Source organism: Trachurus japonicus, chromosome 6, assembly GCF_045865225.1.
Source record: "Trachurus japonicus isolate A0001 chromosome 6, Traja_1.0".
NCBI classification, from domain to species: domain Eukaryota; kingdom Metazoa; phylum Chordata; class Actinopteri; order Carangiformes; family Carangidae; genus Trachurus; species Trachurus japonicus.
Window position 1 is genome coordinate 37,746,991 of NC_140912.1, and position 70,000 is coordinate 37,816,990.

A 70,000-nucleotide genomic window follows, 5' to 3' on the forward strand; every position below is an offset into this window, starting at 1 on the left:
TCTCTCCTCCTCTTCTCTCCTCCTCCTCCTCCTCCTCCTCCTCCTCCTCCTCTCTTCTCCTCCTCTTCTCTCCTCCTCCTCTCTCCTCCTCCTCCTCCTCCTCCCCCCCCCCCACCTCCTCCTCCTCCTCCTCCTCTCTCCTCCTCTCTCCTCCTCCTCCTCCTCCTCTCTTCTCCTCCTCTTCTCTCCTCCTCCTCCTCCTCCTCCTCCTCCTCCTCCTCCTCCTCCTCCTCTCTTCTCCTCCTCTTCTCTCCTCCTCCTCCTCTCTCCTCCTCCTCCTCCCCTCCCCCCCCCCTCTTCTCTCCTCCTCCTCCTCCTCCTCCTCCTCCTCTCTCCTCCTCCTCCTCCTCCTCCTCTTCTCTCCTCCTCCTCCTCCTCCTCTCCCCCCCCCCCCCCCCTCCTCCTCCTCCTCCTCCTCCTCTCAGGTCATCTACGACCATGAAGGCGTCTTCATCCACACCAGCAGCGATGAGGACGGCATCGACCAGGACCTGCTGGTGTCGGGGTCGCTGCGGCTCGTCGACAAGGTAACCGCCGATGATGATGATGATGATGATGATGTCACCAGGTGTTGTTGCTAGGTAACCAGGGTCAGTGTTGACACCTGTCCTGTGTGGTCTCTGGTCTCTGTCAGGACGGGGAGATCGTGGTGGAGTACCGGCCTCTGGAGGACGCCGTGGACCCGTCCAACATGCTGTGTGCTGGGAAGGTCGGACACACACACACACACAAACTAATGCTACTGATAAAGGTGTTGGATTCCATCAATGAGACCAACATTTATCTCCTAGAAATACTTTAACCAGCCGGTGGTAAACCTCTAAAAACCTGTGGGTAAGTTAATTAGCGATGGTTTTCTCCCCCGGGATGACGACGGAGGTTGGCCGGCCGAGCAGCTCTGCAGAGCGGATGCTGCCTGGTGGAGCTTCACTTCTCCGAAAAACATCGGAGCAGACTAATAAACAGCCGTCGTTTGGATAAACTGGCCGTAGATTTGGGATCTAAACAGTTACTTTCTCACTTGAAAAAATATTAAAACTTAATAAAATAAAGTTACATAATAACAGCGCTAGAGCGGGAAATAAAACACCGCTACGTCACTATATCGCCACATATCTGATGTTTGTAAAGTTTATAAAACCAATGACTGAACAAACATTACTATTTCTGTGTGCATGTTTTTGTAATTAGTCATGGTTATCATAGATTAGCCGGCTAACGGTTAGCTACCTGTTTAACTTTAATAACTCAGTGACTCAATAAACGCTCCATGAAAAAATATTTTCTCCAGCGGATATCTGAGTTCCAACATGACTGAGCTAACTGGAGTAGTTTCATGTCGTGTCCCACAACGGGAGGGTTTTAACAGCTGACGTCCTGCTGTTAGCTTAGCTACCGCCGTTAGCTTAGCTACCGTTAGCTTAGCTACCGTTAGCTTAGCTGCCGTTAGCTGTCCCTGTCAGCTGAGCCACTGATGCTTTCTAGACACTGTGATTCCCCCAAACTGAATAAATACAACACATAGCAACACAAAACACACACACAGAAATAGTAATGTTTCTTCAATCATTTCAGATTTGTCTAAAAGGTGAAAAATATGACATATAGCTAAACTCTCGTTCGTTACTATTGATCTCATTCACATTACAGCTGGTTTTCTACCAGGAAGTAGAATGTAAACAACAAGGAGATTCGGTCTATACAGTACATACTAATGCAGTATGTCCGATCATGGAAACCTGATAACATAATGCCTGGAATTCATAACTTAAAGGTTCAGTGTGTAATAATTAGCATGGTTTATCTGAATCTACTGTGTGTGTGTGTGTGTGTGTGCTCAGGACTCCAGCTCGGTGGTGCAGTGGGTTCAGTGTCCCGGGGAGAAGACTCAGCAGCAGCAGCAGCTGGAGACGCAGCAGAGCTACGAGACAGAGTGGGACATGATCAACGCCGTGTCCTTCAGGAAGAGACCCTGCAGCAACGGAGACGGTCAGACCCTACACCACTGTGTGTCTGTGTGTGTGTGTGTCTGTGTGTGTTCATGTGACATGTCGACCGTCATAGTGACGTGTTGCAGGAGGAAGTGAGAGTTTGTGTCACATGTTTGACAGGAAGTCCCTGATCAGCAGCAGACAGTATTGATTATTGACTCAGACTCTGAGTCTGGATCAGTTCATTGTAATCGATGACCTGAAGGTCTGAAGGTCCAGGTCTGATCTGAACCTATTGATCTGGTACGGACCGGCTCCAGACTCTGACCTCAGATCAGCTGACGGCTTTGTGTCAGAGTGACGCCTCCTCCTCGTCCATGATCTTTAGCCCCGTTTCCACTATGTGGTACGGTACGGGTCGGTACACTTATTTCAGCGTTTCCACTACCATGGAACCGTACTGGTTACCATGGTTACCCTTCTGGTTGGGGTACCTAGCACACAGGGCCGGTTCCCTTGGGGAGGAGCCGAAGCACTGCGAGCTGGTGATTGGTTGAGCATATGGCGTCATCGTGCAGCGCTACGGATATCTGAAGCACAACAACACAACCGCGCCATTTTAAAAAAAAGTCTGCTAGCAGGGTATCCGCGGGGTCTTGAAAAGTATTAAAAGGTGATAAATCAATTTTGGGAAAATTAAGACCCTTAAAAGTATTAAAAAGTATTTTCACGACTTTATAAAGTCTTAAATTTTGAAGGTATTTTTTCTGAATTAGCTGTCCAAGAGTTTGAGTCCTAAAAAACATTGTAAAAGTGTGAATTTATTCATTTTATTAAAAACCAAAGATGGACCGGTAGCCTACATAAAAAAGAAAAGAAGATTGTTGTTTTTGTTTTTTGAGAGTGGATCAATGGTTTTTTTGATAAACTTTGTCTTTGATTTATTATCCTGTTGTTGATGTTAAGTTAAAAGTGTCACTGATGTAAATGGTCACAGCTTGAAGTGGCGGTGAGGTGTTAAAAAATATTGAGAAGGTCTTGAAAAAGTCTAGGTATTAAAAGGTATTAAAATTAACTTCAAGATTCCTGTATAAACTCTGGCTAGCAACAGAGTATATGGAGCGCTGAGGAGCTGCAGGCTCTGCTCTCTATTGTTGGTGAGGAGCTGTGCAGTGGGAGCTCCATGGCGCTGTGCGGAATGTAGGGCTGGGACGATATGTTTTTCTCCCGATTCGATTCTTCTACAATTTTGCTACGTAAGTCGACGTAGTGACGCTTCAACACGCACTCAACCTACCCCTGAAGGTCCCTGAAGGTCCTCTATACAATGGAAATGCAAAGATGACCCTATCCATACCGTACTGATCCATACTGACAGTGGAAACCAGGCTTTTGGTCAAGTTTGTTCTGAATGAACTGAGTGGAGTAGAACCAGTAGAACCAGTAGACCCAGTAGAACCAGGTCCTGACCTCTCTGTTCCTCTCCAGGTTCTCTGCAGCCCGGTCCGGAGCGTAGCAGCGGCGGTAGCAGCAGCAGCAGCAGCCGCTGGGCGTTCAGCTTCAGCCTAACTGACCTGAGGTCAGTCTCGGTGAGGGAGGAGGGATGGAGCTTCCTGCTGTTCAGACTGAAGGAGTCCCCCCCCTCCTCCCCCCTCTCCCCCCTCTGCCCCCTCCCGCCGCTGCACTTCCACCAGGGCGGCAGCAGAGAGTTCCTGGACAGCCTGAGGAGGTTCGCTCTGCTCAGCGAGTGAGTCACACACACACACACACACACACACACACACAACCCTCCCATTTTCCGTTATTTCAACCATCTGTCCCATCATCTTCCTATAGTTACCGTACTTTCTGGACTCTAAGCCACTACTTTTTCCCTCCGCCCCGGTCTCCCAGCTCTCGTCTGTGCACCGCGACACAAACGTAACGCGCTCCATAACCCGTAATCTGTTGTTCATGATGGTTAAGACTACACAAACACACACGCTGTAACAACGTATATGTTATGTAACGTTTTCCACCGCTCCATTTGTTGATGTTTCACCGGCTTCGTTGTAAACAGATGCACATGGAGGAGAGGAGCGTAACCAGAACAGACTGTCACAGTTCTACTGTCTTTCTGTGTAAATATCTCATGTTACAACATGAAAACCTGACGCTTATATTCAAGTGCGGCCGATATATGTATTTTCTTTTAAAATTTAGCTGGTGCGGATTATACACAGGTGTGCTCTATAGTCCGAAAAGTATCTACCGCATTTCCCCTCCGGCCCAGCAGGGGGCAGTACAGTAGCTGTAGCATCCCAAGTACGCATGAAGATTCACGAGATCTGAGTTACGAAATTCAAAAGTCACAAGAACGAGCATGAACCTTACATTTATAGAAAAGTGTACAAGACACTTAAATGACCCTCAGTCAACCAGTTATAAACTACCAGATGGTTTTCACAGCTCCTACTTCCTGAAACAAGGCGGCCATCTTTATTTCATCATGTCCACCACTATTGGATGAAGTGGTTAATCAGGTGTGATGACTTCAATACAATGGAACACCTGATCAATCCCTTCACAGAAGATGATCATACATATTGATCAGATTTTAGGGTTGAAGTCTCTACGTTATCAGTGACTGTAACTGGACCTGAGGATCAATAAAGTTATAGACGACAACCACTTCACATTTCCTTCTTCAACAACCTAAAACCACAGAGACTCAGGTTACTGTCAGAGCCATTGTGCTGTGTCATGGTGTTGACCTGTGTGTGTGTGTGTGTGTGTGTGTGTGTGTGTGTGTGTGTGTGCAGGTGTCCAGACGATGACACGTGTCTGTTGGTCAGCACGCCCAACAAAGCTCTGTCCCAGTCCTTCGAGAACCTTCTGGACGACAACAACTACGGCCTGGTGAATGTGAGACAGAGTCAAGTGCTAACAGCAATATAGCCTAGATAAAAACAGCATAAAGCATCAACATAGAGTAATAACAAGACAGGGCAATAAGAACAGTTACTGAGATAAGGTAAAACAAATAAAAGCTATTATACTTAAAGATGAAGATAACAGGTCAGGGTGTCAGGGTGAGTTGAAGGCCAGAGGGTTTCAGCTGCTCTGTGTTAGAGAATCGTTTCACTTCCCTATAGATAGTTTGTGTAGTTAATGGTCAACCCCTCTGTGTCATAGTGTCTTTCTGTTAGATTCCTGCTGGGGCAGTTATCTGCCCTACTCTCTCTCTGAGGAACAGGCCAAGGCCATGGTCGCTCTCTGGCGTCTTCAATCTCACTCTCTGGCTGGTTGTGTTTATGCACTATAGCCAATTGGATGTTAAAGGGATACGCCAAAAAATGTTTTCGTGTCTTGCCTCACTCCCGAGTCCATGACCAGCAGATAGACACCATCCTTTCCACTGTGCGTGCAGTAACAAGGGAGATAGAGCCGTATCGCCCGTAATTAGCTTAGCTCAAACACTGGAAGTGTATGGGTAGTGTTAGCCTGCCTCCACCTAAAGTCGCTAATTAGCTTAGCTCAAACACTGGAAGTGTATGGGTAGTGTTAGCCTGCCTCCACCTAAAGTCGTTAATTAGCTTAGCTCAAACACTGGAAGTGTATGGGTAGTGTTAGCCTGCCTCCACCTAAAGTCGCTAATTAGCTTAGCTCAAACACTGGAAGTGTATGGGTAGTGTTAGCCTGCCTCCACCTAAAGTCACTAATTAGCTTAGCTCAAACACTGGAAGTGTATGGGTAGTGTTAGCTCCACCTAAAGTCACTAATTAGCTTAGCTCAAACACTGTAAGTGTATGGATAGTGTTAGCCTGCCTCCACCTAAAGTCGCTAATTAGCTTAGCTCAAACACTGGAAGTGTATAGGTAGTGTTAGCCTGTCTCCACCTAAAGTCGCTAATTAGCTTAGCTCAAACACTGGAAGTGTATGGACAGTGTTAGCCTGCCTCCACCTAAAGTCGCTAATTAGCTTAGCTCAAACACTGGAAGTGTATGGGTAGTGTTAGCCTGCCTCCTACCTAAAGTCGCTAATTAGCTTAGCTCAAACACTGGAGGTGTATAGGTAGTGTTAGCCTGCCTCCAACTAAAGTCGTTAATTAGCTTAGCTCAAACACTGGAAGTGTATGGGTAGTGTTAGCCTGCCTCCACCTAAAGTCGCTAATTAGCTTAGCTCAAACACTGGAAGTGTATGGGTAGTGTTAGCCTGCCTCCACCTAAAGTCGTTAATTAGCTTAGCTCAAACACTGGAAGTGTATGGGTAGTGTTAGCCTGCCTCCACCTAAAGTCGCTAATTAGCTTAGCTCAAACACTGGAAGTGTATGGACAGTGTTAGCCTGCCTCCACCTAAAGTCGCTAATTAGCTTAGCTCAAACACTGGAAGTGTATGGGTAGTGTTAGCCTGCCTCCTACCTAAAGTCGCTAATTAGCTTAGCTCAAACACTGGAGGTGTATAGGTAGTGTTAGCCTGCCTCCTACCTAAAGTCGCTAATTAGCTTAGCTCAAACACTGGAAGTGTATAGGTAGTGTTAGCCTGCCTCCAACTAAAGTCGTTAATTAGCTTAGCTCAAACACTGGAAGTGTATGGGTAGTGTTAGCCTGCCTCCACCTAAAGTCGCTAATTAGCTTAGCTCAAACACTGGAAGTGTATGGGTAGTGTTAGCCTGCCTCCACCTAAAGTCGTTAATTATCTTAGCTCAAACACTGGAAGTGTATGGGTAGTGTTAGCCTGCCTCCACCTAAAGTCGCTAATTAGCTTAGCTCAAACACTGGAAGTGTATAGGTAGTGTTAGCCTGCCTCCACCTAAAGTCACTAATTAGCTTAGCTCAAACACTGGAAGTGTATGGGTAGTGTTAGCTCCACCTAAAGTCACTAATTAGCTTAGCTTAAACACTGGAAGTGTATGGATAGTGTTAGCCTGCCTCCACCTAAAGTCGCTAATTTGCTTAGCTCAAACACTGGAAGTGTATAGGTAGTGTTAGCCTGCCTCCACCTAAAGTCGCTAATTAGCTTAGCTCAAACACTGGAAGTGTATAGGTAGTGTTAGCCTGTCTCCACCTAAAGTCGCTAATTAGCTTAGCTCAAACACTGGAAGTGTATGGATAGTGTTAGCCTGCCTTCACCTAAAGTCGCTAATTAGCTTAGCTCAAACACTGGAAGTGTATGGGTAGTGTTAGCCTGCCTCCTACCTAAAGTCGCTAATTAGCTTAGCTCAAACACTGGAGGTGTATGGGTAGTGTTAGCCTGCCTCCTACCCGAGCTGAAATCAGTTTCATTTTGGTTTCATTTTAGCTCTAAACTCTGTAAATATTTCACTTTATCCACATTTCAACATGTTTAGGGGAGAAAGTAGCCGTTTAGATCAGCAGTGTGTCGTTAATTTGTCTAAATGACGGCGTCTCCTGTGTCTCCAGCAGAAGTTCAAGAAGGACCCGTACGTGACGACGCTCGGCGGCTTCTCTAAAGTCACCAACTACATCTACGACGCGTTCCGCGGGACGGAGGAGCAGCACCAGCGCCCCCCGGAGGAGGTGGCCGACCTGCTGGGGGAGCTCATCCCCGGCCTGGAGATCAACCAGCAGGAGGAGCCGGGCTTCGAGGTCATCACCCGGGTGAGGAGGGGGAGGAAACATATTAACAAACTGACGGTGCAGTGCATTATGGGATTTAGACGTGTCAAACAAAGATGGCGAACTCAACATGAAAAGACAAACCAGACAGATAGTTCAACATTTTGTCAAATTGGCCCATTGCCATAATCCCTATAGTCATAGCAGTAGGTTCGTTACCTTTAATTGTTGGTGCAAGCTCATCAATCAAACTCATCAAATACACAATCCAACAACTCCACAACGCTCTGGTGGACAAGTTGTGAGCTGCACATTCACCACGCTATGAGATAATAACACAACGTTACCACACAGAGTTGTTTTAGAGGGAAATTCATGCAAAACCACTGATGCACGTTGCCTTCAGGGACAGTTTTTCATCAACAGTCTCTGTATTTCCCTCTAAAACAACTCTGTGTGGTAACGTTGTGTTATTATCTCATAGCGTGGTGAATGTGCAGCTCACAACTTGTCCACCAGAGCGTTGTGGAGTTGTTGGATTGTGTATTTGATGAGTTTGATGAGGGAAACCAACAAAGAAATCCCATAATGAGCCTCCGTAGCGTAGCTCTGAGCAGCTCACGGCTCTGCTCCGCCGTTCTAAAAACAGCTTGCACCGACAATTAAAGGTAACGAACCTACTGCTGCTATGACTATAGGGATTATGGCAATGGACCAATTTGACTAAATGTTGAACTATCCCTTTAAACTATTCATCAGACATGTGACTCACTTTGTCCTATGTCTCTCTCTGTCTCTCTCTGTCCTCGTGTCCTCGTGTCCTCGTGTCTTCGTGTCCTCGTGTCTTCGTGTCTTCGTGTCTTCGTGTCTTCGTGTCCTCAGATGGACCTGGGGTCTCGTCCCGAGGTGATGAGGACGGAGCCTCTGACTGCGGAGGACTGGACCAGACACCAGGACCCGGAGGGGAGGATGACCCAGATCCCTCAGCTCAAACGACTCATCTTCAAAGGGGCACGTGGACTCATGCACCTCTGCATCACTGTCATTAGTTGCGTTTCCATCCACCTTTTTTTATTCGCATTTTCAAAATTCAAAATTGCGAATAAATACTTGGATGGAAACGCCAGAAATTCGAAAAAAGGCAGTAAATGTGCATAAAAGTTTTTACGCTTGGAGGGGGGGGATTTGTCAGCGTATCGATAAAAGGAAAATGCGACTTTTTGTGATGGAAACAGATGATGTGAATTGAGGCAGAGTTTGTGGGTGAAGCTGCTGGACTTCACCCAGCGACGCCCCGGTGTCCCAGCTCTCCTCTCTGCACCGCAACACAAACGCTCCGTAACCAGTAATCTGTTGTTTATAACGGTTAAGACGACACAAACACACACCGTAACATCGTATATGTTATGTAACGTTCTCCACCGCTACATTAAGTGATGTTTCACCGGCTTTGTTGTCAACAGATGCACATGGGTGAGAGGAGCGTAACCACAACAGACTGTCACAGTTCCCTACTGTCTTTCTGTGTAAATATCTCATGTTACAACATGAAAACCTGCAGCTTATATTCAAGTGCAGCCTAGATATGTATTTTCTTTTAACGTTTAGCTGGTGGGGATTATACTCAATGTGCGTCTAGTCCGGAAAGTACGTAAATTGTCCATGATGTTGAGTGTCAGCTGAGTGTCAACTGTTGTCATGGATACATTCATGCTCTCTTCTGACGTAATCTCACGGCGCACCACTCCTCCTCTCCCAATAATCGCAAAACAATAATGAATGGAAACGGTCATAAATTCATTTGCTTTTTACGCTTAAAATCCGCTCTTAAATTCGATACATTTGGATGGAAACCCAGTTACTGTCACTTCACTTCCTGTTGTCACGGAGACGACCATGTGCTGACCATGTGACCTCTGTCCCCTCAGGGTCTGTGTCACGCGGTGAGGAAGGAGGCCTGGAAGTTCCTGCTGGGATACTTCCCCTGGGACAGTTCACTGGAGGAGAGGAAGACTCTGCAGAGGAGCAAGACGTACGTTACCACGGTTACTGACTGGTCTTCTGTTATTGACCTATGGCTAAGCCGCGCCCCCAAACGCAATGAGCCAATCACAGTGCTCATAGCTAGCCCATACACTCAGACATTCTCTGCTTCCACCTCCATTGAAATGCATTGCAGTTAGTCAGTTTTCATTGGTTTTTATATGTTTTTTCTTGACATTTTAAGTTTAAAATGGTCAAACGGTGTTCATGGGGTACATGCAACTCTGACACTAGGTATCCTGAGAGGCCACGGGGGGATTTTTTTAACCCTTTCCCAAGCCACATCTCAACCGAGAGAAGTGTCTGCTCTGGATAAAGTTATGCAGTAGACCACAACACCAACTAAACCTGGATAAACTGAACAAGGATGTCTACATCTGTTCTACGTTAAGTCAACAACGTATTTGAGGCAACATATTGTCAGAGATGTTTAGATGTTAGCCAGTATCACAACTAAGCATAAAGTCCGCTAGCTTAATGCTAACGTATAATGTAAAACTCCATAGACAGGCTAACAGAAATTAGCCCGTCGCTATCGCCGTTTCGCGGCAACCGACAGCCATAGCAGTAAAGCTAAGTGAAGTTTTGGTGACTTCAACATGATATTTAATCTTTCTGCCTCCTGTGAAATGTATCCTACTGTGACAGCTGTTGCCATAGCAACTGTGACCGAATGTTGACTGTTTGTCCGAGTGAGTGGAGGGGGCGGGGCTTCGCCAGAGGTCAATTGATCAAGTAGAGATGATGATGATGATGATGGTGATGATGATGATGATGATGATGATGACGGTGTGTCTCCATGGTGACAGCGATGAATACTTCAGGATGAAGCTGCAGTGGAAGTCTGTGAGTGAGGAGCAGGAGAGGAGGAACTCCAGACTCAGAGACTACAGGAGTCTGATAGGTGAGACTCTCACAGCAGCAGCCAATCAGCAGCAGCCAATCAGCAGCAGCCAATCAGCAGCAGCCTGGACCCTGATTGGTTCCTGCTGTGACCTTTGACCTTTGACCTCCTGGTTCCGTCTGTCCACAGAGAAGGACGTGAACAGAACGGACAGAACCAACAGGTTCTACGAGGGCATCGACAACCCGGGTCTGGTTCTGCTCCACGACATCCTGATGACCTACTGCATGTTCGACTTCGACCTGGGTGAGAGGCCACAACCGAGTCCACAACCTCCACATCCACATCTGAGTCCAGCTCCAAGTCCAGCTCAATTAGACAATTAGATTAGAAATACTTTATTAAATCCCTGAGGGGAAATTTAAAATGTCACAGAGCAGCAGCAAGACAACACAGACAACAACACAGATCACAAACACTGCGTAAAAATACATGAAGACATAAAAACACATAGTGTATTAAAACCCAGAATAAAAAAGAAATAAATATATGAATAAGAGATGCGTGTAGAAGGTTAAGAAGTTAAAGAAGTGCTGGGTCCAGGATGTTTATGGTGACTGCATTAATGAATCAGATTGAGGAGTTGTACAGCTGTATTGCAGTGGGTATGAATGAATGTTTATATGGCTCTCTTCTGTATCTGTGACTGAAAGTGCTGTTAAGACTGTCCAGTGTTTCATGGAGGGGAGGGGTGGTGTTGTCAGTGATCCTGAGTACGTTTGTTCAGACTCTGTTGTCAGTGATTTCCTCCAGGGTGCTCAGCTTCACCCCCACAACAGACTGACTGGGCCTTCTTCTTTATCAGCCTGTTAAGCTTGTTTGCATCCCTTTTCTTTATGCCCACACCACAGCAAAAAAGAGGGAACTGGCTACAACAGTCTGATAAAGATCCAAGTCTAGACCTGAGTCTATAGACCTGAGTCCAGACCCGAGGATCAAAGTGCTGAGTCATGTGTGTAAAGCTGCTGTGTGGTCTCCTAGGTTACGTCCAGGGGATGAGCGACCTGCTGTCACCGATCCTCTTCGTCATGGAGAACGAGGTCGACGCCTTCTGGTGTTTTGTCTCCTTCATGGACCAGATGGTGAGTGAAGTCCAGGTGGACCAGGAAGTCTCGACCTCTTTTCCACCAAACTGGTTCCAGTTCTAGTTCGGTGCTTAACCGGTTCAACTCTGGTTCCTCCAAAGAACCACTTTGCTTTTCCACTGGTCAGGAGCCAAGTCAGAGCCACATCCCCATCAGGAGCTGCTCCGTCTCTGCTGCTGCTACTGTTAGAAACCCGGTCCGACCTGCGGGTGTTGAACACCGGACCCGACGTAGAAGCAGACTAGGCTTTTAATTAACGATAACACTAAACCCAGCTGAAAAAAAGAAGGAAAAAGCAGCCGTCTTCGCCGTCTTCGCCGTAATCGCTGCGACCGGGCAACTACGTTTTTTTTTTTTTTTAGAACTTAATTTTTATTTATTTTGACAACATGACATTCATTTCCCTTTATGTACTTTTTTTTTTTTTTTTAAAGCAGCGCAACAAAACAACAAATAAAACATAAAATCAATTACACACATCCAAAGTGAGAGAAAAAGAAAAAAAAAAAAGTAAAGGAAGATAAATTATGGAATATAATACAAAGAATGGCAATATTGTTAATAATAATTTAAAGGAATTCATAAATAAAATGGGCAACTACGTTTTGACGGCGATATGTTTTGATCTGAGCGTTAGCTGTTGTTAGCCACGTAGCTCAGCTAGTTAGCTGCTGTTAGCCACCGCCTGTAGCTCAGCTAGTTAGCTGCTGTTAGCCACCGCCTGTAGCTCAGCTAGTTAGCTGCTGTTAGCCACCGCCTGTAGCTCAGCTAGTTAGCTTCAACTGTGTTTACATCGATAAACAAACTTAATACGTAGTGAAAACGTGTCTGTATATCTTAGCGCTGGTCTTGTTACTAAGGTAACCCCGCTGCCAGCCCCTGGAGGAACCGGTTCTCAGCTCTGGCCCAGCAAGAAGTTGGTGCTGGTCAGGAACCAGTTTTAAAGGGATAGTTCAACCAAAATTGAAATTTCCCTCATGATCTCCTCCCCCTCATGTGGACTAAGGGCTGGGAGAAGTTTCAGAGTCCTCCGTGGCTTCTCTGAGTTACAGGGGGTCTCGGCGTAGCAGTGCATGTCCATATGACGGTTGCAAATGGATACCAACTGTCTTCGTAACAAAAAGACACACCAAAAAACATCCAAATACCTCCATGCTGCTCGTATGTAATGTCCCTCTTGTATTGAAGCCCCGAAAAAAATTAAATAAGTCTATATTTCAAGCTTGTTTGTAGCGGAAGCTTCTCAAAGCTCCTCTTCCCAGTTCGTCCAAAGTTGACGAACCGGGAAGAGGAGCTTTGGTAGAAAAGAGGTCTCTGAGAGCTCACCTGTAGCTCACCTGTACCTGTGTTTCCTGTGTTTCCTCCTCAGCACCAGAACTTCGAGGAGCAGATGCAGGGCATGAAGACTCAGCTGATCCAGCTCAGCACTCTGCTGCGGCTGCTGGACTTGACCTTCTGGAACTACCTCGGTAAGGGAGTGGGCGGGGCCTGGTGGCCGCTACGTTGTGACATCACAAAGTTCTCAGTATTAATGTACGGTGTGTGTTTCTGTGTGTGTGTGTGTGTGTTTCTGTGTGTGTGTGTGTGTTGCAGAGGCCCAGGACTCGGGGTACCTGTACTTCTGCTTCCGCTGGCTGCTGATCAGGTTCAAGAGGGAGCTCAGTTTCCCGGACGTTCTGCGGCTCTGGGAGGTCGGTGACTCTCAACACTCACTCTGACTCTTCATTCATCTACCTGTGTGTGTGTGAGAGTGTGTGTGTGTGTGAGAGTGTGTGTGAGAGTGTGTGTGTGAGCAGTGGTCATCGCAGTTTCTGTCTTGCCACAAAGAAATGGCTCCTTAGCCATCAAAGTTGCCAACACTAGATGGAGCTGTCAGGCTCTCTGCCTGACTCATTGGGCTGTTTCTCTTTGTCGTTAGCACTTCTTGTCTCTGTTATTCATCTGATATCCACAGATACACCTGTCACATCACCATAGCTGGTAACTTTTTATTTTTTGTAACTGAGAATTACCATCGTTGGTATTACGTCTGCCACTGTTGCAGCTCTTATGTTTTATCTTCATTATTACCATATTTATTTATTATTATCATTACTATGAATAATCATGCTGCTATGAGCACTTTGCACTTTGCCTACCTCATACATGTTTCTGTATTGTCTAATGTGTTGTCTATTGTCTAATTGTGTCTTTTTATCCCTCACCTTCGTATAGTAGCGTGTGGTCTGTGTAATTCTGTGTATTTTATCACTTTTATGTTATGTGTAGGGACTACAGATGGAAATTAGCTGTGAGCTAATCCTGCAAATGATTAATGTAATTGCACACTGTCCCTTATTAAACTAAACTAAACTAAACTTCCTGCCCCCCCCCCCCAGGTGATGTGGACCGGTCTGCCCTGCCAGAACTTCCACCTGCTGGTCTGCTGCGCCATCCTGGACTCGGAGAAGCAGAAGATCATGGAGGAGAACTACGGCTTCAACGAGATCCTCAAGGTAAAGACTTAGAGACTCACCTGAGGCCTGAGGAGGTGTGACACAGGTCAGTGTGGTCCAGCAGGGGGCAGCGCTCACCTGCTGCTGCTGGCGGCTCTAACAGGCCAGTCATCTTATGGAAAAAGGTTGAACAAACTGCAACAGAAGCAAACTCAACTGGTTTTGTATCCTCAACATGTCCTGAGTGAGGGAAAAAAGCCCAGAAGAATCCCATTAGGGGAAAGTTTAGAAAAAGACCCAAATATAACCCATTATACGCCTATTCATTATTTTTCTTATGTGAATAGGGTAACATTTTTAACCTTTAGATATCTCCATGAAAATTACTGAGTTGATTACTTACATTAAGACTAACAAAAAATGTATTGCAAGTTTTTTTGACGTGTTTTTAGCCTCTTTGAGAGTTTTTTTAAACAACTTTTTTGTGGGAAAGCAATTTTAATCAAAAAACAGTCATAGCAGAACATTTTTACACATGTTAAAATGCCTCTTTAGGGGAACTGTAAAGGTCAGCGGTTAGTGTGTTGGTTTCTCTTCTACTGTTGGAGAAACTACAGAACATGACTCGGCAGCTGAAACTGAACTTTTTATTTGTCTGTTTTTATTTCTCAGCACATCAACGAGCTCTCGATGAAACTGGACGTTGAGGAGATTCTGATGAAAGCCGAGGGGATCTGTCTGCAGATCAGGAACTGTAAGGTGAGACTCACCTGGACTCTGTGTGGGCGGGGCCTCAGCTCTCAGGTGAAACTCACCTGGGTTGTGTCCTAAACCCCTCCCTACTCACTATCTAGTGACTGAGTCTATCCCACAATTCACTGCGAAATGTAGTGAACATCCGATGGTCACTAACCAGAGCAAGATATCCCATCATGCATTGTGGTCACGGATGGCCGTTACCACAGCGACCCAGAGTGACCGGTGTAGCTACCAAATAAATGCAGTAGTGACCGGTGTAGCTACCAAATAAATGCAGTAGTGACCGGTGTAGCTACCAAATAAATGAAGTAGTGACCGGTGTAGCTACCAAATAAATGAAGTAGTGACCGGTGTAGCTACCAAATAAATGCAGTAGTGACCGGTGTAGCTACCAAATAAATGAAGTAGTGACCGGTGTAGCTACCAAATAAATGTGTTGCAGCTTCCACAGACTCCCACAACAAACGTCGGAGCAAATTTCCTAACAAGCGTTATAAACTGACCACAGACTCTGGATATCGATGCTAATTTCTGTTAGCCCGTCTATGAGATTTTACATTATACGTTAGCATTAAGCTAGCGGACTTTATAGTATGCTTAGTTGTGACACTGGCTATGTGTGTTTTGAACGTTGTTTCAAACTATGTGGGTTTGATTGAACATCTTTGATGCTTAAAAGATATATATTACCACTTAATATATTGCTTTACTCCTCTTTTTATGTTGGTACATCCGTAGGTCTGTGCTACGTCATTAACTGTGCGGCGGAGTAGTGTCCGAAAGTGTTTTTTTATTTGACCAGTGAGTCACTATATAGTCACTATATTGAATTCACTATATAGTACATACATATACAATACATATTTATTTATATAGCACATTTAAAAATACAACCCAGGTTGTCCAAAGTGCTGTACAATAAACACACAAGCAAAACTAGTGGCAATACAACTAGATGGAACAGGTAATGTAGCTACAATAAAAGCATGCAATAAAACAATAGAACAAGAGTGGAGACATATAAAACTAAAATGCCAAGGAAAAGAGATGAGTTTTTAAAAGAGATTTAAAGTGCTCGAGTGTTTGTGCAGTCCTAATATGCAGAGGTAGGCTGTTCCACAATGTCGGGGCCACCACAGAGAATGCTTTGTCTCCTCTCGTTTTTAGTTTTGCTCTCGGTGTGGTTAAGAGCAGCTGATTAGCAGACCTCAGTGCTCGGGGGCCATGGTGAAGAACAAGAAGGTCAGACAGGTAGGGCGGTGCCAGGCCATTCAGGCAATAAAAACAAGTTAAAAAACTAGTAAAATTTTAAAATTAATTCTAGAAGAGACAGGAGTGAGTAGGGAGGAGGGAATGAGGGAGGGGTTTAGGACACAACCCAGGACTCTGTGGGCGTGGCCTGATGTTGATGTTGATGTTTCTCTCCCTCAGGAGGTTCCCGAGTCCGTCAGCAGCGTCCTGGGCTTCCGCTCCGAGGTCTCCGGCCTCGACCCCACAGACCCTGGACCTCGACCCGGTCCCGGTCCGAGTCCCGGTCCCGGTCCCAGACCCCCCCAGCGCCACGACGCCTCCTCCTGCTCCAACGGCCACGGACACTTGAGAGAAACCAGCTCTCACCACAACGGCTGCAAAGTTGCCTTCATATCATAGTGGACAAGGAGACGACACAGAGACTGACTCCAGGTCAGCGGGACGACGGCGGCGCCCGCGGAGCGTCGCCGCCTCGCCGCCGCCTCCCCGCCCCCAAGAAAAAAAAAACAGAGGAGGAGGAGGAGGAGGAGGAGAGAATGTAAAAAGGATTTAAGATTATTCAGAATCTTATTTTTGTAATTTCTTGTACCTTATTGTCTCTTTGACTCAGAAAGTCATTCCCTCTCTCCTGGCGTCTCTAAAGTCCATTCAGACTGGACCAAGGGGGCGGAGCCTCAGTCACCTCTGAGGGGGCGGAGCCTCAGTCTCTGCAGGGGGCGGAGCCTCGTTTAACTTAACGGACCAGTTAAATCATAGGAGCAGAGCCTCATCAGTCGAGTAGGGTGAAGCTGCAGTACCGACAGGGCCGTTGTGTAGGGGAGAAAGGTGATGATAACTCTAGGGGCCCAGCGCCCAGTGGGGCCCATAAAAAACCCCAGTAGTCTAATCTTTGTATGACTGATTTATTCTGCGTAAGACCCTGACTAATACTCATAGTACACTGTAAAAACTCTACATCTTTCCAAGAATATTTGTCTTATTTCTTGTCCAAATGTCTCATTTCTAGTCAAAACTAATCTCTTTCCACTTAAAATAAGACTCATTACCTAAAAATTAACTTGTTTTTAGATCATTTTCACTTAAATTCACAATAAATAGAAAAATCTGCCAGTGAAAGTAAGTTTTTTTGTGCTTGTAAAAAGGAAGAAAAACTTCCAAGTGAAAATCTGCTTGAAAGAAGTAAAAAGTGTCTAAAAACAAGTTACTTTTTAATGTGATGAGTCTTATTTTAAGTAGAATGAGATTTGTTTTGACTAGAAATAAGACAAATATTCTTGGAAAGATTTTGAATTTTTGCTGTGAAAGCAGTGACCGTTTCCATAGTAACACAGCAACTTCCGAACGTTGGGGGTGGTGTCGGGGCGCTGTGACGTAAATCGAACGGTCCTAGACCTGCGGTTACTACGGTTACTGCAGCTTTACACTATCGCATCAGTCTGGTTCACGGCTTCAGTCCGGTCTGAATGAGCTTTAGAGCGGCGGCGGCGGCGGCGGCTTCGGGCTGTGACGGCGCCATCATGTCGAGGTTGAACATGACTCCGCCCACTCCGTCACAGGCCGAGTCGCCGTGGCAACGCCCACAACTCACCTCCTCTCAGTATTAACCCTTGACGTGCGCTGCGCTGGAGAGATTGTAACGTGGACAGTTGGACGTTGGACGTTGGCGTGATGATGGAGAGATGTTGTTGTGTGTTTTTTATATGAAGCAGGTCGGGAGTCGACTGGCGGCAGCACTGCGGCATTCTGGGAAATAATCAGGTTCTTATCAGGAGAGAAATGAGCAGATTTCTAAGTTGTGATGGAAACAGCAGATGATTAAATTAAAGCTTTCACTTTGTTTTCTTAACAACAAACTCTCTGGGTTTTATTCTGAAAAGACAAACGTCATCATATCATATCTGGTTGTCGTGGCAACGCCTGCGGTTGCCTTGGTAACGGTAGGTGTGGCTGAAACGCAGCCAAACAAATATTTAATAATCACAGCCTCCATCTGATGTGACACACACACACACACCAAGAATGAATGTGTGTGTGTGTCACACTGTTTTTCCAAAGAAAAGACTTAATCTGGCTTTTATTGTGAAACAGCAGCAGGAAGTGTTGTAACTGTAACAGTGAACTGGCACTCAGTTACTCAGTCCACTGTTGATAAAGGAGCTGATATCAGCAGGATGGATGGAGATAGATAGATAGACAGACAGACGGACAGACGGACGGACGGACGGACGGACGGACGGACGGACGGACGGACGGACGGACAGACAGACAGACAGACAGACATAGACTTTATTGATCCGTAGCTGGGAAATTACAGTGCAGCAGCAGCATTACACACAGTGACAACACAGGGAATAAAAAGAACAACCTACAACCTATACATTATTAAGTAGCAATATAAAATGTAATAAATAATAATAAAAAAAACAGTTAAAGCAGAAGTAAGCGATCCGGTGGTTTTGGCTAATGCTGCGTTCCAGGCAGGCTTTTGAAACCGTAAATTACAGCTTCAAGTCAGGACTTACGACTTTGTAGCGTTCCAGGCAACCCACTCGTGTTTTTCCGACCTGTTTTACCGGTGAAAGTCACTATAACGGCCACTCGTAACTTCTGACCCGTGAACTCGTACCAGATCCAACTGGTACCACTTCACAGGTCGGAAAAATACGAGTTACGGGTTGCCTTGAACGCACCATAACAGTCCTCGTCCCTACGTCACCACATTCAGGCGCATCCCTTGGCTGCACACACAGAGAGGACTGCCCCTTTATGCCGTTCTCTCTCCTCATTGGATAAAGGTTGTAGGATACAAGGAAAGTTTTCTCCTGGGCTCAGAGCAGAGCAGAGTGACTGACAGACCCGTGTTTCAGTCCAAACACTCTATAGAAGTGATTGCTGTCGGAAGATACAACTATTTAAGACTTAGATTAACACAAACATTCACCTGACTTCTGCTTTAACTAAACTTGAGTCAGACTACAGAGTTAGCTGCTGCTGCTGCTGCTGTTGCTAACAACAGGAACAGAGGCTAAGATAATAAAATGTTGTGATGCTCTGAGAAAATACTTCTGGACATGAATATGGAAAATGTATTAGAATTAAACCTACAGGTCAGATTCATTTATTAACTCTAGTTTTCCTCTGTTTGTCGGAGCTTCAGACGCTGCTCATGTTCTGTGTTCCATATTAAGTCTCTTCCGAGTTTTATTTTGAAAGTTCAGTGAATTCAGGTTTCAGTTTCAGTTTCAGTTTAGTTTATTTGAAAGGGACAATGCACATTAACAAAACATTGTATAAAAAGCACACATGTAAATGCACTCGAATTAGCTTAAAAAGCTAGTTTTCATGGATTGGCCCTTTGCCAGTTTGTACAAGGCGACCTTTAAAAAGAACAACAATGGAATAAAATATTGTACCACATAGGGTAGAACACAAACACATACTAACAACGAGAGTCACAGCTTTAGGATCCAACCTGAAGCACAGACAACATGAAGCCTGAACTAATACAGGAGATAATGACACGATTAACATCACACACAAAAGCTCTCTCAGGCACTCACACACACACACACACACACACGCACCTCTGTAACAGGTGTCGTGTGAAAACAGGAACAGGAAGTAAAACACAAGAACAACAACAGAGAACTACAACATTTCCTCTGGGGAAATTTTGAATGGGCCACGGGAGCTACTGCGGGTTTTGCCATCTCTGTCAACATGGGAATCAAACCCACGATCTTAAGGTCAAGACAGAGCTGATCAGACAGACACATGATCATCTTTCTATAAGCACTGATATGGAGGAGCTGTAACCACATTAGGTTAAGTGTGTGTGTGTGTGTGTGTGTGTGTGTGTGTGTGTGTGTGTGTGTGTGTGTGTGTGTGTGTGTGTGTGTGTGTGTGTGTGTGTGTGTGTGTGTGTGTGTGTGTGTGTGACTGACTTGACACATGTAAGGACTTCCTGAAAAATTTGGTACGATTTGGTGTTTCTACAGTAAATATTTTGGCGACGCTGGCAGTTTTAAAACATCAGGCCGTTCTGCTCCTCTCAGAAAATATTTGTATTGACCCTTTGTCAAGGCCCCGCCCCCCACGGTTACTGTTGCTAGGTTGGACAAACAATGGTCACGGAAGGGTTAACTCCCATTGGAAACCTTTGAAAATTAGGAAGATTTAAATTGCTAGTAAGGGAAATTTGAATTAACTTATAGATCAGAAAAATAGTGTCCATGATAGAGGACAGACGTGGCTTAATAGCGATTGAACGGGCATTACCCGACTTTTCCGAAAAATGGGGAAAAATCATTGTTTTGGTCACTCACTAGCTAGTAGCTAACGGCGCTAGCTAACGTTAGCTACAAGCTAATCTCCGCCGATCTCCTGTTTCTCCTCGTAAAACTTCACAAAGTTAAAAAGACATTAGTGGCGGTAATGTTACGTTTGCTAGATAACTTTGAAGGTATTAGATCTTCTCTGTTTATGAACACGACCAGAGAGTGGACTGGAGGATGAATGAGCTTCAATAGCACTTCAGTACAGCCAGGGAATACGGGCTCACTTCTCATGAGGACTGCACACAACAACAACAAACAAAACTTTGCAGTTAACCCCTGACCTATGCCTACAGCTCCCCCTAGTGGACCACCCCCAAACCCTATTATTAAGCTCAACTAAATACGTAACAGAAGCTTAAAGTAATATTATATGTTAGGCTAAGTATGTTTATTGATGTCTTGTGTTTAGGGAATGGGATAAAAATGACTCCAATACGTTCCAGATATTGTGAGTCGCTATTGCAGGAACCCCAGACACATTTTAACCATATTGAAAAATTATAAAGAAGTTTTTGCCCAAAAATTGCTGTCTACCTATCTCGTTTCATAGGGTTTCATTCCAGGGTTGTCCAACCTTAGAATGTTGCGCAACACGTGACATGGGGAGAAGCGCTCTGATTGGTGGAACAGCAGACCAATCAGAAGGCCAACAAGGAGTCAATGAGGAGCAGAGACAGACGTGGCCGCACTCAGAGGCTGATTCTGTCAATTCTGTAAGTCTCTCTGATATTTTGAGCACATGATATGAGAGATAACAAGTTTGTCTTACAAATTCTGAAAAAATGATGTGTGTAGAGTGTAAATTGTGGCCGGGCCGAGTTTGGAAAGAGAAAAAATCTGGAGTTTTTCTGGGCTCTCTCCCACTCTAACCGATGATGTCACCCACTCTGACACGAACATTCCATGCAATACACACCCATTATAATCTCATAATTTCTCCAAAAATGATCATGGTCATTGATCAGGGATTGATCAAAAACTATATGACCTATCAAAACGTGGAGTAATACGACAATACACAAGACTTGTGTCTACTGTTTAAAGTTTAAATGGAGTCTCTAGATGAAAGTATGCCTGAGCAGTAGACGTTTGTTAAACTCCAATGATTGGTCTTTTTCGCTCTTTTTTTTTCGCCCGTCCCATTGACTTCAATGCAAAATTTTGCGCAGTTTTTCGTAAACTGTTGAGAAAAGTAGTAGCACACAGATCCCGATCAAGACGCACATTTTGATATATAATTTGTAGCGAACCGAAAATAATCCGGAAGAGAGGGCACTGCCCGGTGCGATGGCCCGTGGCCCTAATAAGTCAGGAACAATAACAGGTGTGTGTGTGTGTGTGTGTGTGTGTGTGTGTGTGTGTGTGTGTGTGTGAGGTCAGTAGGGGTCACGACGTTCACCTCTTCCATCATCCGACCAGGCAATGCTCTGTTATTGTTACCACGACGATGATGTCACAGGGTGGGGACCAACATGGCGGTGGTGACGTCAGCTCCCGAGTGTTTTCATCAACATGTGGGAAAAAATAAAAATAAAAAACCTCATTTAATTAGATTCTCCTTCAGGACTTTGAGCAGAAATGTCAGAGCGATGGCGACGGCTGTTTGTCTCCAAATGTCACCGGAGCTGATGGACGTCACCTCAACCCCCCCACCCACCCCTACACCCCCCCAGCTGCTTTGATGGGAAGCGTTTGGCGCTCTGGGATGTAGTATCACCTGAGATCAGCTCATAAAGCAGCTCCAGCTCCAGCAGCAGCAGAGTCAGAACAGAACAAAGCGCCGGAGCGGCCGCCGTCCTATCAGCAGCTTTCATTTCCTGCTGCACAGGAAATGAAAGCTGCTGATAGGACGAGGGACGAGGCTGCAGGCGCCTATCAGCTCCATCTGCTCCATCACACAGACTTATTGAAGAGCAGTCGCTTTGTGTGGAGACAAGACCCCCGGCTGTCATTCACCGATTCACCGTGCTGCACCTGCTCTCTGCTGCTCAGTGGACCGAACACACACACACACACACACACACACACACACACAATGAGGAACAAAGAAATTAAAACACAAAACTAACAAGAGGATGACACATCAATATGGTATAAAGGTAGATGTATGGCAAGCCATTTTAACATTTATAAGCCAGACTGGATATACATACAGATATAGCCTATAAGATATCTGTAATTCAGTTTTTCCTCGTCGAAAAGAACATTTCAGATCCACAACTACGTTCTTCCTATAGGACAAATGACGTCACTGTACTGTAACCGTTCATGTGTATGGGACATGCATTTCTCTGTGGACTGATCGAGGCTTTGATACTTTCACGGTATTAATATAGAACCTAGAGCTGCTTTATAATCACACTACACATGGACATCTACTATGGCAAGCAGATTTAACATTTAAAAGCTAAGTTTGACTCTCTGGAATTAACATTGTAGACATCAACAACGTCTTTCTGACTGGTCGTAACTACATTTTGAATAGTTGGATTTTTCATTTAAGATATCTGTAATTCAGTTTTGCCTCTTGTCAAAAAGAATATTCCTGATATCCGCAACTACGTTCTTCCTAGGACAAATGACGTCACTTTAACCATTCATGTGTATGGGGTTTGTCATTACAGATATCTGTAACTGAATTACCACTAGTACTAATTCCAGTTTGAGATATCTACAATTTGATTCTGACTCAATGACCATGATCATTTTTGGAGAAATTATGAGATTATAATGGGTGTGTATTGCACGGAATGTTCGTGTCAGAGCACGTGACATCATCGGTTAGAGTGGGAGAGAGGCCAGAAAAACTCCAGATTTGTTCTCTTTCCACACTCGGCCCGGCCACAATTTACACTCTACACACATGATTTTTTCAGAATTTGTAAGACAAACTTGTTATCTCTCATATCATGTGCTCAAAATATCAGAGAGACTTACAGAATTTAAACTCGGAGCCTCTGAGTGCGGCCAGTTCCTTCCCTTCCTCTCATTGACTCCCATTCAAAAGTAGGCGCTGATTTTCTAAACGTCCCAAAGTTTCCAACCTGCGACACAATCAACAATTTTTACTCTAGAAACACCAAAGTGACATGGACGCGTTCAGCAAGGTCTTATGGTTCGGAAAATGTAAACCTTTTGCTCGTACTAAGTACAGATTTGTCGTACATTAGATCTGTTTGAGGGTGTCACAGAGCAGTTAAAGCCTATGGTTAAAGCTGCCACCATACCTTAAAGCCACCAGCCAACAGTTACATGGTAACCTCAACATGGCAACCTCACCATGGTAACCTCACCATGGCAACGCACACACAGACTCTAGAACCAGCTTCATGTGATTACAGTTACAGACACACACACACACACACACACATCAAAACACACAGGTAACATACAAATGCGCGCGGAAGCGCGCACTCCTCTCCCACACTCTAACACACACAGGTAACTTCATGTGATTACACACACACATGCACACGCACACACACACTCTCACACACTCTCACACACACACACACACACACACACACACACACACACACACACACACACACACACACACACACACAGTTAACCTAATGTGATTACAGCTCCTCCATATCAGTGCTTATAGAAAGATGATCATGTGTCTGTCTGATCAGCTCTGTCTTGACCTTAAGATCGTGGGTTTGATTCCCATGTTGACAGAGATGGCAAAACCGGCAGTAGCCCCGTGGCCCATTCAAAATTTCCCCAGAGGAAATTTTCTAGTTTTTATTGTTGTGTTGTTGAGTTTGCTCTGTCGTTTGTCTTCTGTCTGTTTGTTTATTGGTCAATGTATTGTTGGTTTATACATTGTATATTCCTATTCCCATTAAAAAAAAACAATAAAAACAAACTCTCAAAAAAAACAAAAAAAACCCCATCATGTTCTGTTTTTGCAGAGAACTTCAGGACTAAAATGTTTAATCAAATCCAGCTTCTGGTTCTGGTTCTGGTTCTGGATCTGGTTCTGGTTCTGGTTCTGGTTCTGCAGGTTGCTGCTCAGACTGGACCTCCATCGATCCTCCTCATTATGTTTCTTTCCACTCTCTGTCTCTGTGTCTCTACGTGCTTATAGCTGAGCTCTTTTAAGAACTTAAAACTTTTGCCCAATTCCAATTCTATTTTTCATCCCTACCCCTACCCCTAGCCCTAGCCCTCAACCCTTGCCCTTGAAACGGAGCTACTAGGGGTAGAGGTCGAAGGTCAACCCCTACGAATTGGGACACCACTTCAACAATCACATACGTCATCAGTCGTCTCTGCTGGCTTTCACATAAGCAGACGTGACATTTATTTATTGATGTAAATGTGGTGATTTCTGTATGTAGGCTCCAGAGCCCCCAGGCAGTGCTGCTTCTGTGTCCAAAACACATGAAGCTTCACTTTAAAGCAGAACTTTGCAAGTCGGCCGGAAATAGCTCGCTCCTTCGTTGGTTTCTCTTTTTTTCCCCCTCCGGAGCTCCCCCACAGTTCTGGGAGGCACATGTCACTGTCGTAAAACCTCGCCGCCGCCACCTCCTCCACCCCCCCTACACGTGCTTGTGTTTACTGCTGTTTGCTAAGCCCTGCTAACACCGAGCTAACGCTAACACCGAGCTAACGGAGCTAATGCTAACACGGAGCTAACGCTAGCACAGAGCTAACGCTAATACAGCCACACACAGGCACAAAGACACAGACATACACACACAGGAATAAAGGTTCCAAAACGCGAAGGTGTGTGTGTCATGATGTATTACATTATCTTATAAAAGACCTATGGTGTGTGTATCTGTGTTAGCATTAGCTCCCCGTTAGCCACAAGCTGAACTTCATCAGTAAACATTTCATGTTTCCATGGTTTCCTCCGACTTTCCGAACTCAAACCAATCACGATTCGTGACATGCATGACGTCATGCGTTCTTATCTCGTACTGCCGTAAGGCAGTTTCTCGCGATACTTCTATCCATTGACGAGATTTGTAACACCGAGACGGACGACTGATCTTGCAAGTGCGGTTTTCAGCCAGTGGGGGGGGTGAGCGCATTGGCCTAGACCCCATTCACTTCATAACAGGTCACTCAACCATCACAGTGACTCTGAGCCACAATAATTACAGCCCAATTCCTGCATAGTTCTGCTTTAATTCAAACAAATTAATGCGACAATTGTTACATTTCATCAATGAGACCAGCATTTATCTCCTAAAAAGAATGTAACTACGCGGCGGTAAACCTTTAAAAACCCCCCGGGATGACGACGGAGGTTGGCCGGCCGAGCAGCTCTCTGGACGGGTGGTGTCTCTGTGACGAGCTGTTGATCTGTTGAGCTTCACTTCTCCCAAAAACATGGGAGCAAACGTCTAAACAGCCTCATTTGGATAAACCGACCTCACATTGGGATCTAAACAGCTACTTTCTCGCATGGAAAAATATTAAAACTTAAAGGTGTACAGAAAAGAAAACTGAATTTGAGCCCACTCTGGATCATAAAATTAATGTGATAACTCATCTATCAGACGATGGAGGCCAAACTTTGTGCAAAATTCTATTTTTGAGTAAATCCGGGATGAAAGTGTGTATTTTTTTTTTCGCATTGGATAATGCAGGCGCACGGATTATACGTCAGCCTGTACACGATTCATCAGCCACTGATATTGGATCAGTCATCCGTCATTCAAACGTCTGAGACACGCACACACACACCGAGCTCGGTCTCGCCACAAGCTTTGAATATCCCGCCCGCTCGATAACGATCAATCAAATTCGTTTTCCTTACTCGGGTAAACTCGTGTTGCAGCTCGTGACAACTCGGCGCGACAAACAAGACAAACGGCCATTTCTGTACACCTTTAACAAAATGACGTAATAACAGCGCTACAGTGAGAAATAAAACAGCTGCCGGTTGCCGCAAGATGCATTCTGGGAAACTTGCCATAGCCCTCGGTCCGTAGTGTGCCCCTGAAAAATCTCCGTTTCGAGGGCGAGATAGCCAGACCACTTCCCCCTAACCCTCGTCTGAACCAGAATTGGGACACCACCACCACTTCACGTGAGCGCGCAAAACGAAGGCCAAGGGCTAGGGCTTTTCTTTTACTTTTATTTGCTCTTGCTTTTAACTCTGTTTTTAGTGTTTTGTTTGTTTTTTATTCTGTTTTATGCTTCTTCTTTTTTTTTTACGTTTTGTCTTTTGGGAGCAGCAGAGCTTTCAGTCGCTCTGCTCCCCGACTCTGGAACTCTTTACCATCTCACATCCGTAACACCGACTCTCTCCCTCTTTTCAAAACAAAAATCAAAACCCACCTGTTTCAAATAGCTTATCCACCCCACCACCCCTCACCCTAACACTTCCCTTTTATTCTGCACAGTTTTATTTATTTCTTCTTTTCATTATTCATTCTTACTGATGTTTTTAATGTGGTTTATTCTGTGCTCTTGTGTTTTGGTGTTTTGGTATTGTTTATTGATGATTTGAACTGCTGTAAAGTACTACACTGCCCCCCCCTCCCCGTTCTGGCCCCTGCCCACACAACCTGAACACTGAACTACATGCACACATTCACTACATACATACACATTCATCTTATTCCAGTACTAAAAAAAAGACAATTATTGCACTACTGTCTTTTTGCACTTTACTGCTGCTGCTACTGTTATTGTGCCTTCTATTTATTTTTTTATTACTTGTTTGGCTTAGTTTTTTATTCATATTTATTTTAGATTGGTATTTTAGATTCACATATTGTTTTATTGTTTTTTTGTTTTTTTCAAATGTTTATTGTCTGTCTGTCTACTGTCTGCACCGAGGGTCTTTATGTCCCGTACATATTGTGGAATTGACAACAAAGCTGACTTTGACTTTGACTTTGACTATATAAATAAAGATGCCTTGCCTTGTGTTCATCAGTGGGCGGAGCATCATCATCTCCTCCTCCTCCTCCTCCCTCTGCTGTGCCGGTATAAAGCCGGCGGTGGCCCGGCGTGGAGCTGACAGTCTGTCAGTGAGCTCCAGAGTCAGGACCAGGACCAGGACCAGGACCAGGACCAGGACCAGGACCAGGACCAGGACCAGGACCAGGACCAGGACCAGGACCAGGACCAGCAGCAGACCGTCAGGCTGGAGCCCTGGTACTCCTACACCCACTGGTTCCCCATGGCCTCGTCCCACGTGATGAAGGACCTGAAGGAGCTGGACCAGGTCCCTAAGATGCAGCCGGCCATGATGATGTTCAGCAGCAAGTACTGGGCCCGCCGGGGCATGAGGGGCATGTCCCTGGACTCGGCCATGTTCGACCACCAGCGCCAGCGCCACACGGGCGGACAGATGGTAAGAGAGAGAGAGGGGGGGCGGGGGGGGGGGTTCTGGTCCACATGGGGGGCCAGATGGTAAGAGAGGGTCCTTTTTTTTCTTTATATACGTATATATATATTTTTGGCGTTTTCACCTTTATTTGACAGCACACAGTAGAGATAGACAGGAAAGGGGGAGGCAGAGAGAGGGGGAATGACATGCAGCCAGGAAAGGGCTGCCCGACGCGGGATTCGAACCGGGGACGCCTGCGCCACACACCATCCCCTGGTCCTTTATTCTAACATTTATCCAGTATTTATTATTTATCTCATTGCATCACCACCTGATCTGACCTTTAATCCACCTGCCACTTGACTTCTCTCTCTTTCTTTCTTTCTTTCTTTCTTTCTTTCTTTCTTTCTTTCTTTCTTTCTTTCTTTCTTCAACCCCTCTCTATCTCTATCTATCTACCTCTTTCTATCTATCCATCCACCTTTCTCTGTGTCTTTTTTCTCTCTTTTTCTTTCTTTCTTCTACCCCCTTTCTCTGTCTTTTTACTTCTTTCTTTCTTTCTTTCTTTCTTTCTTTTTTTCTACCCCTCCTCTCTGTCTTTTTACTTCTTTCTTTCTTTCTTTCTATCTCTATCTACCTCTTTCTAAGCATTTTTTTTTATTTTTGGCGTTTTTGCCTTTATTTGATAGCACACAGTAGCCTATAGATAGACAGGAAAGGGGGAGGCAGAGAGAGGGGGAATGACATGCAGGAAAGGTCTGCCCGACGCGGGATTTGAACCGGGGACGCCTGCGTTGAGGACTGTAGCCTCTACATGGGACAGCCGCTCTAACCACTGCACCACGCACCGCCCCCTGGTCCTTTATCGTAACATTTATCCAGTATTTATTATTTATCTCATTGCACTACCACCTGATCTGACCTTTAATCCACCTGCCACTTGACTTCTTTCTTTCTTTCTTTCTTTCTTTCTTTCTTTCTTTCTTTCTTTCTTTCTTTCTTTCTTTCTTTCTTTCTACCTCTTTCTATCTATCCATCCACCTCTCTCTGTCTCTTTTCTCTCTCTTTTTCTTTCTTTCTTCTACCCCCTTTTTCTGTCTTTTTACTTCTTTCTTTCTTTCTTTCTACCCCTCTCTTTGTCTTTTTTTCTTTCTTTCTTTCTTTCAACCCCTCTTTATCTCTATCTATCTACCTCTTTCTATCTATCCATCCACCTCTCTCTGTATCTTTTCTCTCTCTTTTTCTTTCTTCTACCCCTTTCTCTGTCTTTTTACTTCTTTCTTTCTTTCTTTCTTTCTTTCTTTCTTTCTTTCTTTCTTTCTTTCTATCTCTATCTATCTACTTCTTTCTATCTATCCATTCATCTCTCTCTGTCTCTCTCTTTTTCTTTCTTTCTTCTACCCCCTTTCTCTGTCTTTTTACTTCCTTCCTTCTTTCTTTCTTTCTTTCTTTCTTTCTTTCTTTCTTTCTTTCTTTCAACCCCTCTCTATCTCTATCTCTCTATCTATCCACCTCTTTCTATCTATCCATCCAACTCTCTCTGTCTCTTTTCTCTCTCTTTTTCTCTCTTTCTTCTACCCCTTTCTCTGTCTTTTTACTTCTTTCTTTCTTTCTTTCTTTCTTTCTTTCTTTCTTTCTTTCGCCCATAGAAAGACATTCATCTCTCAGCCTTCAAGTTTTGTGTTTCAGCTTCAGCCTTTTTCAACATTGCCTCAGCAGTTTCTTCAGCTCATTCAGAATTGCTTCAGCAATGGCGTTCAGCTGCTTTCAGCATTCACACGCATTTTCTTCAGGAAATGCTATCTCTGTCTTTCTTTTTCACTGTTGTCTTGTGTTATTGTTCAGTTGTTATTATTGTTGTCGTCCTCATTCTGTTTGTCTCTTTATATAAACTGTCCGTCCAAAGAAAAGTCACCACTTGGATTTAACTAAGCTAACAGGTCAGAGCCTCCCATTGGATAATCACTGCTGGATGAAGATGTTTCAGCTGGAAACAACTTATTAAACCCTAACTGATGCAGTCTCATTTCTTACTGTGGCCCCTCCCCCTCTTCACTGGCGAGTCCTGGACCAGATCAAACTGAGGATGAGTGATGAGTGAGAGTCTGAGTCCAGAACTTGATGTAGTCCTGAGGAACCGGGTCTGACCCGGTCCAGGTCTGAGCTGGTCCTGGTCTACACTCTGACTCTGACCCGGTTGTGTAATCTCTCCCCAGTCGCGGCGTCCGTCCTTCTGTCCCATCGAGGAGAAGTCAGAGAAGGAGAGCGGCGAGGAGGGGGGGCAGACCGCCGTCGTCTTCTCCCTCAAGAACGAAGTCGGATGTTTGGTCCAGGCCCTGAGGCTCTTCCAGGTCAGAACCACAACTACACACAACCAGAACCAGAACCACTTCTATACAACCAGAACCACATCCAGGACACATAGCTACTGAAAAGATTCACATCCAGAACCACATCTAGTCCAGTCATTTTAGGCCAAAAAAGGGGTCAACGTTGAACAAATTGCAACAGAATCAAACTCAACTGGTTTTGTATCCTCAACATGTCCTGAGTGAGGGGAAAAAAGCCCAGAAGAATCCCATTAGGGGAAAGTTTAGAAAAATACCCAAATATGTCCCATTTACACGCCTATTCATTATGTTTCTCACGTGAATAGGGTAAAAAATTTTAACCTTTAGATATCTCCATGAAAATTACTGAGTTGATTACTTACATTAAGACAAACTAAAAATGTATTACAAGTTTTTTGAAATTCTTTGGTAACATGAGCAAATTTGCATAGATTTGCATAAATTTCACCGTTTTGACGGCACATGTATCCACCACTTTCCGGGGAACGACGCTGGGTGTCGCCATGACACTCCATTCATTACATTTTAGATTAACGTTAGCTGGGCTAACCGTTACCCGTTAGCAGTGTCTTAAATAACTCAATAAACAGCCCATGAAAAAAATATTTTCTCCAGCGGATATCTTTGTTCCAACATGACTGAGCTAACTGGAGTAGTTTCATGTCGTGTCCGACAACGGGAGGGTTTTAACAGCTGACGTCCTGCTGTTAGCTTAGCTGCTGCTGTTAGCTTCGCTGTTAGCAGCAGCGAAGCTAACGGCTACGATGGCCATGACTAGTTGCAGAGGCGTGCACACAGAAGCGGTGGTGTTTGTTCGGTAATTAGTTTTGTAGACTTGACAAACATCAGATTAGTCAGGGCGGTTTGGGCAGCCTGGAGCCCCCACATTTGGTGCCTACACCGGTGGCTAACGCTACCAGTTAGCCGCTCGCTAGAACTGGTGGCTAACGCTACCAGTTAGCCGCTCGCTAGAACTGGTGGCTAACGCTACCAGTTAGCCGCTCGCTAGAATGCTACTACGGGGTTGAAAACCGACTTCCGTTGTGGTGTGACGCAATGGATCATGGGAAAATAAAGTGGTGGATAAAGGTGCTGTGGTGGTACCAGCATGAAAACTGGGATGAGTTGACTCCATCGGTCTTCTTGTATTCTATACAACCAGAACGTTATCCTCAACCACATCCAGAACCAGACCCATATTTAGAACCAGAACCCCCTCACCCCCCCCTCTCCCTCCAGGAGAAGCGGGTCAACCTGAACCACATCGAGTCCCGGCGCTCCAAGCGAGTCCCTGACCAGGTGGAGATCTTCGCCGACTGCAGCTGCAGCAGGAAGGAGTTCACTGAGCTGCTGCAGAGTCTGAGGGACCAGGTCCACATCCTGTCCTACAACACGCCGCCGCACGTCTGGGCCGCCGAGGCAGGTAGGCTCAAACTGGACCAGGCCACGCCGGGCGGGGCTGGCCACGCCCACTTTGTTCTCTCAACTTTATTTACACAAAGCCGTGAACAAGGCAACAGGGAATAGAAACAAGGAAGGCTGGAGGTGATGCAGTTTGGGAAAATAACAAAACAAAAACATAAAAATAATGATAATGATGCAGGGATCAAAAAAAGAGAAAAATATAAATGAACAAATAAATGAAAAAAAAAATCAACAATAAATCACAAGTCAAATTCGTTACATAAGGCTAACGTTTTTAAAGGTTCACGCCTTGCATGGCAGCTTCCACCATCAGTGTGTGAATGTGTGTGTGAATGGGTGAATGCAATGTATGATATACTGTAAACTTTAAGCGCTTTGGGTATTGTTTCAGGTATAGTAAAGCGCTATATAAATACAGACCATTTACCATTTAAAGCTTTGGATTTTTTGCAATGAAGACAAAAAAAGTTTAGTTTTTGTTTTGTAAATTTTATGGTGTGTATATGTAATTTTGCAAATAGAGTGAAAATGTTGATTAAAAAAACAATTTCTTTGTAGCTATTTTCTTATCAGACCAAATAAAATACATTAAACTTTGATTTTAAAGGGATAGTTCAACATGTTGTCAAATTGTCCCATTGCCATAATCCCTATAGTCATAGCAGTAGGTTCGTTACCTTTAATTGTCGGTGCAAGCTATTTTTAGAACGGCGGAGCAGAGCCGTGAGCTGCTCAGAGCTACGCTACGGAGGCTCATTATGGGATTTCTTGGTTTCCCTCCATCAAACTCATCAAATACACAATCCAACAACTCCACAACGCTCTGGTGGACAAGTTGTGAGCTGCACATTCACCACGCTATGAGATAATAACACAACGTTACCACACAGAGTTGTTTTAGAGGGAAATTCATGCAAAACCGCTGATGCACGTTGCCTTCAGGGACAGTTTTTCATCAACAGTCTCTGTATTTCCCTCTAAAACAACTCTGTGTGGTTATGGGCTGTGACATCAGCGGTGACATCATCACTGTTCTGTCAGATGGCGACGACGTTCCCTGGTTTCCCATGAAGATCTCCGAGCTGGACCAGTGTTCCCACCGGGTCCTGATGTACGGCTCGGAGCTGGACGCCGACCATCCTGTGAGTCCACACACACACACACACACACACACACACGGTCCAGTCACATGATAATAATCAGATGATCGCTGGTTCGATTCCCGGTCCATCACAGACAGTGCAGTTCCTCTCCTAAACCACTAGAGTGAGAGACTCAACACAACAGGACTGAGGGGGCGGGGCCTCACAGGCTCCTCCTCTTTGACCATATTTGGATTAGCTGGGCGTTAGGGGGGCGGAGTCAGACGCTGGATGGATTCAAACTCCAAACATTAAAGGGATAGTTCACCCAAAATTCAAATTTCACTCATTATCTCCTCCTCCCCCTCATGTGGACTAAGGGCTGGGAGAAGTTTCAGAGTCCTCCGTGGCTTCTCTGAGTTACAGGGGGTCTCGGCGTAGCAGTGCATGTCCATATAACGGTTGCAAATGGATACCAACTGTCTTCGTAACAAAAAGACACACCAAAAAACATCCAAATACCTCCATGCTGCTTGTATGTAATGTCCGTCTTGTATTGAAAACCTGAAATGTGAAATTGTCCCGGAAAAAATTAAATAAGTCTATATTTCAAGCTTGTTTTATAGCGGAAGCTTCTCGGAGCTCCTCTTCCCGGTTCGTCAAATTTGGACGAAGTGGGAAGAGGAGCTTCCGCTACAAACAAGCTTGAAATATAGACTTATTTACAGTAACTGACTAATTTCAGTTTTGGGTGAACTATCCCTTTAAGTGGATTAAATGTTGACTGAGTCGTGTCAGAGCAAATATGACGATGATTTAACGGGAGAGATTCAGACCGACAGTCGTCCACGTCTAGAGGTTATGACGTCATCGTTTCACTACAGACCTCTTTTGGGCGTCCAGACGGGGGCGCCGTTTCCAAAAATTACAGTTTTTACCCCTGAAAACGCTGTTTCTGTCTGGATGAAACGATAAAAAAAACTTGTGTGGATTCAGTAAATCTGTTATTTGTGTGGACGAGCTCTAAGAAACTCAGTGGGCGGAGTCACAGAGGTGACGTCGTCCATCTTTGTTGAAGGCGAGACTGAAACGACGTGTGGTCACTGTGTTTCCTCTCAGGGCTTCAAGGACGAGGTTTACCGCCAGAGGAGGAAGTTCTTCGTGGAGGTAGCCATGAATTACAAGTTGTGAGTTTCATCTTCATCTTTCTTTTTCTTTTAGCAAGTCTAATATACTGTACAGAACCAGCAGCAACACTGATGCAGAACAGCACATTAAAATGTCAAAAACATTGTACAATAATAAATCATTGCAAAAAGAAAAGATAAATAAGTCAAAGATGGGAACAAAAAGGATAAAGAACAAAATAAAATACACAGGATAAAATAAAAAGGTGAATAAAACAACAACAAGAAGACGTCAAAACTTTCATCATGACTCAGCGATGTGTTGATTTTTTTGTTGTTGTTCATTAAATTGAGAGATTTTAACAAAGAGATTTAGCAAATTTTTGTTTGTTAATTAAAAAAAATTGATGATGAGAGAGTTCATCAGGTGTTCAAGAGCGCCACCTTCTGGATGAACATAGTAAGTAACAAATTAAATCTTTACGGTTAAATGAAATGAGTAGGAGTATTAGAGCCACATTGACAAATAAAAAAATCACAAACTTCGAGAATAAAGTCGTAAATTTACGATTTTATTCTCGTAATATTATGACTTTTTTCTCGTAGGAAATGTACAACTTTATTCTCGCAATGTTATGATTTTTTTCTCTTGGGAAATGTACGACTTTATTCTCGTGAATTTACGACTTTATTCTCCTAACGTTATGACTTTTTTTCATATGAAATGTACGACTTTATTCTCGCAATGTTATGACTTTTTTCTCATATGAAATGTACGACTTTATTCTCGTAAATTTACGACTTTATTCTCGTAATGTTATGACTTTTTTCTCGTAGGAAATGTACGACTTTATTCTCATAAATTTATGACTTAATTCTCGTAAATTTACGACTTTATTCTCGTAATGTTATGACTTTTTTCTCGTATGAAATGTACGACTTTATTCTCGTAAATGTACAACTTTATTCTCATAAATTTACAACTTTACTCTCGTAATGTTATGACCTTTTCTCGTAGGAAATTTAAGACTTTATTCTTGTAATGTTATGACTTTTTTCTCATATGAAATGTACGACTTTATTCTCGTAAATCGACTTTATTCTCGTAAATTGACGACTTTATTCTCGTAATGTCATGACTTTTTTCTCGTAGGAAATGTACGACTTTATTCTTGAAGTCTGTTTTTTTTTTCCTCTCAAAGTGGCCCTAATACTCGGTTGTATGAAACTTCCTGGACTGAAACAAATAAATGTAGTAAGTAGTAGTAGTAGTAAACCTTTATTTAACCAGGCAAGAATTGCTAAGAATACATTCTTATTAGGGCAATGGCCTGGTAGGAGGTGAAATAACTCCTAAGGGGAAGGGAGAGGAGGAGTATAACATTAAAATATAGACAATAAAAGCACATACAACAACAGTGACACAAAAGAAGAAAGAATAGAGACAGTAGGCCAACATAACGCAATGACGTACCACAAAATGACAGTTAATTTGACGTACAGCGACATACAACAAGTTATGTAAGGACAGAGATACTAGATGTAAAAACAGTGATACTAGACAACCATAAAAGAGACAGTAACAAAATAAAAAGAGATAAAGAATGTGAGCCCTCCAGTAAAACATCCTGTCCTCTCTCCTCTGTCGCCATGGCAGCGGGCAGCCCATCCCTCGTATCGACTACACGGCGGAGGAGGTGAGGACGTGGGGCGTGGTGTTCAGGGAGCTGACTCAGCTCTACCCCACACACGCCTGCAGAGAGTACCTCAAGAACCTGCCGCTGCTCACCAAGCACTGTGGTTACCGCGACGACAACATCCCACAGCTGGAGGACGTGTCCCTCTTCCTCAGAGGTTCGTCATCATCATCATCATCATCATCATCATCACAGGACCAACACACCTGGAGCAGCTCTCAGAGTTCAAAGTTCAAAGTCATTTATTATCATTCCACTTCATGTTAGTACGGTGGCCCTGAAGTGCAAAACACAACGGCAAATCAGACAACAACGGCAAAAGAGGAAACACAACACAAAAAGAGAAAACACAACGGCAAAAAGAAAAAACACAACACAAAAAGAGAAAACACAACGGCTAAAGAGAAAACACAACACAAAAAGAGAAAACACAACACAAAAAGAGAAAACACAACACAAAAAGAGAAAACACAACGGCAAAAGAGAAAACACAACACAAAAAGAAAAAACACAACACAAAAAGAGAAAACACAACACAAAAAGAGAAAATACAACGGCAAAAGAGAAAACACAACACAAAAAGAGAAAATACAACGGCAAATCAGAAAACACAACAACAAAACAGAAAACACAACGACAAATTACTAAACAACGGCAAATCAGAAAACACAAAAGCAAAACATTTTGGGCAATACATAGTGGCCTCTGTGCTAGTTTTTTTTTTTTTTTTTAACTTTCTTTATTAAACATGTAGAACAAATACAATGACATTTCTGTCCATATGTGCAAATCAAATCACAGTGAAAGAAAAATCACACCTCCTGCATTACATAGGAAATCAAACTATTTTCTATAAAGGCTGAGTGGCCTCTGTGCTAGTCCCGCTTGTCTGTCGTGCTGGCGGTGTTGTCTTTCCGGTTCAAAGCACGGACCAGTTCTTTTGTCCAATCAGGACGATCCATGTCGCCGATGGTACCTACCTTTTCCGGTTTGGTTAATGTCGTTGTGTTTTCTCTTTCTGTGTTGTGTTTTCTCTTTTTGTGTTGTGTTTTCTCTTTTGCCGTTGTGTTTTCTCTTTTTGTGTTGTGTTTTCTCTTTTTGTGTTGTGTTTTCTCTTTTGCCGTTGTGTTTTCTCTTTTTGTGTTGTGTTTTCTCTTTTTGTGTTGTGTTTTCTCTTTTGCCGTTGTGTTTTCTCTTTTTGTGTTGTGTTTTCTCTTTTTGTGTTGTGTTTTCTCTTTTGCCGTTGTGTTTTCTCTTTTGTCGTTGTTGTCTGATTTGCCGTTGTGTTTTGCACTTCAGGGCCACCACATGTTAGACCTGACGGAACGAAATCTGTCCCCAAGTCCCAGATTAAAGTAAATAAATATAAAAGCTAAGAACAGACACAATCTAAAAACAGACAACGGTAACACTTTACACTAAGGGTCCCTTAATTAACGTTTGTTAGTAAGCATTAATAATAATAATATATAAACTAATGTGTTAATTAATGCTGAGTAATGCATACATAATGATAACTAATTACATTATTCAACTTTTGTTATTATTTAATAATTTATTAACTAACTTTGAGTAGTAAACATTAATTAACTGCTTACTAATCGGCTACATTAATTAATGTTAGATTAGATTAGATTAGATAGAACTTTATTCATCCCAAAGGAAATTATTCGGCCAGGCCGCTCCAGAGAAAAATAACTTAGTTAAAGAAAATAAATAGGATACAAGGAGGAAAAATATGACAAAATATATCCTGCAATGTCTAGACAATATACACAACAAAGAAGCAACCTAGATATAAGTTAAAAGTTAAATACAGTGCAACATTAATTTAAAAAGTGCTGTAATGTGTTTCCTAATCCTAAGTAATACATAATAATGATTGTTAATATATCTGTAAACAGTTAATTAATGTTTAATAATGTACTAACTAACATTAATTAAGGGACCCTTGTTGTAAAGTGTTAGCCAGACATTTCTATAGACAGACACTGTCACAAAAATGGCACATAGTCGGTGCAAGAGAGCTCAGCTGCTCATGTGACTCTCTCTGATCCCAGTTCCTTCAACTTTTCCAAAACCACACATTTAAAAGTGTTTTATTGTGACAGAGCAACACTGGCTGTGTTTCCATCTCCACTAGAAATGTGCAAAACCTAAATATCACGATAAAAACCTGGTGATGGAAACACTCACTACCCAGGAATCCCTTATTCACAGCCACTGCCACACTAATATACAGTATAATATAATGGTAATAAATAATATATGATATATAGATAAGGGCTTTGCCTTTGAGCAACCAAGCGCTCCCTTGTCTTCTGTTAAAAACAATAACACGCTTACATCCATTTTCCTCAAAGTGAAGTCTCACAGGATGAGAATTTAAAGCAGAAGTAAGCGATCCGGTGGTTTTGGCTAATGCTGCGTTCCAGGCAGGCTTTTGAAACCGTAAATTACAGCTTCAAGTCACGACTTACGACTTTGTAGCGTTCCAGGCAACCCACTCGTGTTTCTCCGACCTGTTTTACCTGTGAAAGTCACTATAACGGCCACTCGTAACTTCTGACCCGTGAACTCGTACCAGATCCAACTGGTACCACTTCACGGTCGGAAAGATACGAGTTTCCTTGAATGCACCATAACAGTCCTCGTCCCTACGTCACCACATTCAGGCGCATCCCTTGGCTGCACACACAGAGAGGACTGCCCCTTTATGCCGTTCTCTCTCCTCATTGGATAAAGGTTGTAGGATACAAGGAAAGTTTTCTCCTGGGCTCAGAGCAGAGCAGAGTGACTGACAGACCCGTGTTTCAGACCAAACACTCTATAGAAGTGATTGCTGTCGGAAGATACAACTATTTAAGACTTAGATTAACACAAATATATCACTTACTTCTGCTTTAAGAGAACTATTGGATATCGTGAGACTAGACTTTACCAGATTTACAGCCCATTCACAAAAACACCTTTCAATGGAAACATCTGCAAATAGAAACTGGACTTTTTTTTAGAAATTTCAGAAAGATCGCTTTGATTTAGCAAAAATCTGTATTTATTATTATTATATTATATATTAGTGCGGCGGCAGCTATGAATAAGGGATTCCTGGGTAGTGAGTGTTTCCATCACCAGTTTTTTATTGTGATATTTAGGTTTTGCACATTTCTAGGGGAGATGGAAACACACCTAGTGACGCTCTACTGTGTTGCTCTGTCACAATAAAACACAATAAAACACTTTTCAGTTTGTGGCTGTAATGAGATAAAATGTGGAGAAGTTACAGGAAGATGAAACTTCTTCAATGTGTGTGTGTGTGTGTGTGTGTGTGTGTGCGTGTGTGTGTGTGTGTGTGTGTGTGTCAGAGCGCTCAGGCTTCAGCGTGCGGCCGGTAGCGGGCTACCTGTCCCCCAGAGACTTCCTGGCCGGTCTGGCCTACCGGGTCTTCAACTGCACCCAGTACGTCAGACACAGCACCGACCCACTCTACACACCTGAACCGTGAGTAACACACACACACACACACACACACACACACACACACACACACACCTCTCTCCCTCTCTCTCACCTGTGTGATGTCACCTAAAATGCTCAAATATGTTAAATTACTCAGCCTCGCCCTTTAACCTCCGTTTATCTAGAACTAACCAACTCACTCAGTATCCCTCCAGGTAGTTCCAGATAAACGGCTTTTATTCGACCAGTTGATGGACTGAAAAACTATGTGTAATCTATATAACATCCTACACTTTAAAGGGATAGTTCAACATTTTGTCAAATGGGCCCATTGCCATAATCCCTATAGTCATAGCAGTAGGTTCGTTACCTTTAGTTGTTGGTGCAAGCGCATCAATCAAACTCATCAAATACACAATCCAACAACTCCACAACGCTCTGGTGGACAAGTTGTGACCTGCACATTCACCACGCTATGAGATAATAACACAACGTTACCACACAGAGTTGTTTTAGAGGGAAATTCATGCAAAACCGCTGATGCACGTTGCCTTCAGGGACAGTTTTTCATCAACAGTCTCTGTATTTCCCTCTACAACAACTCTGTGTGGTAACGTTGTGTTATTATCTCATAGCGTGGTGAATGTGCAGCTCACAACTTGTCCACCAGAGCGTTGTGGAGTTGTTGGATTGTGTATTTGATGAGTTTGATGATGAGGGAAACCAAGAAATCCCATAATGAGCCTCCGTAGCGTAGCTCTGAGCAGCTCACGGCTCTGCTCCGCCGTTCTAAAAACAGCTTGCACCGACAATTAAAGGTAACGAACCTACTGCTATGACTATAGGGATTATGGCAATGGGCCAATTTGACTAAAATATTGAACTATCCCTTAATCAACCACAATTAGTTCAGTTAAATACTCACATAGCAAAATACATTTGTATATGAATGTAGGGGAGACCGGGGTTGGTTGGCTACAGGGGTTGGTTGGCACACCCCTGTTTTCTGGCCTCCTGTTGGTCACAGACTCACAAATGTGACATCAAAATGATCATCTTTTTGAGCTGCATATATCTAGTTTGTTAAAACATCTGAAAATTACTCACTTTTTTGCTGAGGGCAAAAAATCTGTTTTTTAGTACCAAAAGTAAAAAATTGCCCCCCGCACTTAAAGTGTTATAAAATTGCTTTGGATAAAGATATTGGACATGTGTTACTTCCAGTTTGTAGAGATAGGAGTCGGCTTCAATTTGATATGAAACTTGAAAGTCTTTGATGAGTGATGTTAACTGGGCAACATCATATATTCACAAAAGTGGGTTTATTTTGGTCGGGGTTGGTTGGCACACTCATGTCGGGGTTGGTTGGCACACACAAACCAACCCCAAAATGCAGTATACATATATTAAATGTGATTAAACATAATTTCATACAATTTAGTGCACTGAGTGCAAGAAATGGGCACATGATTTATACAGTGAAATGGGCCACAAAGCCTGTATATGCCAATACTGTAATTCCAGTGATTCTATATAGGCCTTAATGTAAATAATCTGCTTCCACCCCACACAGCAAATCTAAAACACAGTGAGATGGAAAGACATAAAAATACAAAGAGGTGATATGCTATATTTAAGAATAAATTATATGTTCATTGAATATTTTCTCTTTAAAAAAAAAAAAAAAGAAGCTCAAATCATTTACTGTTTGATGTTCTGTGTACGTGTTATCTTGTTCGTGGCCTTAAATGCCCTGTTTTAGTGTTATACGCATGCACTATGCTATCTCCTTAAATTTGAATATATTGGAATTAAATTTCCAATTTATTATTATATTGGTTGCTTCATCCATTCATTTTTACATTGTGCCAACCAACCCCATGAAGTGTGCCAACCAACCCCGTGTCGGGGCTGGTTGGCACAAGTGCGCAGTATGATTTTATTCATAAATAAATTGATTTTAGAATATAACTGTGGACATGGAAATGTGTTTAGTTAAAGCTGACACTTTAACCTTTCATTTGATGCTGGTTTGAGTATTCTCACATAAATGATGCCAGAGTGCTATGGCAAAGAGTGAAAAGTGTGCCAACCAACCCCGGTCTCCCCTATATAACAATAAACTCAACTAAACATTCTCCCCAACACCAACTTTAGATGCTGTTTGCTCATTAAATATCTTATTTATTAGTAACCATGACTGGTTGTTTCAGGGACACGTGTCATGAGCTGCTGGGCCACGTGCCGCTGCTCGCCGACCCGCGCTTCGCCCAGTTCTCCCAGGAGATCGGCCTGGCGTCGCTGGGCGCGTCGGACGAGGACGTCCAGAAACTGGCCACGGTGAGTGACTGTCCAGGTGTGTATGGAGCTGAGGAGTGTGTGTGTGTGTCAGGAGGATATGGCCAAGTTAAACGCGGCGAAGGCTGCAGAGGAGATGGATGAATAAAAGAAAAATGGCATAAAAGGGCTCTCACACCATCCCAACAAATAATAAGTACACTGGACTTTTGCTCTCTGTCGATTGGACCATTCTGGGACTCTGTGACTTTGTGACATGTCAGGCTACAAGATGAGACTGTTGTTCACTCATGACGGACAAATAAAGACTGCAGCTCTGTAAACTACCTACTGCTGGAACATGTTATGTCAAAATGTAAAAAAGCTAAAGAAAAGAAAAGATTACGATAAAGATTTTTATTCTGTGGGTAACGGGGGCGGGACTAGATCAGCTTTTGCTTCTCCTGCTTTCCCTTTCGGCCATGTGTATTGTATTATTGAAGTGTGATGATGATGATTTAAATTGACATGCCCGAAATAAACAAATTGATTGATTGATTGATTGATTGAACAGTGTCTCTGTGTGTGAACAGTGCTACTTCTTCACCATCGAGTTCGGCCTCTGCAAACAGGACGGTCAGCTGAGAGCGTACGGAGCTGGACTGCTGTCGTCTATAGGAGAACTCAGGGTAACTACCATCATATTATATTATATTATATTATATTATGTTATATTATATTATAACTTATTCTAAACCGGTTTTATATCAACATCCTACATCATATTAAAGCAGAAGTAAGGTGAATGTTTGTGTTAATCTAAGTCTTAAATAGTTGTATCTTCCGACAGCAATCACTTCTATAGAGTGTTTGGTCTGAAACACGGGTCTGTCAGTCACTCTGCTCTGCTCTGAGCCCAGGAGAAAACTTTCCTTGTATCCTACAACCTTTATCCAATGAGGAGAGAGAACGGCATAAAGGGGCAGTCCTCTCTGTGTGTGAATGTGGTGACGTAGGGACGAGGGCGGGGACTGCTAACTCCATCTGCTGACAGGAAGTTAGACAAAACCACTGGATCACTGACTTCTGCTTTAAATTAACTGAGACACTGTGAACCCTCCACTTCCTGTCTGCTGTTGCTTTTTCAGATTCAGATTCAGATTTATTTATTTTTAAAACGGGGAACAGTAGCTACATATTAATGAACACTGTTGTGTAAATATGTGAGGTTGTTGCCAAGTGGCTCATTTCCCTCCCCAGTCCCATTGGCAGGTTGATGTTAAACATAAAAACAATGAAGATAAAAGTACAAGAGGCAGGACTGGGACAATAGAACAATGCATCATGATAACACCTTGACATCTGACACACAAACATATATGACATGAACAACATTCGTATAAAGGTATTAAGGGGACCAAGAGATTACAGAACAGTTACAAAGTGCTACAGTGCTAATTAAAGTGCTATGTGCTAAAGTGATGAGTGCAAGATTAAATTAATTCTGATTGCACAATGCCCCATTTTTTCCCAGCATGCCCTGTCGGACCAGGCGTGTGTGAAGACGTTCGAGCCGAGGACGACCTGCACCCAGGAGTGTCTCATCACCACCTTCCAGGACGTCTACTTCGTCTCCGAGAGCTTCGAGGAGGCCAAGGAGAAGATGAGGTGAGACTCAGAGTCCTGGTCCTGGTCCTGGTCTCAGGTCCTGGTGCAGCTGCTTCAGCTTCTCTTGGTGGTTTATTGTGATACTTTTTATTTTATTTATTTGCACATTTGAGAGCAATAGGAGGAAAAGGCTCGCACACTGATCAAAAATGGCAATGTCCACCAGAGATTAACGGATGCAACAAAGATTTAATGGTCCATCAAACAACAAAAAAGTGCAACCATGGTGATAAAATAAAATAAAGAAACAAAAATAATATATATAATAATAATATAGCCTATAATCTATAATAAGTAAGACAAAAACGTTTCGGCCTACACAGCCATCTTCAGTCTGTCTTAAGGGGCAAATCACACACCTGTGCTCTATTTGTAGAGTCAAACAGTGGGTGGATTCATACATGTTCCAGGGCCACATCTTGTACCACAGGGTGAAACCTGAGACTATTGAAACAATTAGAGTATAATAAAACCTGGTACACCCTGATTTAGTTACTGTTAGCGACTAGATATATTTGCACATAAAATAAAACTGTTAACATTTGATGCAAATCACTCTATAAAGAGTGAATTATATAAAAAAACGATGTGCAGGTGAGGTCGGAAACCCATAGAGGGCTGATAGTTTCCTAAGAAAAAAATCAAATATAGGCCTACAACATGGGGTGAAGTTAAAGGAGAATTCCGGTCATTTTCTAAGTAGGGGGAGACCGGGGTTGGTTGGCACACTTTTCACTCTTTGCCATAGCACTCTGGCATCATTTATGTGAGAATACTCAAACCAGCATCAAATGAAAGGTTAAAGTGTCAGCTTTAACTAAACACATTTCCATGTCCACAGTTATATTCTAAAATCAATTTATTTATGAATAAAATCATACTGCGCACTTGTGCCAACCAGCCCCGACACGGGGTTGGTTGGCACACTTCATGGGGTTGGTTGGCACAATGTAAAAATGAATGGATGAAGCAACCAATATAATAATAAATTGGAAATTTAATTCCAATATATTCAAATTTAAGGAGATAGCATAGTGCATGCGTATAACACTAAAACAGGGCATTTAAGGCCACGAACAAGATAACACGTACACAGAACATCAAACAGTAAATGATTTGAGCTTCTTCTTTTTTTTTTTTAAGAGAAAATATTCAATGAACATATAATTTATTCTTAAATATAGCATATCACCTCTTTGTATTTTTATGTCTTTCCATCTCACTGTGTTTTAGATTTGCTGTGTGGGGTGGAAGCAGATTATTTACATTAAGGCCTATATAAAATCACTGGAATTACAGTATTGGCATATACAGGTTTTGTGGCCCATTTCACTGCATAAATCATGTGCCCATTTCTTGCACTCAGTGCACTGAATTGTATGAAATTATGTTTAATCACATTTAATATATGTATACTGCATTTTGGGGTTGGTTTGTGTGTGCCAACCAACCCCGACATGAGTGTGCCAACCAACCCCGACCAAAACAAACCCACTTTTGTGAATATATAATGTTGCCCAGTTAACATCACTCATCAAAGACTTTCAAGTTTCATATCAAATTGAAGCTGACTCCTATCTCTACAAACTGGAAGTAACACATTTCCAATATCTTTATCCAAAGCAATTTTATAACACTTTAAGTGCGGGGGGCAATTTTTTACTTTTGGTACTAAAAAACAGATTTTTTGCCCTCAGCAAAAAAGTGAGTGAGCTTCAGATGTTTTAACAAACTAGATAAGTGCAGCTCAAAAAGATGATCATTTTGATGTCACATTTGTGAGTCTGTGACCAACAGGAGGCCAGAAAACAGGGGTGTGCCAACCAACCCCTGTAGCCAACCAACCCCGGTCTCCCCTAACGCTCTACAGCTCTAGGTCCCCGAGTGTGACCATAGGAAAAAATCCGAGAACAATCTGTGCAGCCAGGACCTAGCTCTGCTCCTGCTAGCTGCTAGCTGCTAGTTAGCTACACTGTAGGTAAACAGAGAAGTAATGGGGGCAGAACTTTAAAACCGTGACTTTGGCCTCTAGATGATGCTCAAAATATCACTACACATGCTTTGCAACATCCACCAGTTCCTCACCACACAACACTGAGTGTGTATAACTCTGTTAATATGAGAGAGCAGTGCTAACGTGTGTTTTCATCACGTAGCTCTGTTGACTCTAGCTTCCTGGGTAGACCTGACTAGTCGACTGTCGAGCTCAGGAATGTTTCATCAACAAAGACAGAAATGCGAGGAAAACATTTAGGAGGGAAAAAAATGAGTTTACACTGCAAAAACTCAAAATCTTTCCAAGAATATTTGTCTTATTTCTTGTCAAAATGTCTCATTTCTAGTCTAAACTAATCTCTTTCCACTTAAAATAAGACTCATCACCTAAAAATTAACTTGTTTTTAGATCATTTTCACTTGTTTCAAAGAAATTTTCACTTGAAATAAGTAGAAAAATCTGCCAGTGGAGCAAGTTTTTTTGTGCTTGTAATAAGAAAGAAAAACTTGCCACAGTTGTTGAATTTCATCAATGAGACCAACATTAATCTCCTAAAAAGAATTGAACCAGCCAGCAGTAAACCTCTAAAAGCATGCGGATATGTTACTTGGCTCGTTTTCTCCCCCGGGATGAGGACGGAGCTCGGCCCCGGCAGATCAGCTCAGTAGAGCGGCTGCTGCTGCTGTTACAGTCGCTGCCACGGTCCCCGGTCGCGGCTCACACAGACTCTGCACTTCTCCAAAAACAAACTTTGCAGCAAATTTCATAACAAGCGTTATAAACTGACCACAGACTCTGGATTAAACTGTGACGTGTTACCAGTGGAGCAAGTTTCTCTTCCTTATTACAAGCACAAAAAACCTGCTTTCACTGGCAGATTTTTCTACTTATTTCAAGTGAAAATCAAAAACAGGAAAGGACTCGCAACACTGTATGAGCTCCCCAAAGGTGTTACAGGTGTTCATTAAGTAGATACACAGGATCCACCCATGGGCGTGGGTGAATGAAACACCACCAGGTCTGACAATTAGTTGACAACATGGTCAGTAAATACAGTGTAAAATAATACATAGACACATGTCGACCATTTTTAAATGAAATTAAGCAAACATATGCAAAATAATAAGAATCCAAAAGAAAAATGACTCGAGTAAACAAAAACAAAAACAAAACACACCTCTTATCCCACACAGAGGGAAAAAAAAGAAGAGGGAAATATATACACACAAAAAAAAACTTATTTCAAGTGAAAATTAGTTTGAAACAAGTGAAAATGATCTAAAAACAAGCTGATCTTTAGGTGATGAGTCTTATTTTAAGTGGAAAGAGATTAGTTTTGACTAGAAATGAGACAAATATTCTTGGAAAGATTTTGGGTTTTTGCAGTGTAAAAAAGCAGTTTATATTCACAATGATGCTTTTTTTCCATCGAAAATCATCTCACGAACGTCACCGAGGTGTGAGATGAAACTCATGATGTGTGTGTGTGTGTGTGTGTGTGTGTGTGTGTGTGTGTGTGTGTGTGCGTCAGGGAGTTTGCCAAGTCGATCCAGCGGCCGTTCTCCGTCTACTACAACCCGTACACCCAGAGCATCGACCTGCTGAAGGACACGCGCAGCGTCGAGGCCGTGGTGCAGGACCTGCGCAGCGACCTCACCACCGTCTGCGACGCGCTGGGCAAGATGAACACCTACATGGGCATCTGAGCTCTGATTGGCCGAGGCCGTCTGTGACATCAGCAGCAGCAGCAGCAGCAGCAGAACATCATCACCTGTGTCCATGTGGCTTCTGTCAGCTGTTCTCTCCTGTTCTTCTGCTTCAGACACCATCACTTAGTTTATAACAGGGGTGTGACGAGATTTTGCGAGATTAAACTTGACGATATTTCTCGTTGCGTTAAAAATCTGGGGGGTCGCTGCCACTACTTAAAAAAAATCCTAGAGGAAACACTGCACAAAAAAAGAAAGGAGTATTTAGTTTTATTTATTTTATTTTAACTTTTATAAGTTTTAGTTTTAGTTTCAATTTGTGGAAGAAGAAGTTTATTAAAAACTCATGCTTACATCATGCATGTAGGCTAAAGAGTTATAAATTATAACTATGTAATTATGTAAAGAGTTATAAATTATAACTCTTTACATGCATGATGTAAGCATGAGTTTTTAATAACCCTAATTAAGTACCCTAGTTAAATACTACAGTAATCATCATAGTGTATTGGAAGGAAAGACCATTTAATCTGTATGTATCAAATATCCATTAATGAATTAAAGCAGAAGTAAGTGGTCCGGTGGTTTTGGCTAATGCTGCGTTCGAGGCAGGCTTTTGAAATCGTAAATTACAGCTTCAAGTCACGACTTACGACTTTGTAGCGTTCCAGACAACCCACTCGTGTTTCTCCGACCTGTTTTACCGGTGAAAGTCACTATAACGGCCACTCGTAACTTCTGACCCGTGAACTCGTACCAGATCGAACTGGTACCACTTCACAGGTCGGAAAAATACGAGTTTCCTTGAACGCACCATAACAGTCCTCGTCCCTACGTCGCCACATTCACGGCGTCCCTTGGCTGCACACACAGCCCTGCATGCCGTTCTCTCTCCTCATTGGATAAAAACTGTAGGATACGATAAATGTTTTCTCTTCGGCTCAGAGCAGAGCAGAGTGACTGACAGACCCGTGTTTCAGACCAAACACTCTATAGAAGTGATTGCTGTCGGAAGATATAACTATTTAAGACTTATATTAACACAAATATATCACTTACTTCTGCTTTAATGGATAATTTGCATCCCTAGTCTGTTGGTCTTGGTTAAGTACCACCTTGAATGCTTAAGCTTATGTATTCAGTCATTCAATGGTATACTACAATCCATGTGAAAAAAAAATGCTTCTCACTGTTCTCAGGTCAAATATTTATATGCGATTAATTAATTACAAAGCCTCTAATTAATTCGATACATTTTTTTAATCGAGTCCCGGCCCTAGTTATAATAAAACATTTCAAAATGCATGTGCAACTCGGTTAAATAAAAGTCTGTTGGTCCAGTCAGGTATTGTCATTGTATAGTTTTTTAAAATCTCGTCTCGTCTCGTTCTCGTGAACCCAATCTCGTGTCTCGTCTCGTGAGATGAGTGTATCGTCACACCCCTAGTTTATAATAATAAATATATATATATATAGGCCTATATATTATAATAATAATAAGCATCATTCTAACTGTACCTGTCCTGTAGCAGCAGCAGACACTTTATCTTCTGACCTTCTGGATCTTTAATTATTGATCAGATGTGGTTGACCGGACTGACCTGAGACCAGCACCGTTAGCGTGTAGCGTGTGGCGGTGACAGATGTCGGGTCAGAGAACACGCGTGTTAAACTGATCATTAAAGGCTTCAGTGTGTTGTTGTTGTTTGTGCAAAGACTCCTCCGTCTCTGCTTGTCCTTCTTCATCTGGAGACACACACACACACACACACACACCTCAACACACTCTCACACACACACACCGAACCTCTTGCTCAGTCTGACACCAGAGCCGTAGCACACAGGAAGTGTTTCCAAGGGGACGCCAACAAGAGACGGACCTGGATGCTAACAGCTAACAGATCAAGTTGAGTCATAAAAACCCAAGGCGTTAGATCTGACTACAGGCAGGTGCATAGATATATATAAGAAGACTAGATGACTCACCCGCAGCTGTTTCCCAATGACAAAGCGTAGCCAGTACGGCGGCCATCTTGGTAAGGTCAACTCTCTCCCTCAGAGCATTAAGCCTATGGTGCATGTTCTGCTATAACGACCACAACTTGCTCAGTTTTTGTCCGATTTCAAAACGGTTTGATTTTTATGAACGTTTATGCAGTTATAATGCAGCATATTTAGAATCACGGATCATTTTAATAATGTATTTTTTTTGTAAAAGTAACATTATAGTGACGTTATGCAAATAGTTGAAGTAATAGCTACATACTGATTTATTTTTCACAGAGTTATGAATCATTTTTTTAGTGCAGATGACTGGATCACCATCTACTGCACTGTAACTGCAGCCAGAGTCAGAGACAGTTGCCCGTCCTCATATGGCCGACTGTGAGCTACGCCTGCGTGTAGTCAGATCCACCCCCTTGGTTTTCTATTCCACACAGGTCCGTCACTCTTTAGTGTCCCCTGGAAACACTTCCTGTGTGTTGTGAAGATTTGCAGCTCATGTGATGAAGATGATTATGATGAAGTTTGCTTTTTAGTTAATAATTTTTTGCTCATATTCAAACAACTTTTCATTTTTTATTCATTTATTTCACTTAAAGGGATAGTTCACCCTAGAATGATATTTCGCTCATTATCTACTCACCCTCATGTTGACTAAGGGCTGGAAGAAGTTCCAGAGTCCTCCGTCCCTTCTCTGAGTTACAGGGGGTCTTAGCGTAGCAGTGCATTTCAAAGCAACGGTTGTAAAGGGACACCAGAGCTCTTCGTAAAAAAACACACACAAAAAAACATCCAAATACCTCCATGATGCTCGTATGTAATGTCCGTCTTGTGCTGAAGCCCCAAATTGCGTAATTGTCCCGAAAAAAATGAAATAAGTCCACATTCCAAGCATGTTTGTAGCATTAGCTCTGTGTCTGTTGTCCGGTCTTCCGCTGCCAGCGCGCATGCGCAAAGTTCGCACTGAGACCGACTCGAGTCTCAGTCTGGTTGCGCATGCGCGCTGGCAGCGGAAGACCGGACAACAGACACAGAGCTAATGCTACAAACATGCTTGGAATGTGGACTTATTTCATTTTTTTCGGGACAATTACGCAATTTGGGGCTTCAGCACAAGACGGACATTACATACGAGCAGCATGGAGGTATTTGGATGTTTTTTTGTGTGTGTTTTTTTACGAAGAGCTCTGGTGTCCCTTTACAACCGTTGCTTTGAAATGCACTGCTACGCTAAGACCCCCTGTAACTCAGAGAAGGGACGGAGGACTCTGAAACTTCTTCCAGCCCTTAGTCAACATGAGGGTGAGTAGATAATGAGCGAAATATCATTCTAGGGTGAACTATCCCTTTAATTGAGAACCAGTTCTCATTTACAGTGACGACCGGGCCCAGAGGCAGCATCATGTGATCAAATGTACACAGATTCAAGAGATTCATATCAAAATGTAAAAGTATCATATGTACAGTATTTAAACAACAGTTTTGATTCTAAAAGGCAGAAACACGAAGCGTCTGAGTCTCCAGGAATCGAACCTGCGGCCCCGACAAACACAGACACAAAGAAACAAGTGAAGTTTCCACCTCAGGAGGAAACGGACGTTCTTCAGACCAGAGCAGCTCAGTCGACAGCGAAGACTTCGTCCTGGACGAGACAGAGACACAGGAGAGAGGATGGACGGGGTTAAAGATACGTTAGCTTCAGCTGCTAGCAAGTTAACTTCGATCATCTGCTAGTTACGTCAGCTTCATCTCTTAGCTACGTCAGCTTCATCTGTTAACTACGTTAGCTTCAGCTGCTAGCTACGTCAGCTTCATCTCTTAGCTACGTCAACTTCATCTGCTAGTTACGTCAGCTTCATCTCTTAGCTACGTCAGCTTCGTCTCTTAGCTACGTCAGCTTCATCTGCTAGTTACGTCAGCTTCATCTCTTAGCTACGTCAGCTTCGTCTGTTAGCTACGTTAACTTCATCTGCTAGTTACGTCAGCTTAATCTCTTAGCTACGTCAGCTTCATCTGTTAACTACGTTAGCTTCAGCTGCTAGCTACGTCAGCTTCATCTCTTAGCTACGTCAACTTCATCTGCTAGTTACGTCAGCTTCATCTCTTAGCTACGTCAGCTTCGTCTCTTAGCTACGTCAGCTTCATCTGCTAGTTACGTCAGCTTCATCTCTTAGCTACGTCAGCTTCGTCTGTTAGCTACGTCAACTTCATCTGCTAGTTACGTCAGCTTCATCTCTTAGCTACGTCAGCTTCGTCTGTTAGCTACGTCAGCTTCATCTGCTAGTTACGTCAGCTTCATCTCTTAGCTACGTCAGCTTCGTCTGTTAGCTACGTCAACTTCATCTGCTAGTTACGTCAGCTTCATCTCTTAGCTACGTCAGCTTCGTCTGTTAGCTACGTCAACTTCATCTGCTAGTTACGTCAGCTTCATCTCTTAGCTACGTCAGCTTCGTCTGTTAGCTACGTTAGCTTCATCTGCTAGTTACCTCAGCTTCATCTCTTAGCTACGTCAGCTTCGTCTGTTAGCTACGTTAACTTCATCTGCTAGTTACGTCAGCTTCATCTCTTAGCTACGTCAGCTTCGTCTGTTAGCTACGTTAACTTCATCTGCTAGTTACGTCAGCTTCATCTCTTAGCTACGTCAGCTTCGTCTGTTAGCTACGTTAACTTCATCTGCTAGTTACGTCAGCTTCATCTCTTAGCTACGTCAGCTTCGTCTGTTAGCTACGTTAACTTCATCTGCTAGTTACGTCAGCTTCATCTCTTAGCTACGTCAGCTTCGTCTGTTAGCTACGTCAGCTTCATCTGCTAGTTACGTCAGCTTCATCTCTTAGCTACGTCAGCTTCGTCTGTTAGCTACGTCAACTTCATCTGCTAGTTACGTCAGCTTCATCTCTTAGCTACGTCAGCTTCGTCTGTTAGCTACGTCAACTTCATCTGCTAGTTACGTCAGCTTCATCTCTTAGCTACGTCAGCTTCGTCTGTTAGCTACGTCAGCTTCATCTGCTAGTTACGTCAGCTTCATCTCTTAGCTACGTCAGCTTCGTCTGTTAGCTACGTCAACTTCATCTGCTAGTTACGTCAGCTTCATCTCTTAGCTACGTCAGCTTCGTCTGTTAGCTACGTCAACTTCATCTGCTAGTTACGTCAGCTTCATCTCTTAGCTACGTCAGCTTCGTCTGTTAGCTACGTCAACTTCATCTGCTAGTTACGTCAGCTTCATCTCTTAGCTACGTCAGCTTCGTCTGTTAGCTACGTCAGCTTCATCTGCTAGTTACGTCAGCTTCATCTCTTAGCTACGTCAGCTTCGTCTGTTAGCTACGTTAACTTCATCTGCTAGTTACGTCAGCTTCATCTCTTAGCTACGTCAGCTTCGTCTGTTAGCTACGTCAGCTTCATCTGCTAGTTACGTCAGCTTCATCTCTTAGCTACGTCAGCTTCGTCTGTTAGCTACGTCAACTTCATCTGCTAGTTACGTCAGCTTCATCTCTTAGCTACGTCAGCTTCGTCTGTTAGCTACGTCAGCTTCATCTGCTAGTTACGTCAGCTTCATCTCTTAGCTACGTCAGCTTCGTCTGTTAGCTACGTCAACTTCATCTGCTAGTTACGTCAGCTTCATCTCTTAGCTACGTCAGCTTCGTCTGTTAGCTACGTTAGCTTCATCTGCTAGTTACGTCAGCTTCATCTCTTAGCTACGTCAGCTTCGTCTGTTAGCTACGTTAGCTTCATCTGCTAGTTACGTCAGCTTCATCTCTTAGCTACGTCAGCTTCGTCTGTTAGCTACGTCAGCTTCATCTGCTAGTTACGTCAGCTTCATCTCTTAGCTACGTCAGCTTCGTCTGTTAGCTACGTCAACTTCATCTGCTAGTTACGTCAGCTTCATCTCTTAGCTACGTCAGCTTCGTCTGTTAGCTACGTCAGCTTCATCTGCTAGTTACGTCAGCTTCATCTCTTAGCTACGTCAGCTTCGTCTGTTAGCTACGTCAACTTCATCTGCTAGTTACGTCAGCTTCATCTCTTAGCTACGTCAGCTTCGTCTGTTAGCTACGTCAACTTCATCTGCTAGTTACGTCAGCTTCATCTCTTAGCTACGTCAGCTTCGTCTGTTAGCTACGTTAACTTCATCTGCTAGTTACGTCAGCTTCATCTCTTAGCTACGTCAGCTTCGTCTGTTAGCTACGTTAGCTTCATCTGCTAGTTACGTCAGCTTCATCTCTTAGCTACGTCAGCTTCGTCTGTTAGCTACGTTAACTTCATCTGCTAGTTACGTCAGCTTCATCTCTTAGCTACGTCAGCTTCGTCTGTTAGCTACGTTAACTTCATCTGCTAGTTACGTCAGCTTCATCTCTTAGCTACGTCAGCTTCGTCTGTTAGCTACGTCAGCTTCATCTGCTAGTTACGTCAGCTTCATCTCTTAGCTACGTCAGCTTCGTCTGTTAGCTACGTCAACTTCATCTGCTAGTTACGTCAGCTTCATCTCTTAGCTACGTCAGCTTCGTCTGTTAGCTACGTTAACTTCATCTGCTAGTTACGTCAGCTTCATCTCTTAGATACGTCAGCTTCGTCTGTTAGCTACGTTAACTTCATCTGCTAGTTACGTCAGCTTCATCTCTTAGCTACGTCAGCTTCATCTCTTAGCTACGTTAACTTCATCTGCTAGTTACGTCAGCTTCATCTCTTAGCTACGTCAGCTTCATCTCTTAGCTACGTCAGCTTCATCTGCTAGTTACGTCAGCTTCATCTCTTAGCTACGTCAGCTTCATCTGTTAGCTACGTTAACTTCATCTGCTAGTTACGTCAGCTTCATCTCTTAGCTACGTCAGCTTCGTCTGTTAGCTACGTTAACTTCATCTGCTAGTTACGTCAGCTTCATCTCTTAGCTACGTCAGCTTCATCTCTTAGCTACGTCAGCTTCATCTGTTAGCTACGTTAACTTCATCTGCTAGTTACGTCAGCTTCATCTCTTAGCTACGTCAGCTTCGTCTGTTAGCTACGTTAACTTCATCTGCTAGTTACGTCAGCTTCATCTCTTAGCTACGTCAGCTTCATCTCTTAGCTACGTCAGCTTCATCTGTTAGCTACGTTAACTTCATCTGCTAGTTACGTCAGCTTCATCTCTTAGCTACGTCAGCTTCGTCTGTTAGCTACATTAACTTCATGTGCTTTACGTGAACGTCATGCTCTACGTTAGCTTCACCTGCTAGCTATGTTAGCTTCATCTGCTTTACGTGAACGTGATCTGCTACCTACATTAGCTTCATCTGCTCATTATTTTAGCTTCACTTGCTCTACATTAGCTTCACCTTCTACATAGCTTCATCTGCTCATTACGTCAGCTTAATCTGTTAGCTACATTAGCTTCACCTGCTTTAAGCTTCGTCTGTTAGCTACATTAGCTTCACCTGCTTTAAGCTTCATCTGTTAGCTACATTAGCTTCACCTGCTTTAAGCTTCATGTGTTAGCTACATTAGCTTCACCTGCTTTATGTTAGCTTCATCTGTTAGCTACATTAGCTTCACCTGCTTTAAGCTTCATGTGTTAGCTACATTAGCTTCACCTGCTTTAAGCTTCATCTGTTAGCTACATTAGCTTCACCTGCTTTAAGCTTCATGTGTTAGCTACATTAGCTTCACCTGCTTTATGTTAGCTTCATCTGTTAGTTACATTAGCTTCATCTGCTCGTTACGTCAGCTTCATCTGTTAGCTACATTAGCTTCACCTGCTTTAAGCTTCATCTGTTAGCTACATTAGCTTCAGCTGCTTTATGTAAGCTTCATCTGTTAGCTACAATAGCGTCTTGTGCTTTACGTGAATGTCATCTGTTAGCTACATTAGCTTCACCTGCTTTAGTTAGCTTCATCTGTTAGCTACATTAGCTTCACCTGCTGTAGTTAGCTTCATCTGTTAGCTACATTAGCTTCATCTGCTTTACGCGAACGTCATCTACTCTACGTTCATCTGCTCATTACGTCAGCTTCATCTGTTAGCTACATTAGCTTCATCTGCTCGTTACGTCAGCTTCGTCTGTTAGCTACATTAGCTTCATCTGCTTTACGTTAGCTTCATCTGCCAGCTACGCTCCTACTTATGAAAACAGTTTTGTCCTGGGTGGTCTTTGGGGTCGAGGTGTCAGAGTAAGTTTGGTTTGATGGTCCAACAATATAATATAAAAAAAAGAAAAGAGAGACTGACTGGTCCATTTAAAACTTCATCTATCTAATCTGAGTCTCCTTACCCCCCCACCCCCCTCGGTCCGGCCCTCTGCCCCCCCCCTCGGTCTGCTCACCCAGCCCCCGTGCTGCTGCACCCAGGCCGAGTGGTGCTGCTGGATGTATTTGTCTCCGAAGCTCAGCACCCTCCTCCGCTGGACGACGCCCACCACCGACAGCCTGCTGGTCACCTCGAAGGCCCAGGCGATCTTCTGCTGCTGCACCTCGGCCTCGGACTCGAACCCGGACCCGGACCGGGACCCGGCGGCCCGGCCCGGGTTCGAGTCCACCAGGCTCTGCACGGTGGACGTGACCTTCTCAAACAGCTCGTAGTTCATGTTGGAGAGCTGCTGCTGGAGGAGCGGCGTCTGAGCGATCTGACACACACACACAGAGTCTGGAGTCAAACTCACCGTCCTTTTATTTCAATGAAAATCTTTAAAGGGACAACCAGGAGTTTTGGAAAAGCGAAGTGTTTCCACACTACATTTATGAGCCTCCGCACCGTGAAATGGACGCCAGCCCATAGAAAAACTGTGTTTTTCCTGCACTTTGAAGGGCTGGAAAAAATTATATTATAGCGAACAATGGAACTGTGTATTTTTTTTTAGGTAAAACCTCTTTTAGGCCGTGAAAATAGGCCGTTTCTTTGGGTCTGTTCACAACACTGTATGTTGTAAATCTCTGGGCAGGGCTATTATGGGCTGGCGTTGCTAACGGGAGGAGTGCAGAGAGTCTTCTACTGCAATTAAAGTACTTAGGGGCTATTTGTAGATCATACAACTCCACTTTAAAAAAAAATGATACTATCCCTTTAAAGTCAGAGGTTGGAAGACGATCACATACCGTCGTAGTTCCCACCATAAACGGAGATTCATACGGCGGCGTTATTCTCATGACTCGCCACGAAACCGAAAGTAAAGAAACGCTGGTCGGCTCACCCAGCATTTCCACCACCACTAATAATAACAAAATAACCATAGAGACAAAACCATAGATTTATCTAAAATGGACCATTAACAAGTGGTAACGGAGATTCATCCACATTAATATCAGACTTTTTTATTGTCGCGGAATTTCTCGTTCTGCCGATGGAGAAACTCCTCGTTGTCCCTTTAACATTTGGAATGTTTATCCACAAGTTTCCGAACGTCGTCTATGGTCAAAACTGGCTTCCGGTTTGCCGGTTTGGTGTAATTTTACGTTTACGTTTCCATGGTTTTAAGGCGTTGTCATAGTTGCGGTAAACGCATGGATCTATTAACGCTGGCTTTTAACACAGATGTCAATTTGTGTGATATCCACTGTTAAAAGCTGATCCATGCGTTTTACAGATTTTCATTGGGGAAAAAAAAAAAAAAAATCCATGCACTTACCGCGACTACTGAAACCATGGAAACGTAAACATAACATTCCAAAACCGGCAAAACAGGCTACGTTTTTGACGTTCGGAAAAAGGTGGATAGAAATAGGGTCATATCAGTACAAATATTACTATTATTGAGTAATAATGAGTATGTAACAAAATATAGGCTATATATAAAAAAACATGTAAATTAAAATATGGACAAAATAAAATAAATAAATAAACGAGGCACTAAATATTCCTCTTATTTCAGGGTTACTGAAAATGAGTCTTTAAAGTGCAGCAGTGTACATTCACTGTTTTTTGTTTGACATTATCTCTAAAGTGGTGATATAAAAATCTAATTCCACTGTGAAGATATCAACGTTTGGAAGGGACTTGGAAAACTTCATCTCATGGATGTGAAATGTCTCCATCAGATCTCTTTGGGTCTGATTGTGATGGATTATGTCCTCCCTGTTACCATAGTGATGCTGTGACATCATGACACTCACCTTCTGATTGATGTCGTCACCGAACATGATCATCAGGTTCACCAGCTTCTGGACGATCTCTGCAGCACAACACACACACACACACACACAAACCAGACCTTAGCATTATTAACTAAACTAAACTAAAGGTAAATAATTAAAGTTCATTAAAAAAAGCTGGTTAGTAGGCTAGTTAGCCAGTTAGCTGCTACTGACATTGACCTCCATGAAGAAGTGAAGCTAACTCCAACACTCAGGTTCAGTTACCAACACTGTTGTAGAGGATTTCTCCAGGTGTGAACATGTGAAATTAAAGATATTTTAGCACCTGTCGGCCACCTACACCTGCACCTGTACCAGTAACCACACCTGCACCTGCACCTTGAGACAAACTACACAAATAGGCTACAATGGCCTTATCTTCACCTGTATCACACCAGTGTTGACCTCGCTACACTGGCTTCCTGTCAAATTTAGGATTGATTTTAAGATTTTATTGTTTGTTTTTAAGAGCCACACCCTATTTGTGCCTTTTAAGCTTCCAAACTGCAGCCAGAGTAACAAGATCATCCAATCAGCTTCTCCTGGAGGTTTCTAGATCAAGAAGCAAAAGAAAAGGCGATAGAGTTTTTTGACACTCACCATCTTGACTCTCCACGTACACCTGAGGGACGGGAGCAGCCTCAGTGATCTGGACCAGCCGGTCCACCGCTGAGCTCCTGCTCTGAGACTCTGAGTCTGAATCATCTAGAGACAGAAACTCCTCAGTCACTAACTCACTCTGGTTTCATTCATTATAGACGTGATGAAAGGTCTCAGCTCGTCTCAGCTCGTCACTGCAGTAGACAAACTTCCTGTGTTCACTCACCATATTTCCCTCCAACGCTGTCAGACTCAAGCTCCGGCGTTGAAGGAATTCTCACTTTCACAGTTCGAAACCTAACGATGGCTGGGACGGTGGTGGAGAGGAAGGAGCGGGAGGAGGAGGAGGAGGAGGAGGAGGAGGAGCAGGAGGAGGAGGAGCCACCTGGTTCAGAGGACACAGGTGATGAGCAGACAGCAGCATCCACACAGTCTCCATGGCAACACAGTAGAGTTGCACGATACCCACGGTAGTCACGTTACCCCGCGGTGCCAAAACGTAACGGTTCCTACTATAGACCGAATCTCCTTGTTGTTTACATTCTACTTCCTGGTAGAAAACCAGCTGTAATCTGAATGAGATCAATAGTAACAAACGAGAGTTTAGCTATATATCATATTTTTCAGGCCCTATCACCGTTTAGACAAATCTGAGATGATTGAAGAAACATTACTATTTCTGTGTGTGTGTTTTGTGTTGTATTTATTCAGTTTGGGGGAATCACAGTGTCTAGAAAGCATCAGTGGCTCAGCTGACAGGGACAGCTAACGGTAGCTAAGCTAACGGTAGCTAAGCTAACGGTGGCTAAGCTAACGGCGGTAGCTAAGCTAAAAATATTTGTTTCAGTCTAATTCCTACTTCACCAGTAGCCTATTATGTTTATCATTCACCAAACAACATTATGAGTAAAAAAAGGCGGCAGTATCGTGATATTACCTGAAACCGTGATACTTTGTCTGGTATAGTACCGTGGTTACTCATTTTGGTATCGTGACAACTCTACAACACAGTCACACTCTGTGAATTTGACTCACCCTGAGGCCGCATGACACTGGGACCTGGACCCTGAGGCCATATGACACCGGGCCGTGGACCCTGAAGCTCTAAGACACCGGGACCTCGACCCTGATGCTGTATGACATCAGGACCTGGACCCTCAGGCCATATGACACCGGGCCGTATGACACCGGGCCGTGGTCTGGTTGCTCTGGGCCTCCTGAGGGAGCAGTACTCCTCCAGCAGCAGGAGAACCTCCCTGTCTCCACCGGCACGCCAGCCGCTCGCCATGCCCACCTGGGTCAAAGGTCACAACCTCATCACTCATTCAGAAGAAGTATTTATTTTTCTAATGAGGATGCTTTTTTTCTTATTAATTTGATTTTACTGTTTATAGCTAAATTTCACTTTCACAAATGTAAATTCACAAGCAAAAAACCAAACTTCACTGTGTTTATGAAAGAAATGGAACAGTATATTTCAACAATTTCCCCCTCACAGAACAAAAAAGCGATCAAAACTCTGAGTGTATGCTGTACTTTTAAGGTATTTACGTAATCTGATAACTTATTCTCGCACCTCTTTATTTTATTACTATTTATTTACTTTTATTGCTGCTAATATTATTTTTCTCTCTCTCTCTCTCTCCTTTTTTTCCCTTCACCTCTCATCTCTTTGTTAATGTTTTGTTCTCTCGGTGTTGTGTTGATGTTTACACCAGCAACAACGTATTGTATGGTATTTGCATTTGTATGTGCTGGTCACTTTCAATAAAGTTTTAAAAAAAAAGTATTTATTTTTCTGACAACTTTTTACTTTTACTCAGTAACATTTTTAACGCAAATATCGGTAGGCTACTTTGTACTCCTTACATTTCCCAAAAAGGCTTGTTACTTTTTTAAATACATATCAGGATACATTTTTTACGGCAAAATAAAATGACAGCTGGACTTGAGCTGAGTCTTCATAGGCCAGTTCCTCCTCAGCGGGGTCAGGTTGGGGTCGTCTGTCTCGCTCTCTTGTTTCTCATTTCTACAATACAAATGCCTACGATACTGTAGTGAAGTACTTTACATCTTGTGTCAGTGTCTGACAGGTAAACTTAAAGCAGAAGTAAGTGATCTGGTGGTTTTGGCTAATGCTGCGTTCCAGGCAGGCTTTTGAAACCGTAAATTACAGCTTCAAGTCACGACTTACGACTTTGTAGCGTTCCAGGCAACCCACTCGTGTTTCTCCGACCTGTTTTACCTGTGAAAGTCACTATAACGGCCACTCGTAACTTCTGACCCGTGAACTCGTACCAGATCGAACTGGTACCACTTCACAGGTCGGAAAAACACCAGTTACGAGTTTCCTTGAACGCACCATAACGTCTTGTCAGCAGATGGAGTTAGCAGCCCCCGCCCTCGTCATGGATCTATTGGTCCTCGTCCCTACGTCACCACATTCAGGCGCATCCCTAGACTGGACCAGGGCCGTTGTGTAGGGGAGAAAGGTGATGATAACTCTAGGGGCCCAGCGCCCAGTGGGCCCATAAAAAACCCCAGTAGTCTAATCTTTGTATGACTGATTTATTCTGCGTAAGACCCTGACTAATACTCATAGTACACTGTAAAAACTCTACATCTTTCCAAGAATATTTGTCTTATTTCTTGTCCAAATGTCTCATTTCTAGTCAAAACTAATCTCTTTCCACTTAAAATAAGACTCATCACCTAAAATTTAACTTGTTTTTAGCCTTAACCCTAACCCTTTCACTTAAAGCAGAAGTAAGTGGTCCGGTCGTTTTCGCTAATGCTGCGTTCCAGGCCGGCTTTTGAAATCGTAAATTACAGCTTCAAGTCACAACTTACGACTTTGTAGCGTTCCAGGCAACCCACTCGTGTTTCTCCGACCTGTTTTACCGGTGAAAGTCACTATAACGGCCACTCGTAACTTCTGACCCGTGAACTCGTACCAGATCGAACTGGTACCACTTCACGGTCGGAAAAATACGAGTTTCCATGAACGCACCATAACAGTCCTCGTCCCTACGTCACCACATTCACGGCGTTCCTTGGCTGCACACACAGAGAGGACTGCCCCTTTATGCCGTTCTCTCTCCTCATTGGATAAAAACTGTAGGATACGATAAATGTTTTCTCCTGGGCTCAGAGCAGAGCAGAGTGACTGACAGACCCGTGTTTCAGACCAAACACTCTATGTAAGTGATTGCTGTCGGAAGATATAACTATTTAAGACTTATATTAACACAAATATATCACTTACTAATAAATAGAAAAATCTGCCAGTGAAAGTAAGTTTTTTGTGCTTGTAATAAGGAAGAAAAACTTGCTCCACTATCAGATTTTTTCTACTTATTTCAAGTGAAAATCTGCTTGAAAGAAGTAAAAAACAAGCTACTTTTAATGTGATGTGTCTTATTTGAAGTAGAATGAGATTTGTTTTGACTAGAAATGACATTTTGACTAGAAATAAGACAAATATTCTTGCTAAGATACTTGAGTTTTTGCAGTGTAATGCTGCATTAGCATCAAAACAAAGAAGGCTAAATAAAAATACATATGTAGTCGAAGAAAAAAAAAGGAAAAGTTAGGGGGAGGGGCCCACTTTAGTATTCTTTAAGGGGGCCCAGAATTCCTAGCAACGGCCCTGCTGCACACACAGAGAGGACTGCCCCTTTATGCCGTTCTCTCTCCTCATTGGATAAAGGTTGTAGGATACAAGGAAAGTTTTCTCCTGGGCTCAGAGCAGAGCAGAGTGACTGACAGACCCGTGTTTCAGACCAAACACTCTATAGAAGTGATTGCTGTCGGAAGATACAACTATTTAAGACTTAGATTAACACAAATATATCACTTACTTCTGCTTTAATGTTTGTTCAAACAATAACATTGATGAAATGGATTCCAGATAAATTGTGGTTATTAGCTTTGCAGTGAATCGTGCAATAGAAATACTTTTTACTTTCAATAATACTTTTGAGTTGCCTACATTTCAGAGCCTGTACTTTTTACTTTTACTTGATATTTGGATCAGTACTTTCACTTTTACCAAAGTCATTTTTTACACAGCAGGTAGGCTACTTTTACTTCTACTGAGGTAAAGAATCCTACTTTTACCATCTCTCTGTGTGAATGATTGATTATTATTGATCGAGTGTTGCGTTCACTGACCTGCTGCTGCACCTGTCTCTTCTCTTCTCTCTGTGTGTGAACTCTCTGTGAGCACTGTCACAACTTTCCCCCCTTGTACTTTCACTTTTACTTCACTTCCTCTCTCCTCGCGCCCGTTAGCGGCTCCGTTAGGTCACGTGGCGTGCTGCACCGGGCTGAGCGGCGCTGAGCAGGAGCAGGAGCAGGACTCGAACCGGGGATCAGGGCCGCTGCTGCTGCTGCTGCTGCTTCTGGATCAGGATCAGGTCCAATCAACTGTCAGTGCAGAAGCGGAACTGAACTGAAGCTCCGGAGGAAACGGAGACCGCGAGGCAGCTCAGAGGAGGAGTCAGTGACGTCAGCGCCTCCTCCTCCTCCTAAATACACAGAGAACAAACTCCTTTTTATTTATTTATTTATTTATTTATTTATTTTACTATTATTTATTTCTATTTATGTATGTATTTATTTTATTGTCACGTCTGTTTGTTATCCAATTGTTATTAATATGATGCTCATCATATGGTTTTATGCACTGTTTATGTATTTTGTAAAGCAATAATAAAGTTGTTAAAAAAAAAACCCCACAGAGAACAAACTCCTTGACCAATCAGTGTCCAGAGAGTGAAGGGGGCGTGTCCATGGCAGGACAGGTGTGGAGAGGTGAGATTAGATTAGATTAGATTAGATTATTAGTTCTGTACAGGAGAATTTTAGGCTACATTCAGAATCAACATCTAAACTCCCATCAGCCCCGGCGGCTGCACGCCACCCTCCCTCCTCTTCTTCTTCCTCCTCCTCCTCTTCATCTTCTACTTCCTCCTCCTCCATCACATCCTCCTTTTCCCTCCTCCTCCTCTCTTCCTCCTCTTCTTTATCCTCCATCACATCCTCCTCTCCTCCTCTTCCTTCTCTCTCCTCCTCCTCCTCCTCTTCCTCCTCCTCTCACCTCCTCCTCTCTCCTCCTCCTCTTCCTTCTCTCTCCTCCTCCTCTCTCCTCCTCCTCTTCCTTCTCTCTCGTCCTCTCTCATCTCTCCTCCTCTTCTTCCTCCTCCTCTCACCTCTTCCTTCTCCTCTTTCTCCCCTTCTTCCTCCTCTTCCTCCTCCTCCTCTCTCCTCTTCTTCCTCCTCCTCCGTCACATCCTCCTCTCCTCTCTCCTCCTCCATCACATCCTCCTCCTCTTCTTCCTCCTCCTCCTCTTCCTCTCTCCTTTTCCTCCTCCTCTTCCTCCTCCTCTCACCTCCTCCTCTCTCCTCCTCCTCTTCCTTCTCTCTCTTCCTCTCTCATCTCTCCTTCTCTTCTTCCTCCTCTCCCCCTCTTCCTCCTCCTCTTCTTTCTCCTCCATCACATCCTCCTCCTCTGCTCCTCTTCTTCCTCCTCCTCTCTCCTCTTCCTTCTCCTCTTTCTCCCCTTCTTCCTCCTCTTCCTCCTCTCTCTTCCTCCTCTCCTCTCTCCTCCTCCATCACATCTTCCTCTATCTTCCTCTCTCCTCCATCACATCCTCCTCTCCCCTCTCTCCTCCTCTCCTCTCCTCCTCCTCTTCCTCCTCCTCTTCCTCCACCACTCCACTGACACTAACTAGCTACATGAACGACTGTAGTTGAGGAATCACAGAGTCACGTTAACTCTATAAATGTAAGACGCTGAGTCATGACAGGTAAGATGCTGAGTCATGCTGAGCTGACAGTGAATGCACCAGGTGTAGTTCAGGTGACCTGGGACTGTGGATGAAACACCTGCAGCCTAGTTTCTATGGAAACAGCAGTGGATGTGCTGTGTTGGTTCTTCCTGTGTAACGTTCAATGACTCGTCCGGCGCTCCAGCTTTGTCCCATTTCTCCCCCCAACACTTCCACCTGGTTTGGAGTTCCCTCAACCGTAAATTCCCTTCGTTGAGGGAAAGTGGCTGAAAATCTTTCCCTATGGAAATGGGACACCACTATATGCAAATTAGTGTAGCGAACGTAGCGAACGTGCTAACATACGTCACATGTTTACTGTTCTACCGGTGGAGTAGCCTACTATTGCTACTATTTTCATTCAGGAAAAATGCCGGCGGTTCCAGCTGTTGTGTTGCCTGTTGCGTTGGCTGTGTTTGTTTATCTCAGTCCAAACTATTTTTGTAATTAGTCATGGTTATCATAGATTAGCCGGGCTAACGGTTAGCTACCTGTTTAACTTTAATAACTCAGTGACTCAATAAACGCTCCATGAAAAAATATTTCCTCCAGCGGATATCTGAGTTCCAACATGACTGAGCTAACTGGAGTAGTTTCATGTCGTGTCCCACAACGGGAGGGTTTTAACAGCTGACGTCCTGCTGTTAGCTTAGCTACCGCCGTTAGCTTAGCTACCGCTGTTAGCTTAGCTACCGCTGTTAGCTTAGCTACTGCCGTTAGCCGGCGCAATTTTGGACAGACCAGGAAGAGGAGCTTCCGCTACAAAGAAGCTTAAAATATAGACTTACTTAATTTTTTTCAGAACAATTTCTCATGTTGGGGCTTCAATACAAGACGGACATTACATACGAGCAGCATGGAGGTATCTGGATGTTTTTTGGTGTGTCTTTTTGTTACGAAGACAGTTGGTATCCATTTGCAACCGTCATATGGACATGCACTGCTACGCCGAGACCCCCTGTAACTCAGAGAAGCCACGGAGGACTCTGAAACTTCTCCCAGCCCTTAGTCCACATGAGGGGGAGGAGATTATGAGGTGATGAAATTTCAATTTTGGGTGAATTATCCCTTTAAGTCCGCATCGGACCTCACTACATTTTGAGGGCTGATTATAGGGGCAAAATCTCACTTCCCCTGCTCCCTAGAGTAATGGGACACACTCCCCCTACACGAGAACGCGTGTATATAGGGTTAGGGGAGGTGTTGGGACGGGGCCTAACACTCTGTGTCCAAATGCGCCAGATGCTCGATCCTCGACATGAATGACTTTTGAGCAGATGTTTCTTTTTTGATCAAGGTATTTTTATTTAGTTTTACAAGTTATAGTTTACAATTGAACATAGGTCCAACAGAACACACAGGAAAAAAATAAATAAACGAACCGTAAATCCCATCCACCCCCCACAAATACCAGACATACAGAATTCACAGTAGCCTATACCGTACAGTACAACAAAAAAAAGAAATACAATAATAAAGATGACTGAGGACAACAACAGAGGTTTACAGTGCTATATTGTCTGCCTCCATATCTTCAACAAACATTAAAGCAGAAGTAAGTGATCCGGTGGTTTTGGCTAATGCTGCGTTCCAGGCAGGCTTTTGAAACCGTAAATTACAGCTTCAAGTCACGACTTACGACTTTGTAGCGTTCCAGGCAACCCACTCGTGTTTCTCCGACCTGTTTTACCTGTGAAAGTCACTATAACGGCCACTCGTAACTTCTGACCCGTGAATTTGTACCAGATCGAACTGGTACCACTTCACAGGTCGGAAAAACACCAGTTACGAGTTGCCTTGAACGCACCATAACTTCCTGTCAGCAGATGGAGTTAGCAGCCCCCGCCCTCGTCATGGATCTATTGGTCCTCGTCCCTACGTCACCACATTCAGGCGCATCCCTTGGCTGCACACACAGAGAGGACTGCCCCTTTATGCCGTTCTCTCTCCTCATTGGATAAAGGTTGTAGGATACAAGGAAAGTTTTCTCCTGGGCTCAGAGCAGAGCAGAGTGACTGACAGACCCGTGTTTCAGACCAAACACTCTATAGAAGTGATTGCTGTCGGAAGATACAACTAGCCTATTTAAGACTTAGATTAACACAAACATTCACCTGACTTCTGCTTTAACATGTTTCTTGTTTATACCACTGCTCTAAGACGACTGTGTGCTCTCTGTGGCCTAGTGGCAGGGTAAAGGTCTACAGACCATGAGTTCGTGGGTTCGATTCCTCCCTTCATCATACCTTTTGCATGTTGATCATTACTATTCATCAATGGCATTCAGCTGCTTTCAGCATTCACACGTATTTCCTTCAGGGAATACAATTTCTAGTTGATAGTGTCGTAGAGAGAGACAGGAAAACATGCAGCAAAGGGCCATCCAAGTCGGGATTCAATCCGGAGCCACTTGCAGCGAGGACTATAGCCTTTGTATATGGGGCGCCTGCTCTATTTTAGCTCTGTTTTAATGTGAATCACTGGGATCTATGGGGTTAATGCCCCTTGATGGGGGCAGGAAACACGATTCTCTGCTGTTTGGTTTGTTGCTTGTTTGGATCAATAAATTAAAAGCTGTAGTTTTGTTTGGACAATGGATTATTTTAAACTACATGTCCCATGATGCATTGCATTTCAACAAACTCGTCTGGTGCGTTCAGGGCCTCAGGATTCTTCGGTGCTGCAGCAGGAAAGCAGAACTGTTTTGCATGAGACAGGAAGTGCAGCGGGACGCTTCACCTCCACCTGCTCCGCTACAAAACCAAACATGCAAATCCAGCAGAGGAAACGATTTGTTTATTATCGGTCGTCACGGCGACGGCGACGTCTCCTCAGGTCAGATCTAAGACTTCTGTCACCTCCACCCGTCCGTCCTCCATCACCTGCTCCACCAGCCGCGGCCGACTCAGACGCTCCCACAGCCGCTGCTTCAGATCCAGGACCTGGGCCACGTAGTCCTGCAAACAAGACCACATCAGACCAGAACAGACCAGAACAGACCAGAACAGACCACTTCAGACCACTTCGGACCACCTAGCTCAGCTCAGCTTAGCTAGGGGTTACCAACCGTCCCTTAATTATTGAAATAATAACACAGTTCATGCTTGATCTTTAAAGGTGGCATAACACTCTTTTCACTGGTGTTGTTGTTTTCAACGTTTTATGTCATTTTTCTTAAAAAATACCACAACAAGATCACAACACTGAAAAAAATGTTTCTCTCTTCTTAAAGGACGATTCCACTCAAACTCAACCTGGGCTCTAGTTTATAATATTTCAGCTCTAACAGAATGAATGTGTAGATTTTCTGTTCTGCAGTAGTTCTGTCTGTCCCTGCATCGCCACAGCAACGTAGAATGTTTAGGCTGTTTACATCCCATAAACCAGACAACGTCAGATGTCTTCAAACAGACAACGAGGGGTTTGTTACCTTCTAGAAAGACAACATGTTGGTAAACAGAGCTGGAAGACAAAGGGTCTGTCCCAATTCTCCCCCTAGCCCTAAATATTTGCCCTAACCCTATATTTTGCGCGTTCACGTGTAGGGGTAGGGTGTCCCATTACTCTAGGGAGCAAGGGGAAGTGCGTTTATTGGGGGAATCACGGTGTCGCGTCAGTGGCTGCAGCTGACAGGGACAGCTAACGGCAGCAGCTAAGCTAACGGCGGCAGCAAAGCTGGTAGCATCAGGACGTCAGCTGTTAAAACCCTCCCGTTGTGGGACACGACATGAAACTACTCCAGTTAGCTCAGTCATGTTGGAACTCAGATATCCGCCGGAGAAAATATTTTTTCTTGGACCGTTTATTGAGTCACTGAGTTATTAAAGTTAAACAGGTAGCTAACCGTTAGCCCAGCTAGTCCCCGGTTCGAATACCGTGTCGGGCAGACCTTTCCTGCATGTCATCCCTCCCCCTTTCCTGTCTATCTATACTGTGTCCTATCAAATAAAGGAAAAAACGCCAAAAACATATAGTATAAGATAGCCACATCCTTAGAGCAGGTATGACATGCTCCGCCTCCTATCAGGAGAAGGACACTTATCTTTTGATGGTTGTTTGATAGAAAAAAAAGATATTAGTGAAAGGGGGGTGGAGAGATGGAAGGACTTGCAGCAAAGGACGTGGACTGGATTTGAATCCGTCGCTGCAGGAAGCACTGGTTTTACATGGTAGCCTCAGCTAACCCTAGCTCATTAAAGCTACAGTTGGTAAGTTGACGTAAGTGAAAGTAAACACAGGTCACTTTATGAACCGATGGAGTCAACTCATTCCAGTTTTCATGCTGGTCCCACCACAGCACCTTTATAGCCTACATGTGCCATCAAAACAGTGGAATTTATGCACATTTATGCAAATTTGCTCATGTTAACAAAGAATTTCAAAAAACTTGTAATACATTTTTTGTTTGTCTTAATGTAAGTAATCAACTCAGTAATTTTCATGGAGATATCAAAAGGTTAAAAATTTTACCCTATTCACGTGAGAAAAATAATTAATAGGCGTATTATGGGCTATATTTGGGTCTTTTTCTAAACTTTCCCCGGATTCTTCTGGGCTTTTTTTCCCTCACTCAGGACATGCTGAGGATACAAAACCAGTTGAGTTTGATTCTGTTGCAATTTATTCAACCATTTTTCATAAAATGACTGGACTATTTAATTAAATGTAGTTGTTTCTTACAGTCAGTTTGCTAACGAGCTAACGAGCTAACGATCTGCATTGTTTTTAGCTGTTAGCGGAGCAGTCTCAGGGCTCTTACAGGGTTCTTGGCGGAGCTCAGCGCGGCGAGGACGTGCGGCTTCAGCACTGAGCCGTAGACGTCTCTGTAGCGCTCCACAGTCAGACCGTGGATCCTCAGGTCCTGGTTCTGGTCCTGGTTCTGGTTCTGGTTCTGGTTCTGGTCCTGGTTCTGGTTCTGGTCCTGGTCCTGGTTCTGGTTCTGGTCCTGGTTCTGGTCTTCAGCGGTCTGGTCCGGCCCGGCAGCGGTCTGCTGAGACTGAGAGGGACGGCAGCAGGACAGCAGCGTCACCTATCCACCTTTTTCCAAACGTCAAAAACGTAGCCTGTTTTGCCGGTTTTGCTCTTCCGGTGGAATTTTATGTTTACGTTTCCATGGTTTCGGTAGTCGCGGTAAATGCATGGATTTGTTTTTTTTCTTTTTCAATGAAAATCTGTAAAACGAATGGATCATCACATCCGTGTTAAAAGCCAGCGTTAATCCACCACTTTCCGGAGAACAACGCTGGGTGTCGCCATGACACTTAATTCATTACATTTTAGATTAACGTTAGCTGGGCTAACCGTTAGCTGTTAGCCGTTAGCAGTGTCTTAAATAACTCAATAAACGGCCCATGAAAAAAATATTTTTTTCCAGTGGATATCTGAGTTCCAACATGACTGAGCTAACTGGAGTAGTTTCATGTCGTGTCCCACAACGGGAGGGTTTTAACAGCTGACGTCCTGGTGTTAGCTTAGCTGCCGCTGTTAGCTGTCAGCGGCAGCTAAGCTAACGGCTACGATAACCATGACTACTTGCAGAGGTGTGCACACAGAAGTGGTGGTGTTTGTTCGGTAATTCGTTTTGTAGACTTAACAAACATCAGATTAGTCAGGGCGGTTTTGGCAGCCCGGAGCCCCCACATTTGGTGCCTACACCGGTGGCTAACGCTACCAGTTAGCCGCTAACGCTACCAGTTAGCCGCTCGCTAGAATGCTACTACGGGGTTGAAAACCGACTTCCGTTGTGGTGTGACGCAATGGATCATGGGAAAATAAAGTGGTGGATATGCGTTTACCGCAGCTACGACTGAAAACCATGGAAACGTAAAGGTACAGTTCCACCAAACTGGCAAAACCGGCTTCTGGTTTTGACCATCGATGACGTTCAGAAACTTGTGGATGATGTCACAGCTCAGTGGACTCACCTGAGTGTCAGAGGGGGGCGTGGCCTCAGTGTCAAAGGGGGGCGTGGCCTCGGTGGGGGGGCGGGGCCGGACCCTGGTGACCGGGAACGTCCTCCTCTGAGTCACAGCACAGGGAGAAAAACAACTGTTAACATTAAATATGAACATTATTATTATTATTATAATTATAATAACCATGGTGTTTATTAAAGCAGATATCAGTGGAATGTTTTTGTTAATATAAGTCCTAAATAGTCCTATTTTCCGTCAGCAATCACTTACATGAAGTATTTCAGCCTAAACACGAGTCTCTCCGTCACTCTGCTCTGCTGTAACCCGAGGAGAAAATTTTCCTTGTGGGATACAAGTGTTATCCAATGAGGGGAGAGAACGGCATGAAGGGCTGTGTGTGCAGCCAAGGGATGCGCGTGAATGTGGTGACGTAGCACGAGGACCAATTGATGCCTGACAAGGGCGGGGGCTGCTAACTCATGGTGCGTTCAAGGAAACTCGTACTTTGTGTTTTTCCTTCCTGTGAAGTCATACCAGTTCGATCTGGTACGAGTTCACGGGTCGGAAGTTACGAGTGGCCGTTATAGGGAACTTTCACAGACAACAGGACGGTAAAAACACGAGCTATGGGTTACCTGGAACGCTACCAAGTCGTAGTTGTGACTTGAAGCTGTAACTTACGGTTTCAAAAGCCTGCCTTGAACACAGCATTAGCCGAAACGGCCGTGCCGCTGTTATCTGCTTTAATGACACAGAGTTTAACCTCCTGTTGTCCACAAGGAAGGAAGGAAGGAAGGACGGACAAAGGGAAAAAAGGAAGGAGGGAGGGAAGGAGAAAGGGAAGGAAGGAAGGGAGGAAGGAAGGAAGGACATAGGGAAAAAAGGAAGGAGAGAGGGAAGGAGACAGGGAAGGAAGGAAGGAAGGAAGGAAGGACGGACAAAGGGAAAAAAGGAAGGAGGGAGGGAAGGAGAAAGGGAAGGAAGGAAGGAAGGAAGGAAGGAAGGAAGGGAGGAAGGAAGGACAAAGGGAAAAAAGGAAGGAGGGAGGGAAGGAGAAAGGGAAGGAAGGAAGGGAAAAAGGAAGGAGGGATGGAGGGAGGGAACAGATTGGGTCAAAAAGGAAGGAAGGAAGGCAGGAAGGAAGGAAGGAAGGATTGTGGAA

At 43.6% G+C, this 70,000-nt stretch overlaps 3 protein-coding genes across 4 annotated transcripts in view; 2 read left to right on the plus strand and 1 right to left on the minus strand.

The window, feature by feature from the left end:
- The window catches only part of tbc1d15 (TBC1 domain family, member 15), a 23,618-nt gene extending 7,166 nt beyond the window's left edge, over positions 1–16,452 (plus strand). Inside the window, exons 2-17 of one of the 2 annotated variants that reach the window (XM_085780318.1) lie at positions 426–527; positions 635–709; positions 1,842–1,989; positions 3,420–3,678; positions 4,733–4,835; positions 7,334–7,531; positions 8,372–8,500; positions 9,418–9,521; positions 10,342–10,436; positions 10,566–10,682; positions 11,418–11,518; positions 12,891–12,990; positions 13,115–13,212; positions 13,900–14,016; positions 14,629–14,715; positions 16,147–16,452. In XM_085780318.1, the coding sequence (XP_085636444.1) occupies positions 426–527; positions 635–709; positions 1,842–1,989; positions 3,420–3,678; positions 4,733–4,835; positions 7,334–7,531; positions 8,372–8,500; positions 9,418–9,521; positions 10,342–10,436; positions 10,566–10,682; positions 11,418–11,518; positions 12,891–12,990; positions 13,115–13,212; positions 13,900–14,016; positions 14,629–14,715; positions 16,147–16,365 (2,052 nt within the window). In that variant the 3' untranslated portion in view covers positions 16,366–16,452. The remainder of the gene's footprint in view (positions 1–425; positions 528–634; positions 710–1,841; positions 1,990–3,419; positions 3,679–4,732; positions 4,836–7,333; positions 7,532–8,371; positions 8,501–9,417; positions 9,522–10,341; positions 10,437–10,565; positions 10,683–11,417; positions 11,519–12,890; positions 12,991–13,114; positions 13,213–13,899; positions 14,017–14,628; positions 14,716–16,146) is intronic. The other variant, XM_085780319.1, reaches the window with a different exon arrangement.
- A 10,966-nt stretch (positions 16,453–27,418) lies between these two features.
- tph2 (tryptophan hydroxylase 2 (tryptophan 5-monooxygenase)) lies at positions 27,419–46,442 on the plus strand. Its single transcript, XM_085780660.1, has 11 exons — positions 27,419–27,630; positions 29,823–29,957; positions 31,197–31,384; positions 32,398–32,524; positions 33,584–33,651; positions 35,249–35,445; positions 38,654–38,789; positions 40,961–41,087; positions 41,618–41,713; positions 42,559–42,692; positions 46,220–46,442. The coding sequence occupies exons 1-11, from the start codon at positions 27,457–27,459 to the stop codon at positions 46,392–46,394; spliced, it is 1,557 nt and encodes a 518-aa protein (XP_085636786.1). The 5' UTR covers positions 27,419–27,456; the 3' UTR covers positions 46,395–46,442.
- Positions 46,443–49,794: 3,352 nt separating this feature from the next.
- On the minus strand, positions 49,795–58,074 carry LOC146986654 (apoptosis facilitator Bcl-2-like protein 14). Its single transcript, XM_085780520.1, has 6 exons — positions 58,071–58,074; positions 57,319–57,525; positions 57,093–57,197; positions 56,472–56,530; positions 54,689–54,988; positions 49,795–50,043 (listed from the first exon to the last, which is right to left on the minus strand). The coding sequence occupies exons 1-6, from the start codon at positions 58,072–58,074 to the stop codon at positions 50,020–50,022; spliced, it is 699 nt and encodes a 232-aa protein (XP_085636646.1). The 3' UTR covers positions 49,795–50,019.
- Positions 58,075–70,000: the final 11,926 nt, after the last annotated feature.

What these genes read in the sequence shown, in the direction of transcription:
- LOC146986654 (XM_085780520.1), bottom strand. An exon ending in CAGCGTTGGAGGGAAATATG is followed by an intron (nt 57,198 to 57,318) that starts GTGAGTGAACAC and finishes TTCTGTCTCTAG; the next exon opens with ATGATTCAGACTCAGAGTCT. An exon ending in GTACGTGGAGAGTCAAGATG is followed by an intron (nt 56,531 to 57,092) that starts GTGAGTGTCAAA and finishes GTTGTGCTGCAG; the next exon opens with AGATCGTCCAGAAGCTGGTG.
- tph2 (XM_085780660.1), top strand. Translation starts at nt 27,457, where the DNA reads ATGGCCTCGTCCCACGTGATGAAGGACCTGAAGGAGCTGGACCAGGTC. An exon ending in GTAGCCATGAATTACAAGTT is followed by an intron (nt 33,652 to 35,248) that starts GTGAGTTTCATC and finishes TCGCCATGGCAG; the next exon opens with CGGGCAGCCCATCCCTCGTA. An exon ending in CGTGTCCCTCTTCCTCAGAG is followed by an intron (nt 35,446 to 38,653) that starts GTTCGTCATCAT and finishes TGTGTGTGTCAG; the next exon opens with AGCGCTCAGGCTTCAGCGTG.